The sequence below is a fragment of the Arachis hypogaea genome, chromosome 19, assembly GCF_003086295.3.
Source record: "Arachis hypogaea cultivar Tifrunner chromosome 19, arahy.Tifrunner.gnm2.J5K5, whole genome shotgun sequence".
Lineage (NCBI taxonomy): Eukaryota > Viridiplantae > Streptophyta > Magnoliopsida > Fabales > Fabaceae > Arachis > Arachis hypogaea.
In genome coordinates, this window is record NC_092054.1 from 104,499,317 (window position 1) to 104,571,405 (window position 72,089).

At 36.6% G+C, this 72,089-nt stretch overlaps 2 long non-coding RNA genes across 2 annotated transcripts; one reads left to right on the forward strand and one right to left on the reverse strand.

Annotated features, from left to right (window-relative positions):
• Positions 1-9,399: 9,399 nt before the first annotated feature.
• LOC140182069 (uncharacterized) lies at positions 9,400-11,296 on the reverse strand. The gene is made up of 2 exons (XR_011877928.1): positions 10,981-11,296; positions 9,400-10,343 (listed from the first exon to the last, which is right to left on the reverse strand). It is a non-coding gene; the product is annotated as an uncharacterized lncRNA (long non-coding RNA).
• A 238-nt stretch (positions 11,297-11,534) lies between these two features.
• On the forward strand, positions 11,535-41,041 carry LOC112775131 (uncharacterized). Its single transcript, XR_003189457.2, has 4 exons — positions 11,535-12,608; positions 13,046-13,118; positions 40,416-40,518; positions 40,737-41,041. It is a non-coding gene; the product is annotated as an uncharacterized lncRNA (long non-coding RNA).
• Positions 41,042-72,089: the final 31,048 nt, after the last annotated feature.

The following is a 72,089-nucleotide window of genomic DNA, read 5'->3' on the forward strand; positions in this document are numbered from 1 at the left end:
AGGATTCATGCTAGAGAAGCTTTCTCACAGTGAATTGGATTGGGGTTTGGATGGATATTGTGACATGTAATCCTACCAAATTGTGGTTCATGAAACTGTGTGGTATAATCAGTGATCGAGCATCATCTCTTCTTATGAACATTTAAACCAAGGGATTGGGAATTTGTTTGTTTTTAGAGAGAATTGGTGAGCCAAGGGATTGGGATCCAATCATATAAGATTGCCAAGCAAAATTCAATGAACGCATTGGTTGAGGAAGAGATAAACATGTTTTGATTCGGAGATCTCAATATCTCCTATAACCCAATGAATTCCCCATTTCTGATTTCCACTTTCTCTTTACATTCTGCAACTCAATTCATGCAATCACCCCCATTCCCTTTTAATTTCAGCAATTTAGCTTCTGCTCTTTAATTCATGCAATTTAAGATTCCGCCATTTAAATTTCTTGTCATTTACGTTTCCCGCCAATTTTACATTCCGCAATTCTCATCTAAATCTTGATTCCGCTCAACTAGAACACACTTCTAATCCGAATTGCTCACTCAACCAATCTTTGTGGGATTCGACCTCACTCTATTGTGAGTTTTTACTTGACGATAACCGGTGCACTTGCCGAAAGGAATTTTGCCGATCGTGCAATTTCCTAAATCGTAGCATAACAAATTTATGCGCATCAGAAGCCACAGGTTCAAACACCTCCACAACCTCCTTTTCCATTGAACTTTCACTTGATACAGAGGTTTCCTCATTTTGTTTTTCCACTTCCTCACCCACAATTTGGTCTTCATCCTCACTGTTTGATAGTTCTAAGTTTCTCCTTATTTGCTCTAAATGCCCATCCATCTTCTTGAAGAGGATTTCTTGCCTTTTTCAGGATTGTTCTTGTCTTTCCAATAGTTCACTGGATTTTTGAAGGAGGTCCTCAGCTACTAGCTCAAGAGATGAAGGTTGAGAGAAATTTTGTGGATATGGATGTGTTGTGGTGAGGTTGTTTTGAGTGGTATGGAATGAATCTTATAAATTGTGGAATAAGTTTTGTGGTTGGTGGAATGAATGGTGTGGATCTTGGAGGAGACTTTGTGTTGAGGCATAATCAAGTGAGGAAGAATTTTCAAGTGAAGAAATGGGAGGTGAGGTTGGATAATTTTGCATAAATAAATTGAAGGTTTGCTCAAGTGATGATGGCTCTTGATTAATGGAGTATGACACATTGAGTGCTCTCTGATTTTGATCCTCCCATCCACAATGTGAATCATTGTAGAATTCCTCAGAGTGAGAATCATTTTGTGGCCACGGAGAGCAATCTTCCATGTATGTATTGACAGCACAATCAAATGAATCATTAAAATTTCCTTCCCAGCCATAGTTTGTGTAATTGTCATAACAGTATGAGTCACTTTGTGGTTCTGGGAGAAAATTCATTTCACTTGATTGTTCACACTCTTGTTGATATGCCCAAGCACCATGAGGGTAATGACATAAATCTTTTTGTGGTTCTGGACAACATCTCATGTGATTAGCTTGATCAATTTGTGGCTCTGGAGCAAATCTCCATGGATTGGAGTGCTCAGAATTTGCAATTTCTTGGCGATACTCTCACCCACCATTAGAATAATGACTTGAATCATTTTGTGGTGGTGACAAATATCCCATATGATTCTCTTGCTCATCTTGTGGTTCTGAAGCATATCTCCATGAACTGGAGTGCTCAGTATTTGTAATTTCTTGGTGATATTCCCAACCACCATTAGAATAGTCAATTGGTGATGGTGGGTGATATCCCAGAAAATTTGTTTGATCACAAGATGAGTTGAATTCCATTTGAATTTTGTAAAACACAACACCAAATAAAATTGAAATTCATGTCACAGAGAATAATTTCTTAGTGAGGCAATAACTCAAACACCTTAGTGTCAAAAATAAAATAAAAAAAAATTAAAAGAACTGTACAAAGCAAAAACAAAGAAAATGCTTAATCTAAACTACCATTCACTTAATCATTGTTAATCTTTTCCAATCCCCGGCAACGGCGCCAAAAACTTGATACATAAAAAATTAATTTCAGGTAATTACCGGCAAGTATACCGGGTCGTATCAAGTAATAAAACTCACTAAGAGTGAGGTCGATTCCATGGAGATTGGTAGATTAAGCAACTTTAGTTAAATGGTAGATTTAGTCAAGCAAACATGGTTTTGATTTCATGAGATTTGTGATTTTTGAACATAATTGCAAAAAAAAAAAAAAGGGTAAGGAATTTAAAGAACTAGAAGAGAGAAAGAAGATGAAAGTAACTAACTGAAACTTAAAATGCAAGAAACCTAAATGACATTAAGGATAAATTGCAAGAAAGTAAAGATTGCAGAATTTTAAAGAGCAAAAAAGTAAATGACAAGAATAATAAATTGCAAGAATGTAGAAGGGAATTGGGTAATGGGTATTTAAACAACTAAAGAGCAAAAGAAATGAGAATCGATGATGGAGAGGATCATTAGGGATCAGAGATGCAAATTCTCATGAATTGATGTTGATCAATTCCTTCTCAATTATGGGTATAGATCCATGGAAATTTGTGGGTAATTGAGTCCCAATCTCTTGGTAACTCAATTTCTCTCAACACAACCAATTGCCACTCTCGTGATCTAATTGTTCATGAGAAGAGATGAAGTTAATTTCCTAATCCAAGCCACACAACTTCCAGAATCTCAACTAAGGGAGGTTACATCTCACATACCAACCAAAGTGTATTGATCAAGGAAATCATGAAAGGATGAACTCTAAACTGAATTATGTGCCTCCTTTCTCAAATTCACCACATAATTCATATAGATTAATCCCTCTCTCGATGGTGATTGAATCTTTGAAGAACAAAAGTTTCTTCTTGGATTAACCACTTGAATTAAGAAGGAGGAGAAGAGTTATCAATTCATTCAAACAAGCAGAGCTCTTCCCCCTAATGAAAGTGGGGTTTGGTGAATCATAGCTCCAATTTCAACAACAATTGCCATAGATGAAAATTAAACTAAGTGTAGAGAAGAATGAAGAAGAAGAAGAAGTTCTTAAAACTGAAAATTCAAAGTTACAAGAAAAACAAAATAGAAAACCGGTGAGAAAAAGTAAAAAGTAAATATGCTAGTGTAATAGAAAATTTTCTAAGTGTCAAAAAGTCTAAAAACAAGTTCTAGGTAAAAGTAAACTAAAAAGTCCCTCTAAGTATCAAACTTTTCTCTATTTATACTACTCCTAAAACTCCTTCAGAGATCTTTAATTTGGGCTAGCAATGTGGGTTTTCTCTTTGTTGAATTCCTGGCTCAATGGAAGAAGTGTTGCTAAACATGGAAGGAGGAGTTCATTCATAATGCTTCTGGCCCAATGACTTGGCGTTTTTGCCAATAACTCTAGCCTTAATGCACGTTGGCAACATGCATTGCATTTTCCTGGAAGTGGGCATTGGTGTTTGGGCGTTGTTGGCCCAAGTTATTGCTAAAAACTTGCTTTTCTTCTTCTTGACTCTTCTTTCATGCTTAATGTTGCCCAGAATTTGAGTATCAATCCTCTGCTTTAATATGAACTATCATACATCATTGGAAAGCTTAGAATGTCTTCTTTCTAATGCACTTGGAATCATCTCAATTGGATTTTTCTATCTCAAGTTATGCTTCCTCAAAGAAGGAAAGGTCAGGCTGCCAAGTTGTTGCTGAAAACGCCCTTCTCTTCTCAAGTTGGCAACGTGCCAAGCCTCCCAAGGCTGAAACATGGGGCTGGCGTTGTCCTCAAACATGCCCCCTTGTTGGCACGTTGGCAACGTGCTCGTGCTCCCCTCCAGGGCTCATTCATGCTTCCTTGAATTTCAACCTCATTTCCTTGTTTTTGGGGTCTAAAGATGACTCTGATTCGAGCTTCCATTTCATGCTCCACTATAGACTATTATATATGGTTGGAAAGCTCTGGATGTCAGCTTTCCAACGCAACTGAAAGCATATCAATTGAATCTCTGTAGCTCAAGTTATGCTCGTTTAAAGGAGACAGGGTCAGGCTGCCAAAATCGCACACGTTTTTGGTGAAAACGCCCTTGTTTCCAGCGTTGCCAACGTGCTCAGATTCTGAAACTCTAAATGAAGCCAGCTTTTGAAGCTTCAAATGAATGCCAACCCCATACTATGATATATGGTTGGAAAGCTCTGGATGTCTACTTTCCAATGCCGTTGAAATACCTCATTTGGAGTTTTGTAGCTTAAGATATACTCCATTGAAGAAGGTAAGGTCAGGCTGCCAAGTTCGCTAGAGTTGTTGCTGAACACGCCCCTATATCTCCAAGTTGGCAACGTTGGCTTCCTTTCCTGGACAGCCTCCATGCTTGTGCGTTGCCTTGGAACACGCCCATGCTCTCTTGAGTTGGCAACGTGCTCGTGGCTGCCTCCTATGGCACCAAGCTTTGCTTGCTACGTTGCCAAGGAACACGCCTTCAGAACTTGGCGTTGGCAACGTGCTTCACACCCTTCTTATCCATGCCTTCTTGCTGCTGGAGTTGTCACCAAACACGCCCTTGTTGGTGGCGTTGGCAACGTGCTAGAGTGAGGGGGATTGCTCTCTAAGCTTGTTTGCTACGTTGTCACAAAACACGCCTAGAGAACTTGGCGTTGGCAACGTGCATGCTTCTTCCCCTGGGCAAGCTTTCTTGCTTGGCGTTATCATGGGACACGCCAATGCATCTTCAAGTTGGCAACGTGCTCGAGTGAACTTCTCCAGGGCTGCTTCCTAGCTTGGCTTTGCTTGCTACGTCATTGCCAAGCACTCAAGTAGAAGTGCAAGTTGGCAACGCCCAAGTCTCTTCCTCCTTGCCAAGCTTGCTATGTCCCCAATCTTTCTTGCTCAAATTCTTGCTCCATTGCCTTCTTGCTTCATTACCTATCATTAACCCAAGAAATTGTCTCAAAGTATTGCCATTCCATGAAATGAATTTCAAGAGATTCATTCATACTCATTCATTTGTAAACTTCTTGAATTATTTGCATCAATATGGCCAAGTTCCACCTAATTCTTGGTTCATGAATGCATGGAGAGAAACTCACAAAATTGCTTGTTTATTTTAGTAATAATGAACGAAATTGAACTAAATTTAACTAAACTAACTAGTTAAAATAGCAAATATGCGAATGCATCAAAAGGTAATTAAAATAATTAATTTTTAAAGCTTAGAAAACATGTTTTTCATTATATGACATAATAAGGAAGAGAAAGTAAAACTATGCAATTAATGTGAATAAGTAGGTGAAGAGTTGAATAAATCACTCTAATTAAGCACAAAAGAACTCATGAAATATGGGTTTATCAGCTGCCATGGCTTCTTGTTTGAAAATTTCTGTTAGGTCCTCTACAGAGAGTTGTACTTTAGCTTCTCTTAACTTTCTCTTCAAGGTCCTTTCAGGTTCAGGATCAGCGTCAACAATAACGCCTTTGTCCTTGCTCCTGCTCATATAAAATAGAGGAGAAGAAAGTATGGAATCCTCTATGTCACAGTATAGAGATTCCTTGATGTGTCAGAGGAAAAGAAGAATAGAAGAAGGGGGTAGAGAGGAGACAATTCGAACTTATAGAGAGAGAGTTCGAATTGCTGATAGTGGAGGAGTGTTAGTCCTTAAATAGAAGGATGTGAGAAGAGGGGAAGAATTTTTGAAAACAAATTAAAAAGATTTTGAAATAATTAAAAAAAATGGTTGATGATTTTCGAAAATTGAAATTGAGGCAATAGTTAATTGATTTTGAAAAAGATTTTGAAATTAGAAATCAAAAAGATATGATTGAAAATTATTTTGAAAAAGATATGATTGAGAAGATATGATTGAAAATCAAATTAAAAAAGAAAGTTTTAAAATTAAAGTTGATTACTTGACTAACAAGAAATTAGAAGATATGATTCTAGAATTTAAAATTTGATCCTTTCTTAATAGGCAAGTAACAACTTGAAAATTTTGAATTAAATCATTAATTGTAGCAAGGATTTTCGAAAATGGAAAGAAATTGATTTTGAAAAGATATAATTTGAAAAAAAAAATTGATTTTGAAAAATTATGAAAATTTGAAAAAGATTTGATTTAAAAACAAAATCTTCCCTCTTGTGCCATCCTGGCGTTAAATGCGCAGAATGGTATCCATTCTGGCGTTTAACGCCCAAAATACTACCCTTTTGGGCATTTAACGCCCAGCCAGGTACCCTGGCTGGCGTTTAAACGCCAGTTTTCTTTCCTCACTGGGCGTTTTGAACACCCAACTTTTTCTGTGTAATTCCTCTGCTGTCTGTTCTGAATCTTCAATTCTCTATATTATTGACTTGAAAAGACATAATTTTGAAATTTTTTTGAATTTTTTTAATGATGAAAAATGATCAAAATGCAACTAATCATGGAAAACTAAGATTAAATCAACAATGCATGCAAGACACCAAACTTAGAAGTTTGTATACTAATGACTATAACAATTTGAAAATGCATATGAGAAACAACAAAAGACACAAAACACGAGAATTTAAAGATCAGAGCAAAAAAATCATCAAGAATAACTTGAAGATCAATGAAGAACATAATGCATGTAATTTTCGAAAATTAGAAGAATAAAGACATGCAATTGACACCAAACTTAAAATTAGACACTAGACTCAAACAAGAAACATAAGATATTTTTTATTTTAAGATTTTATAAATTTTTTTGTGATTTTTTGAAAATTATATGAAAAAGAAAATAAAGAGATTCAAAATTTTTAATGAGAATTCCAGGAATCAGGCAATGTTAGTCTAAAACTCCGGTGCAGGAATTAGACATGGCTTACTAGCTAGCCAAGCTTTCAGTGAAAGCTTTGGTCCAAAACACTAGACATGGCCAATGTCCAGCCAAGCTTTATCAGATCATTACGTTCAACAACAAGATTGATAGAAATCAACAAGCCCTGGTGATGATAAGTTGAAACCTCGGTCCAAAAGATTAGACATGGCTTCACAGCCAGCCAGACTTCAACAAATCATCATGAAACTTTAGAATTCATTCTTAAAAGTTCTGAAGAACAAAATAATAATTTTTTTTTGTATTTTTTTTTTAACTTTTTTCGAAAATAAAAAGTAAAAGCTTAAACATAAAATAAAATTACCTAATCTAAGCAACAAGATGAACCGTCAGTTGTCCAAACTCAAACAATCCCCGGCAACGGCGCCAAAAACTTGGTGCACGAAATTGTGATCATCAATGGCGCCAACAACTTTGTACGCACAATTGTAATCTCAACTCTTTGTCACAACTCTGCACAACTAACCAGCAAGTGCACTGGGTTGTCCAAGTAATAAACCTTACGTGAGTAAGGGTCGATCCCACGGAGATTGTCGGCTTGAAGCAAGCTATGGTCATCTTGTAAATCTAAGTCAGGCGGATTCAAATGGTTATGGAGTTTAAGATAATTGAAATATAAATAAAACATAAAATAAGATAGAGATACTTATGTAATTCATTGGTGAGAACTTCAGATAAGCGTATGAAGTTATACTAAAACTTGAGTTATACTAAGTTTGGCGCCAGACTCTTGGGCTAGGAGAACTCTCCCGTAATCTTAAAGATCTCGTTTTATTTAATTCGGTTTTGGATTTTATTTTTTTTATTAAGAAAAAATATTTAGTATTTAGAAAATATATTTTACATTAATTAGGATTAGATATAAAAGGAGAAGATATCTTGGCCTAAGGTTTCTTCTTCTTTTCTTCTGCACTTTTCAGAATTACACACTTTTCTCTTCTAGTGTTTACTTTCTCCATTAGAAACAAAACCTCCTCCGTTAAGGTTAGGAGCTCTGTTTATTCTATGGATTGATACTATTGTCATTCTACTTTTAGTCAATGCACTAATTTATATTCTAGAATTACCTTCGTTCTTCATCTTAGGAATTAGAGTATATTGGAAGATAACTTGAATTCTTGTTGAACCTTGAAAAAGTTAAATCACTTGAATAACAGCTTGAAAGTAATTTCTCATAATTCTCTAATTATCTGGAATTAACGTGATACGTGACATATAATCACCTTATCTTTGGATAATTAGGGGTTGTGTGACTAATAAACTAGAATTGGACTTAAATCTTTAATCCTAAATTAAGTGACCAAGGAATTGGTGGTTGATTAGGTTAGAGGAGATTAAATCACTAAGGAATTAGGGTTTAATCAATTAGGGTTTGCAATGAATTGAATTTTGCATGATTATAGTAGTTGGTAAGAATTGTTAAATCTGGAAAAATATCTCCAAAACCTTAACTGTCTGTCATATAATCTTCACAACCCCTTTACTGCTTGCTTTCTTAATTATCCTAATTTATTATTTAATGCTATTTGAACCCAAAACACTATTTTCTTCTTGTCTGACTAAGTGAATCACTCGATTATCGTTGCTTGGTCCATAAATCTCAAATTGAATCTTGTTATCAACTATGTTGATGGCATCCATATTAATCGAAAAGGTCATTTCTTCGATTTTCGCAAAGTTCGAGGGTACTTGGAACGGATCAGAGTCTACATTCATTTCTGGTTTCTCAGTGAATTTTAGTAGACCCTCCTCGATTGCATTTTGAATCAAATCCCTGAAACGTGCACAATTATTAGTATAATGTCTGGGAGTTTGATGAACTTCAAAAAAGTTTTTATTTTTAATTTCAGACATAGAAGGCATTCGCTTCCCCTCGGGGAGAACAAGTTGTTTGTCTTTTAATAGCATCTCAAATATCTGTTCTACCTTAGTCAAGTCAAAAGAATCACTTCTTTCTCTTGATAAAGGAGATTTATTTTTTGCTGGAGTGAGGGATTGACACATATAAGGAGGTTCATCTTTTAATTCAGTTGCAAACTCAGTTTCATTATTCGACTCCTCTACGGTCAAGCATTCTAGAAAGGCAACTTTTTTATTGAAAAAGGGTTTTTTCTTACTCAACTCAAATTCCACTTTTTCTTTATTTAGCTTCTGGATTTGCTTAACCTTTTCAGCTAACTGAGCCAAATTGAGAAACTGCTGATTAACCATTTACTTTTGAATAGAAAAGTCAAGACCATTAATAGCCATTTTGATGGCTTCTGGTTCAGGAATCAGAGTGAAACGTTTATTCCTCATATTCCTGAAATGTATTAAATAGTCATTAATCGAATTGGATTTTTCTCTCTTAACAGTGAATAAATCAGATAAAGTAACTTTCATTTCTTCCGTGACAAACTGAACATGAAAGCCTCTTTCTAGTTGTACATAACTGTGCATCGAGTTAGGTTGTAAATTTGAAAACCAAGTAAAAGCATTTTTAATCAAAGAGGAAGGGAAGTATCTTATTTTTAAATACTCATTCTCAGCTAACTCCCCTATTTTAACAGTAAAGTGAGAAATGTACTCGACAGTCAATTCTCCATTTTCTCATGAAAACTTTGTAAGAGATTTTGGGGCTTTTGTATCCCTTGGCAATTCAGCTTGTAAGATATAATCAGGGAAAAGAGATATAAAGTAGAGCTGATTAGTTACTCCTATGTTAAGGGGGGCTATATTTAATATTTGTTTGACAACGTAAGTAATATTTTGCCCACAAACATAAGCAGCATTGTTAGCTCTAGCTTCGTGCAATATCCTAATAGGATCTTCCCCTCGATTCAATATCACTAGAAGGTTGTTTACTTGGGGACCTATAGGCATATTATAAGGTCGATTAAGGTTTCCTAGCAGATCATCCACATGTCGAGCTACTTGCTTTATTCTCGTTGTGTTATTTTCCAAAATGGGGTTCAGAACTGTAGCTGTCTGCTGTGTGTGCATATTGAGTAAGTCACGATGACTATCCTCTATTTGTTGTCAAAATACAGCCATGAACTAAACTGTGTTTGAAGGATTAATCCTTACAGGAATTTTTCTTGACACCTCAGGGAAGAAGGATTCTCCCCTAGCCATGGTCGTCAACCCTCTAAATTGGGTCAACACTTGCCTGGGTGTCAGTATTACATTTGAAATGGTATTCGGTCCCGACACTACAGGCTGATATTGCATAAGTACTGATCCCAAGTCGGTTAATTTCAATCTTCTTATTTATAGAAAAACCCTCGGTGGTTATTCCTTTTTTCTTCTACGTTCTTCCTTCAACTTGTTCCCCAAAATTCGCACCATGTTCCCCACTTTTAGCCTGAGACTCAAGTGAAAATGTTGGTGCTCAAGTCAAAGTAACCACTAGTCAACTTTTTTCTGTATTGTCTATCTTTGATTTTAACTCTTCTTGACCTTCATGTCCCTTATAGTCGACCTAGTTCGCAGTTGAGACTTATTCCACTCGAAGAACCCATTTTTACTACCAACAGTTAGTAAAAAATATAGTGTTAAACTGTTAGAGTAAAAATGTTAACTAATATAAATTACTATTGCTGGTTCTCAAGCTTTTTTTACACTGTCTATGGCAGTCAGCTTCAACAGTTGTAACAAAAAATGGATTATTGAGATTAACATAAAGCAACAGATATTAATATATTTTTACAGTAATAGTAAATAGATAAAAAAAGTCAAAATTTATCTTATTTAACATTAATTAATTATTATTACAATTAGTAAATATTAAATAAAAAATTAGATTATTTTTGGCTAATTTATTTTAGTTAGCAAATATTTTCGATATTTTTGTAGGTTTTCTAATCAATGGGCATCTTTAATGTTGAATTATCAATATCACTTTCCATATTTAATTAATAATTAATTAGGGTACTGCCATACAAAACATTTATAAAAGATAAATGAGAAATGAATATTTGTAATCAAAGTTTATACCAGAATGATAAAATGTCTCAAACATAACACATGCATACTAGTAACCTTAGCTTATATATATCTCACATTACGAAGAAGATTCGATCAACCATCGGAACAAAAACATTCTTTGCAATATGAAGGGCAACAAGATCGATGAACATCATTACACTGGCACAACATCATACCATAGCGATTTGAGTCATTGCAATCACAGCGTTTGCAGGATCGACGGCAAGAAATATCAAGATCTCTACAGATGCAAAACCTAGATGATGTGGTGATCAAGTTTGGATCCCGCTGTTGCTGACGAGCTTCCATTGTAGTTATTGAAAATCCCATCATGATGAGGAAAAAGAAAATAATTAACCTTAACATCATCTTGTTAAGTTAGTTGTTCAATTCATCATCGTTCTTTAATTTGTCCCTTTATATAAATGTGCTTATTGTATGTTACTGATGTTGGATACTTGGATATACGTGAAGAGGCAACCGACTATGGAGTTCTCTATTCATTAGTTGAATCAAAGGGGCGAAAATATATAAATTCTCCTTTCCTTTTGTTGAAGAAATCATATTATTATTATTATTATTATTATTATTATTATTGTCCTTTCCTTTTGTTGAAGAAATCATATTATTATTATTTGGTCATGACTCTGACACGATGGTTTCATTGTTGAATTTTTCTTTTATTATTATATTTAGACCTTTTATCCCTTCGAAGTCATTATTCACTCTGAGGGGTGCATAACTTGCATCACAATTGTTTTTTTCATATAATCTTCGATTTAAAATAGGTATCCATTCTTTTTGTCATTCACCGGTGGTGTTGGTGATAAAGATGAGTTTTTCCGACTAAAATGAGCTTTGACGGTGAATTAGGTAGATCATGGAAAGAGTCAAAGCCAGAGACAGTATGCGAAAAAAGTGACTAGCGGTTATTTTGATTTGAACATCAAGATTTTTCGCTTGACTCTTAGACTCGAGATTATAGTGCGAATTTTAGAAAAAAAGTTGAAGGACGAACATAGGAAGAAAAAGGAGTAACTTCTAAGGGTTCACTGCAAAAAAATACGATTAAAATGGCACTAATATTAAGGCGGTTTAATATAACCGCCGTATTATTCTCCCATTTTAACATTTTACTCTTATGCCATAATATCTACGTTAAAAGTGCTATATTTTGGCATTTGTTATAACCACCACTCTCTCCATTTGTTTTATTATATTTTTTAATAAAACTAAAAGAGTATATGAGTATGAGGAAGTGATGTTTTTAAACATATCAGAGTGAGAGTATACAAAGCCCTAACAATCGCGCCACCACTCATCTCCACAGTGAAGCCATTGTTGCCTCCGATTGAGCTTTTGCGACTTGGTTCTTCGGTCTCGATCTGAAGTTTGCCACCACCAAAAGCGACGTCGTTGTTGCTGGCCTCCGACTGTGCTTCTGCGATTTGGTTTTTCTTTTTTGTGAATTATTAATTACTAATTTGATCTACTTCATCTTCTTATTTGAATTTTTCTAATTAGATCTTCATATTTTTTTATTTGGTTCATGTCTATAAAGCTGACGAATCTGTTGCTAATATATTCCCAATCGCAGATTTTTAGTTTCGTAACTGATTTTTCATTTCAGATCCATTTTCTGATTCTCAATCTTTGGTTCCGCCTTCTCTTCACTTTTGTGATTACGTCCTTGCTCTCACCGTCGAGACTTCCTCGAGCGCCACCTCTAGACTCTCCTTTTCACGGCCAGCATGGCCAAGTCAATCCACCATGCCAAGGTCCTGATCGGCCAGTGCCACATTAGGTCTTCCTTTCTTCTTTTCACTTTTTTCTAAAATTTAGGGTTTTTAACTTCCTAATTTAATACCAATTATTGTTTTCTTTTGCTTACTGTCAAATTAAGAATCTAATTTCTTTGATTTCTAGGCTTTTGATAAAATTTTCTAATGTCAGATTAACCTCTCTGTATAATTGCTCTTAGATATATAATATCAGTATTACTGAAGGTATAGGAACATCATAATCATATAGAGTGGTTTAGTTTAGTCTAAGTAGATAAAAAAATTCACTTAAAAATCTAACTGGAATGCCTTATTAGCTTAAAACATTTTGAAAATATTATTAAATTTTGTGATTATAGAAGATCTGTTCAATATAAAATTAGGCGGATAATTCCTTTTGAGTATTTTTGTTTGCCTGAAGTAGGAGATCTTATGTTATGTTTTCGTTCCTTTTTTTTAGGGATAAATGGTCTTGATATAGGCTGTGTTTTCCAATGCAGAAAAATATCCCTATGACATTGACAAACAAACAGGTATTTTTGTAGCTCCATTTTACTTTATAGCAATATCTTTGATCATAGTCATAGATGCTTATGATGATATCAAATTCCATATGCTGAGGGGTGATGCACGGAAACTTGTCTCTCAATAGATTTTCCTCGGCAAGTATACCGAATTGTCATCAAGTAAAAACTCACAATAGAATGAGGTCGAATCCCACAGGGATTGATTGGTCAAGCAACTCTAATTGGAGGAATGTTCTAGTTGAGCTAAGCAAAATTTGATATGAGAATTGCAAGAAATTAAATGGCGGGAAAGTAAATGGCAGAAAATATAAATGCTGGAAATAAAGAGCTGAATATAAATGACGGAAAGTAAATTGCAGAATCTTAAATGGGAATGGGGAATTTAGCATGAAAGTAAATGGCAGAAACTAAAGAGAATGGGTAAGATCAGAAATGGGAAATTCATTGGGCTTAGGAGATGTTGCATTCTCCGGATCAAGTTCATTTTCATCTCTTCCTCAATCAATGCATTCGTTGATCTCCTTGGCAATCTTAAGTGATTGAATTCCAATTCCTTGGTAACTCAGTCTCTCAAATCTTGATCAATAGCCAATTTCTTGGTCTAATTGCTCATGAGAAGAGATGAGGTGTGGTCACTGATTATACCATATGTATTTCCAAATCAAAGTATTGGGAGAATTATATGTCACCATATCCGCCCAAACCCCAATTTGGTCCAACATGAGAAAGCATTTCTAGCATGATCTCTTCATTCCTCTTCCAAGGTTCAGAAGAGATCCAAGTATGAATAGTTTCTTTTCCAAGACAACTATCCAATTGGATGAAGATTGAAAGCTTTCAAGTAAAATCAAGAGAAAAGAAAGAAGAAGAATAATGAAAACTATTATTGATCCATCAAATTACAACAGAGCTCCCTAACCCAATGAAAGAGGTTTAGTTGTTTATGGCTCTGAGAATGAAAATCAAAGATGGAGAGTGCATTATGAAGTAAAACTAGAAGTTGCAGAGAAAGTAAAATTATACATAGAGTAGTCCTCTCAAAATCCCCCCCCAAAAGCTCCAAGCTCTTCTCTAGTTCAAAACTACCCCTATATATATTACTCTTCTGATCTTCCAGTTGGCTCTTCAAGTCTTGGATATGGTCCTTTGGATCTTGAGTTGAAGCAGTTTGGAATCTTCAGTGGGCTCAGCTTTACTTGCAGAGAAAGTGTGAAGTAGGCATGGACTTGGCTAGGACGTTAGTGGCGTTAACGTTAAGTGAAATTGTAGGTTCGAGAACGTTAGTGACAATCACCTTTTGCACTAACGTTCCTAGCCCAAGATGAGTTACGTTAACTTCAACGTTAGTGGAACTAACGTGACCACTAACGTTGCCTCTTGATCCATCGCGAGCGTTATTGGCGTTTACCTTTGCTAATAACGTTGCCCTTGCCCCTTCTTCCTTATGTTAGAGTCTACGTTAGTGTAGCTAACGTGACTCTTAACGTGGGTATGCCTCAACTTCGAGAGCGTTAGTGACACTTACCTTTGTCACTAACGCTCCCAACACCCTTCTTCCCACGTTAGAGTTCACGTTACTTAGGTTAATGTTACTTCTAACGTGGTAGCGATAGCCATCTCCAACATTAGTGACAAAGGTGAGTGTCACTAACGTTGGCACATCATTCCTTTCCTCCACGTTAGCTTCCACGTTAATGCAATTAACGTGGCAACTAACGTGGCTAATAGAGGCTTAGTCCAACGTTAGTGACAAAGGTGAGTGTCACTAATGTTGGCTCTTCATTGCTTCTCCCACGTTAGAGTTCACGTTAATGTAGTTAACGTGACTCTTAACGTGACTAAATGTGCCCCTCTCCCCAACGTTAGTGGCATTCACTTTTACCACTAACGTTGGAGCTTTACTTCTCTTCCACGTTAGCTTCCACATTAACGTAGTTAACGTGGACACTAACGTGGGCTATGATGGCTCACGAAAGCGTTATTGGTGTTCACTTTTCTTGTTAACGTTGTAAGCTAGCCTCCTTTCCACGTTAATGGTCACGTTAGTTGGACTAACGTGGCTATTAACGTGGCATCTTCCTTGCTTCCTTTGTCCTGCAATCAAGCAATTAAAGTGCATCAAAGCTAGGTTCTAACCCATGAGATCATGCATCATTCAATTTATCATTCAATTCATGCATAATTCTCATGAAATCATATAAAATTCACTATGTTTGCTTGAATCAAGATGTAAATGATTATTTACCTAAAACTTGCTTATTTCCTAAGAAAGTGCATGAAACTACCTTAAAACCATAAAGAAAAGGTCAATGAAACTGGCCAAAATGCCCTGGCATCAAGGGGTTTCGCTCCTAAAAGCTTAAGTTGTTACGGCACATCATTGATTTTAAATCAAGTTTCCTGCATGCTCCTCAAAATTTACTTTGTTTGGCTTGAGGAATGGATAATTTTACTTTCATAAGGAAGTGGAGTAGGAATACTTAGCCTCTGAATTGCTGTCATATAGACACTTTAACTGTTAGGTGAAGGCATAAGATTATTTTTATACCTATAACACCATTTTATTAGTGGATAAGGGTTAGTTTGAAGGATTATTTGGTGACGAAGAGAATTGATGATGGTGAGCTCATCAAGAAATTCCATGTAATGACTGAGATATTGTATCTTATGCATTTGTTCTCCAACTTACTAAGGAATTTACCATTCTACTTGTTTATTTTCTTGACTCAGCTTCTGCTCTTGTGATCGAAACCATGGAGGCTTTGACTGTAGCATTGAAATTGTAACTTGGTGCACGAAATTGTGATCATCAATGGTGCCAATAGCTTGGTACGCACAATTGTAATCTCAACTCTTTGTCACAACTCCGCACAACTAACCAGCAAGTGCACTGGGTCGTCCAAGTAATAAACCTTATGTGAGTAAGGGTCGATCCCACGGAGATTGTCGGCTTGAAGCAAGCTATAGTCATCTTGTAAATCTCAGTCAGGCGGATTCAAATGGTTATGGAGTTTAAGATAATTAAAAGATAAATAAAACATAAAATAAGATAGAGATACTTATGTAATTCATTGGTGAGAATTTCAGATAAGCGTATGAAGATGCTTTGTTCCTTCTGAACCTCTGCTTTCCTATTGTCTTCATCCAATTATTCATACTCCTTTCCATGGCAAGCTTATGTTGGGTTTCACCGTTGTCAATGGCTACCTCCCGTCCTCTCAGTGAAAATGGTCCAAATGCACTGTCACCGCACGGCTAATCATCTGTCGATTCTCGATCATGTTGGAATAGAATCCATTGATCCTTTTGCATCTGTCACTACGCCCAACACTCGCGAGTTTGAAGCTCGTCACAGTCATCCCTTCCCAGATCCTACCCAGAATACCAGAGACAAGGTTTAGACTTTTCGGATCTCAAGAATGCTACCAATTGATTCTCGCCTATACCACGAAGACTCTGATCTCATAGAATGGAAGGCTCAGTTGTCAGGCGAGGCAACCATGAGTCATGAATCAGGAGGCTAAGCGATACGCACTCAAGCTATTGCTAGTAGAACGGAAGTGGTTGTCAGGCACGCGTTCATAGGTGAGAATGATGATGAGTGTCATGGATCATCACATTCATCAAGTTGAAGAACGAGTGTATATCTTAGAAAAGAAATAGGCTTGAGTTGAATAGAAAAACAATAGTACTTTGCATTAATTCATGAGGAACAGCAGAGCTCCACACCTTAATCTATGGTGTGTAGAAACTCCACCATTGAAAATACATAAGAATAAAAGGGTCTAGGCATGGCCGAATGACCCGCCTCCCAAAGATGAAAAGTATTCCAAGATCAAAAGTGTGTCAAAAGTATTAGCAAGAGGTCCTATTTATAATACTAGTAGCCTAGGGTTTACAGAAATCAGTAATTAATGCAGAAATCTTCTTCCGGACCCACTTGGTGTGTGCTTGGGCTGAGCATTGAAGCTTTCGCATGTAGAGACTTTTCTTGGAGTTAAACACCAGCTTTTGTGCCAGTTTGGGCGTTTAACTCCAGCTTTTATGCCAGTTCTGGCGTTTTGACGCCAGAATTTTTATGCTGACTTGGAAACGCCGGTTTGGGCCATCAAATCTTGGGCAAAGTATAGACTATAATATATTGCTGAAAAGCCCAGGATGTTTACTTTCCAACGCAATTTGGAGCGCGCAATTGGGCTTTTATAGCTCCAGAAAATCCACTTCGAGTGCAGGGAGGTCAGAATCCAACAGCATCTGCAGTCCTTTTTCAGCCTCTGAATCAGATTTTTGCTCAGGTCTCTCAATTTCAGCCAGAAAATACCTGAAATCACAGAAAAACACACAAACTCATAGTAAAGTCCAGAAATGTGATTTTTATTTAAAAACTAATAAAAATATAATAAAAACTAACTAAAGCATACTAAAAACATACTAAAAATAATGCCAAAAAGCGTATAAATTATCCGCTCATCACAACACCAAACTTAAATTGTTGCTTGTCCCCAAGCAACCAAAAACAAAGTAGGATAAAAAGAAGAGAATATACAATGAATTCCAAAAACATCTATGAAGATCAGTCTTAATTAGATGAGCGGGGCTTTTAGCTTTTTGCTTCTGAACAGTTTTGGCATCTCTCTTTATCCCTTGAAGTTCAGAATGATTGGCATCTATAGGAACTCAGAATACAGATAGTGTTATTGATTCTCCTAGTTCAGTATGTTGATTCTTGAACACAGCTACTTTATGAGTCTTGGCCGTGACCCAAAGCATTTTGTTTTCCAGTATTACCACTGGATACACAAATGCCACAGACACAAAACTGGATGAACCTTTTCGATTTGTGACTCATCTTTGATAGAGTCCCCAATTAGAGGTGTCCAGAGCTCTTAAGCACACTCTTTTTGCTTTTGGATCACGACTTTAACGGCTCAGTCTCAAGTTTTCACTTGACACCTTCAAGCCACAAGCACATGGTTAGGGACAGCTTGGTTTAGCCGCTTAGGCCAGGATTTTATTCCTGTGGGCCCTCCTATCCACTGATGCTCAAAGCCTTGGATCCTTTTTATTTTACCCTTGCCTTTTGGTTTAAAGGGCTATTGGCTTTTTCTGCTTGCTTTTTCTTTCTCTTTTTTTCTTTTTTCTCTTTTTTTTTCGACTATTTTTTTTGCATATATTTTTCTTTTGCAAGCTTTTCACTGCTTTTTCTTGCTTCAAGAATCAATTTTATGATTTTTCAGATTATCAAAGAACATTTCTCCTTTTCCATCATTCTTTCAAGAGCCAACAATTTTAACATTCATGAACAACAAATTCAAAAATATGCACTGTTCAAGCATTCATTCAGAAAAACAAAAAGTATTACCACCACATCAAAATAATTAATCTGTTTTAAAATTTGAAATTCATGTACTTCTTTTTCTTTTTCAATTAAAAACATTTTTCATTTAAGAAAGGTGATGGATTCATAGGACATTCATAGCTTTAAGGCATAGACACTTAGACACTAGTGATCAGATAATAAGACACAAACATAAATAAACATAAAGCATAAAAATTTGAAAAATAGAAAATAAAGAACAAGAAAATTAAAGAACGGGTCCACCTTAGTGATGGCGGCTTGTTCTTCCTCTTGAAGATCTTATGGAGTGCTTGAGCTCCTCAATGTCTCTTCTTTGCCTTTGTTGCTCCTCCCTCATGACTCTTTGGTCTTATCTAATTTCATAGAGGAGGATAGAATTCTCTTGGTACTCCACCCTTAGTTGTCCCATATTGGAAATCAATTCTCCTAGGGAGGTGTTAATTTTCTCCCAATAGTTTTGTGGAGAAAAATGCATCCCTTGAGGTATCTCAGGGATTTCATAATGAGGAATTTCCTCATGCTCTTGCCCATGAGTAGGATCTCTTGTTTTTTCCATCCTGTTTTTAGTGATGGGCTTGTCCTCATCAATGAGGATGTCTTCCTCTATGTCAATTCCAGCTGAATTATAGAGGTGACAAATGAGATGAGGGAAGGCTAACCTTGCCAAAGTAGAGGACTTGTCTGCCACCTTGTAGAGTTCTAGGGATATAACCTCATGAACTTCTACTTCCTCTCCAATCATGATGCTATGGATCATGATAGCCCGGTCTATAGTAACTTCAGACCGGTTGCTAGTAAGAATGATTGAGCGTTGGATGAACTCCAACCATCTCCTAGCCACGAGCTTGAGGTCATGTTTTCTTAGTTGAGCACCCTCTTCATAAATGTCTATGAGGACTTGGTCCAACATTTGATCAAAGTTGACCCTTCTAGTGTAGGGGTGTGCATCTCCTTGCATCATGGGCAATTTGAATGCCAACCTTACATTTTCCGGACTGAAATCTAAGTATTTTCCTCGAACCATTGTAAGCCAATTCTTAGGGTCCGGGTTCACACTTTGATCATGGTTCTTGGTGATCCATGCATTGGCATAGAACTCTTGAACCATTAAGATCCCGACTTGTTGAATGGGGTTAGAGAGAATTTCCCAACCTCTTCTTCGAATCTCATGTCGGATCTCCAGATATTCACCCTTTTTGAGCTTGAAAGGGACCTCGGAGATCACCTTCTTCTTGGCCACAATTTCATAGAAGTGGTCTTGATGCACCCTTGAGATGAATCTCTCCATCTCCCATGACTCAGAGGTGGAAGCTTTTGCCTTCCCTTTCCTCTTTCTAGAGGTTTCTCCGGCCTTTGGTGCCATAAATGGTTATGGATAAACAAAAAGCAACGCTTTTACCACACCAAACTTAGAAGATTTGCTCGTCCTCAAGAAAAAGAAGAAATAAAAGAGTAGAAGATGGGTTTATATAGGAGTGGAGAAAGGGGTAGGGTTCGGCCACATATGGGTGGGTTTGGGAGGGAAAGTGGTTTGAATTTGAATGGTGAGGTAGGTGGGGTTTTATGATGGATGGATGTGGATTGGTGAAGAGATTATGGAGAAGAGGGTAGGATTTGATAGGTGAGGGGTATTTGGGGAAGAGGTATTGAAGTGATTGGTGAAGGGTATTTGGGGAAGGGTATTATGGAAAGGTGTGAAGAAGAGAGAGAGAGAGATGAGGTAGGTGGGGATCCTGTGGGGTCCACAGATCCTGAGGTGTCAAGGATTTTGCATCCCTGCACCATGTTGGCATGCAAACGCCCCTTGCTTGCCAATCCTGGCGTTAAACGCCAGGTTGCTGCCCATTTTTGGCGTTTAACTCCAGCTTTTCTCCCCTTTCTGGCGTTTAACACCAGCTCTGTGCCCCTTTTCTGGCGTTTAAACGCCAGTAAGCTTCTCCTCCAGGGTGTACTGTTTTCAATACTATTTTTCATTCTGTTTTTGCTTTTTCAGTTGTTTCTGTGACTTCACATGATCATCAACCTACAGAAAACATAAAATAACAATAGAAAATAGAAATTTAGCATAGATAAAAATTGGGTTGCCTCCCAACAAGCGCTTCTTTAATGTCAATAGCTTGACAGTGGGCTCTCATGGAGCCTCACAGATACTCAAAGCATGATGATGGCCTCCCAACACCAAACTTAGAGTTTGAATGTGGGGGCTCTATTTGACTCTGCATTGAGAGAAGCTTTTCATGCTTCCTCTCCATGATTACAGAGGGATATCCTTGAACCTTAAACACAAGGGAGTCCTCATTCACTTGAAGGACCAATTCTCCTCTGTCAACATCAATCACAGCTTTTACTATGGCTAGGAAGGGTCTTCCAAGGATGATGGATTCATCCATACACTTCCCAGTGTCTAGGATTATGAAATCAACAGGGATGTAGTGGTCTTCAACCTTTACCAAGACATCCTCTACAAGTCCATAAGCCTGTTTCCTTGAATTATCTGTCATCTCTAGGGAGATTCTTGCAGCTTATACCTCAAGGATCCCTAACTTCTCTATTACAGAAAGAGGCATGAGGTTTATGCTTGACCCTAGGTCACACAGAGCCTTCTCAAAGGTCATGGTGCCTATGGTACAATGTATTGAGAACTTTCCAGGATCCTGTCTCTTCTGAGGTAATCTCTGCCTAGTCAAGTCATCCAGTTCTTTGGTAAGCAAGGGGTTCATCCTCCCAAGTCTCATTACCAAATAACTTGGCATTTAGCTTCATGATTGCTCTAAGGTACTTAGCAACTTGCTCTTCAGTAGCATCTTCATCCTCTTCAGAGGAAGAATACTCATCAGAGCTCATGAATGGTAGAAGTAAATTCAATGAAATCTCTATGGTCTCTGTATGAGCCTCAGATTCCCATGGTTCCTCATTAGGGAACTCCTTGGAGGCCAGTGAACATCCATTGAGGTCTTCTTCAGTGGAAATCACTGCCTCTTCCTCCTCTCCAAGTTCGGCCGAGTGGGTAATGTTGATGGCCTTGCACTCTCTTTTTGGATTCTCTTCTGTATTGCTTGGGAGAGTACTAGGAGGGAGTTCAGTAATTTTCTTACTCAGCTGACCCACTTGTGCCTTCAAATTTCTAATGGAGGACCTTGTTTCAGTCATGAAACTTTAGTGGTTTTAATTAGATCAGAGACTACAGTTGTTAAGTCAGAGTGGCTCTGCTTAGAATTCTCTGTCTATTGCTGAGAAGATGATGGAAAAGGCTTGCTATTGCTAAACCTATTTCTTCCACCATTACTGTTGTTGAAGCCTTGTTAGTGCCTCTGTTGGTCCTTCCATGAGAGATTTGGATGATTTCTCCATGAAGGATTATAGGTATTTCCATAGGGTTCTCCCATGTAATTTACCTCTTCCATTGCTGGGTTCTCAGGATCATAAGCTTCTTCTTCAAATGAAGCTTCTTTGGTACTGCCTGTTGCTGCTTGCATGCCAGATAGACTTTGAGAAATCATATTGAGTTGCTGAGTCAATATTTTTTTCTGAGCCAATATGGCATTCAGAGTATCAATCTCAAGAACCTCTTTCTTCTTATTTGTCCCATTATTCACAGGATTCCTTTCAGAAGTGTACATGAATTGGTTATTTGTAACCATTTCAATGAGTTCCTGAGCTTCTACAGGCATCTTCTTCAGATGAAGAGATCCTCCAACAGAGTTGTCCAATGACATCTTGGACAGTTCAGATAGACCATCATAGAAGATACCTATGATGCTCCATTCTGAGAGCATGTCAAAAGGACACCTTCTGATTAATTGCTTGTATTTTTCCCAAACTTCATAGAGGGATTCACTTTCCTTTTGTCTGAAGGTTTGGACTTCCACTCTAAGCTTACTCAATTTTTGAGGTGGAAAGAACTTTGCCAAGAAGGCATTGACTAGCTTTTTCAAAGAGTTCAGGCTTTCTTTAGGTTGTGAATCCAACCATATCCTAGCTCTGTCTCTTACAGCAAAAGAGAAGAGCATAAGTCTGTAGACCTCAGGGTCAACCCCATTGGTCTTGACAGTGTCACAGATTTGTAAGAATTCAGCTAAGAACTGATGAGGATCTTCCAATGGAAGTCTATGAAACTTGCAATTTTGTTGCATTAGAGAAACTAATTGAGGCTTAAGCTCAAAGTTGTTTGCTCCAATGGCAGGAATTAAGATGCTTCTCCCATAGAAGTCGGGAGTAGTAAAGTCACCAAGGACCTTCCTTGCATTGTTGGCATTGTTGTTGTTTTCAGCTGCCATGGCTTCTTCTTGTTTGAAAAGCTCTGTGAGGTCCTCTACAGAGAGTTATACTTTAGCTTCTCTTAGCTTTCTCTTCAAGGTCCTTTCAGGTTCAGGATCAGCCTCAACAAGAATGTCTTTGTCCTTGCTCCTGCTCATATGAAAGAGAGGAGAAGAAAGTATGGAATCCTCTATGTCACAGTATAGAGATTCCGTGAGGTGTCAGAGGAAAAGAAGAATAGAAGGAGGAGGTCGAGAGGAAAGTCTGAACTTATAGAGAGAGAGTCCGAATTGCTGATAGTGGAGGAGTGTTAGTCCTTAAATAAAAGGATGTGAGAAGAGGGGAAGAATTTTCGAAATTAAAAATAAAAAGGTTTTGAAATAATTAAAATAAATTTTGAAAAAAAATTGATTGATGATTTTCGAAAATTAAAATTGAAAAAGTAGTTAAGTGATTTTGAAAAAGATTTTGAAATCAGAAAAAAAAAAGATATGATTGAAAAAGATGTGATTGAGAAGATATGATTGAGAAAATATGGTTTTAAAAAGATATGATTGACAAACAATTAAAAATATTTGATTTTTAAAATTAATGTCTTGGCTAACAAGAAATTTAAAAGATATGATTCTAAAATTCAATTATTGAACCTTTCTTAACAAGGAAAAATTTTTTGAATCAAATCACTAATTGTTAGCAAGGATTTTCGAAAATAGTAAAAAAAAATGGAAAGGATTTGATTTTGAAAATATATGATTGAAAAGATATGATTTGAAAAATATTTGATTTTGAAAAATTATGAAAATTTGAAAAAGATTTGAAAAAGGTATAATTGTTACCTCTTGTGCCATCCTGGCGTTAAACGCCCAGAATGGTATCCATTCTGGCGTTTAACGCCCAAAATACTACCCTTTTGGGCGTTTAACGCCCAGCGAGGTACCCTGGCTGGCGTTTAAACGCCAGTTTTCCTTCTTCACTGGGCATTTTGAACGCCCAGCTTTTTCTGTGTAATTCCTCTGCTGCCTGTTCTGAATCTTCAATTCTCTGTATTATTGACTTGAAAAGACATAATTTTGAAAATTTTTTTTTGAATTTTTAATGACGAGAAACAACAAAATGAAACTAATCATGTAAAACTAAGATCAAATAGACAATGCATGCAAGACAGCAAACTTAGAAATTTTCATTTTAGAGACACTAACAAACTTAGAACACATGAAAAACAACAAAACACACAAAACAAGAGAATTTAAAAATCAGACCTAATAAAATCATCAAGAACATCTTGAAGATCAATGAAGAACATAATGCATGTAATTTTCGAAAATTAGGAGAATGCAATTGACACCAAACTTAAAATTAGACACTAGACTCAAACAAGAAACATAAAATATTTTTGATTTTATAAATTTTATAATTTTTTTGTGATTTTTCGAAAATTATATGGAAAAGAAAATAAAGAGATTCAAAATTTTTAATGAGAATTCCAGGAATCATGCAATGTTAGTCTAAAACTCCGATCCAGGAATTAGACATGGCTTACTAGCCAGCCAAGCCTTCAATGAAAGCTTCGGTCCAAAACACTAGACATGGCCAATGGCCAGCCAAGCTTTAGCAGATCATTACTCTCAATAGAAAAATTGATAGAAATAAACAATATCTTGTGATGATAAGTTGAAACCTCGTTCCAAAAGATTAGACATGGCTTCACAGCCAGCCAGACTTCAACAGATCATCATGAAACTCTAGAATTCATTCTTAAAAACTTTGAGGAACAGAATAGAAATTTTTTTTGTATTTTTGAAATTTTTTTTGGAGTTTTTCGAAAAATAAAAAGTAAATAGCTTAAACATAAAATAAAATTTCCTAATATGAGCAACAGCATGAACCGTCAGTTGTCCAAACTCAAACAATCCCCGGTAACGGCGCCAAAAACTTGGTGCACAAAATTGTGATCATCAATGGCACCAACAGCTTGGAACGCACAAATGTAATCTCAACTCTTTGTCACAACTCCGCACAACTAACCAGCAAGTGCACTGGGTCGTCCAAGTAATAAACCTTACGTGAGTAAGGGTCGATCCCACGGAGATTGTCGACTTGAAGCAAGCTATCGTCATCTTGTAAATCTCAGTCAGACGGATTCAAATGGTTATGGAGTTTAAGATATTTAAAAGATAAATAAAACATAAAATAAGATAGAGATACTTATGTAATTCATTGGTGAGAATTTCAGATAAGCGTATGAAGATGCTTTGTTCCTTCTGAACCTCTGCTTTCCTATTGTCTTCATCCAATCATTCATACTCCTTTCCATGGCAAGCTTATGTTGGGTTTCACCGTTGTCAATGGCTACCTCCCGTCCTCTCAGTGAAAATGGTCCAAATGCGCTATCACCGCACGGCTAATCATCTGTCGATTCTCGATCATGTTGGAATAGGATCCATTAATCCTTTTGCGTCTGTCACTACACCCAACACTCGTGAGTTTAAAGCTCGTCACAGTCATCCCTTCCCAGATCCTACTCGGAATACCATAGACAAGGTTTAGACTTTTCGGATCTCAAGAATGCTACCAATTGATTCTCGCCCATACCATGAAGACTCTGATCTCATGGAATGGAAGGCTCGGTTGTCAGGCGAGGCAACCATGCGTCATGAACCAAGAGGCTAAGAGATATGCACTCAAGCTATTGCTAGTAGAACGGAAGTGGTTGTCAGGCACGCGTTCATAGGTGAGAATGATGATGAGTGTCACGGATCATCACATTCATCAAGTTAAAGAACGAGAGTATATCTTAGAGAAGAAATAGGCTTGAGTTGAATAGAAAAACAATAGTACTTTGCATTAATTCATAAGGAACAGCTGAGCTCCACACCTTAATCTATGGTGTGTAAAAACTCCACCGTTGAAAATAGATAAGAACAAGATGGTCTACGCATGGCCGAATGACCCGCCTCCCAAAGATGAAAAGTATTCCAAGATCAAAAGTGTGTCAAAAGTATTAGCAAGAGGTCCTATTTATAATACTAGTAGCATAGGGTTTACAGAAATCAGTAGTTAATGCAGAAATCTTCTTCCGGGCCCACTTGGTGTGTGCTTGGGCTCTTTCGCATGTAGAGACTTTTCTTGGAATTAAACACCAGCTTTTGTACCAGTTTGGGCGTTTAACTCCAGCTTTTATGCCAGTTCTAGCATTTTGATGCCAGAATTTTTATGCTGACGTGGAACGCCGGTTTGGGCCATCAAATCTTGGGCAAAGTATGGACTATATTATATATTGCTGGAAAGCCCAGGATGTCTACTTTCCAAAGCAATTTAGAGCGTGCCAATTGGGCTTCTGTAGCTCCAGAAAATCCAGTTTGAGTGCAGGGAGGTCAGAATCCAACAGCATCTGCAGTCCTTTTTCAGCCTCTGAATCAGATTTTTGCTCTGGTCCTTTAATTTCAGCCAGAAAATACTTGAAATCACAGAAAAACACACAAACTCATAGTAAAGTCCAGAAATATGATTTTTATTTAAAAACTAATAAAAATATAATAAAAACTAACTAAAACATTCTAAAAACATACTAAAAACAATGCCAAAAAGCGTATAAATTATCCGCTCATCATAACTCATCAAGGTACTTGCTTACCAATTCTACTTGTTTATATTTGCACTCTGTTTATCTGTCTAGAAGAAGATTATGAATCCTTTGGGAAGCTCTTAGGCCTGAAATCGAGTATTCCATTAGAGGAAAAGTGATACAACATTGTAGAAGCTCGCGTGCTTGCAAATTCATTGATTGCAGGTATGGCATTGGTAAAGAAAAATGTGAGGACCCTGTTCATGTTATAATGGAGTTTGGGGATTCAGTGTTCTGTTTACAGCCTCCGGGTGATTCTTACACAAGAAAGTCGATTTTCGATTCAATGGTGGCTGGTTATGTTCCGGTTTTTTTCCACCCTGGCATGGCTTATTCGCAGTATCGATGGAATTTACTGCAGAATCGAACCAAGTATTCAGTTTATATACCTGTGAGGGATGTGAGGGAATGGAATGAGAAAAATACCAGTGTGGAGAAGGTGTTAATGGCAATTCCAGAAGATGAGGTAGTTGCATTGAGAGAGGTTATTAAACTGATTCCAAGTATAATTTATGCGGATCCAAGGTCTAACATTGAAGATGCATTTGATTTTGCAGTTAAAGGGATTCTTGAAAGGATAGAGAGAGTGAGGGAAGCAATTAGGAATGGTAGATATCCTAGCATTGCTTTTGCTTATGAAGATCATTACAAGTACCATTTTTTGATCATAATTATTAATTACTGATAGAAATTCTACTTGAACATGAATCACATTTGAAGACTTAGCTAACTACACACTTTTACTTTAACCGATTATCAATATATTGGATGTCAAATTTATTTGGAAATTGTGTGGTCTTCTAAATATTTTCATTTCTACAACAAATACAATGCATATTCTATCTTCAATGAAGACTTTAGAGAGCTTCTAGGGACGCTGAATGCAGATCGGCTTGATAGAGATATAAGAGCCGGACAGTTTTGAGGCCCCTCTTTGAAACTTCTTCCAAATTTGGACCGGTGTTCTTGATAGCAAGTACTCGACCATAGCCAACATTGCAGTGGAAGATTTTGATCACACTTTCAGGTACTCTAACTGGTTATTGTTTCTGGCTTTCTATTCCTAAAGTGAAACTAGACAGTCAGGATCAATTGATAAGCCTTTTATAAATTGTTGGCAATTGATTGACAGAATTTTAGTTTAGTTAGTCAAGTAGCTGCATAGTATGAGTTGGGATTCAGAAAGTAGAAATAATTTTCCAATATAGGTGTTCTTGCAATTAGTCTTGATGCAATTAGTCCCTGATGTTTTCTCTAAAATATCACAAATGAGACATCACATATCAGTCCTTGAAGTTTGAACTAACCTTATGGCGAGGACAAAATTGGTTGACTAAACTTAATTCGAGGGATAAATTGAGGTGGTTACAAGATAGATAAACCATATTTTATTTTATTCTAATTTTTGTGTTATGATAGATGGCATTTTGAGAATGATAGCTAGCAACTGACATGGGAAACATCAATGTTACTATATGATAATATGATTATTATTGGAGAAGTTTGATGGTAGCTTCACGTTATATATTTATTATTACATGATTTGTCAAACAGCTAGCTAGCTAGGTCTCCTTTTAATTACAAGGCCTCATTTTATTTATATATACTTTATCATATTTGCTAGAAAGCTAAGCCTATCTACATATATGCATGTTATATTGTTTTATCATCAACTTTGATTTGGTGAAAGATTATTGATTCTTGTTGTTACACGTATAATGATTAATTTTGTGCACCTTGCAATATTTATCGATAAAAACTTTAAGAACTTGACTTATTTTAGACATGATATATATAACAAGACATAATAATATCGTTATTTGATTTTGATAGCTAACTCTTATTTAACGGAAAAAAAATTTGTTGATTAATATGAATGAAACCAAGGAAGATTCTAGATGAGAGTATAGGGAGGTTAATAAAAAGAAGAAAAGAAAGTGGAAAGCTTAGTGGAGGGTTATTGGGAGAATTGCTAGAAGCGAAAGCAAAATACAAACTCCCTGATTCTCAGGTTTCCTATAATCTCATTGGTGTTATCTTCTGATGGATTGGAACCAAAATTCCAACACCTAAAACTCACCGACAAATGTACCGGGTCGTATCAAGTAGTAATTACTCACATGAGTGAGGTCGATCCCACAGGGATTGAAGGATTGAGCAATTTTAGTTAGGTTGTTGATTTAGTTAAGCAAACAGTTGATGATTTGAGTGATTTGTAACCGACAGAATGTAAATGACAAGGAATTTAAAGTGCAGAAAGTAAAATTGCAGAAACTTAAAGTGCAAGAAAGTAAATGACTGAAACTTAAATTGCAAGAAATGTAAATTGCTGAAGCTTAGATTGCAAGAAATATAAATTGCTTGAATAATAAAGGGGTGTGGGATGCTGGAATTTAGAATTTAATGACAGAAAGTAAAGAAGATGAATTAAGTGCAAGAGATCTAAACAGAAAGTAAATTGCAATGAAGAACAACACAGAAAGTAAATTCAACTAAATTGCAAGGACTAGGAAGGAAATCCAAGAGCTCAGAGGCTCAATGAGACTAGAAAATAAGTCTAGATCTCAATTTTTTTCCTTGATCTAGCAGAGAACAATTTACAGAAGAAAAGAAAATGTAAAACAGTAAAGGAAATTTAGATCCAATCCTTAGATCAATTGAAAGGAAGAGTGAGAGATGATTCTCAGAATTTGAATCAATGGAAATCTTCAAAAACTCAATTCAAGATCCGAAGGATGATAGCGAAAGTAGCAGAAGAAATGGAAATCAAAATAGAAAGCTAAATCCAATTCACAATTCCTTAGAATCTTGCAGAAGAGAACAAAGATGAATTGTAGATCAAGGATTGAAACAGAATTTCTTCAATCTCTATCCACAATTCAAATACAGAAAGCCAGAAAATTTGGATGAGCCCAGCTTCGATCCTTGGTGGAAGCAAATCACAAATTTTCTAGGCATGAAGGGGTAGAGCTCAGTTGGAAATTTTAACTTAGAGCCCTCTTTGTGGAGCACTAGCGTAGCGCCTTATGCTTTGACTTGAGAGCTCCAGGTTCGACTCCTTGTGAGGTATTGTGTGCCATTTTTATTTCAAGGAGTAGCGCTCAGTGAAGAGTAAGTAACTGAAAGCCCCTTTTGCTTTTGGTGGAGGTTCCCAATTCGAACCTTGTTTGAGCCATTCAACACCAATTTCCTTGGCCATTTACAATGTAAAGAGTGCTCATGCAAGAAAGCTCCAGGTTCGAACCTCATCGAACCCATTTTGGTTTGTTTTCTTGCAAGTAGTAACGCCTCCTTGGTTTCCTCATGTCCTTGGTTCGAAACTTTGCTCTCACTTTTTCTTCAATACTCTTTGAATTTCTTTTGGGAGGGCCCCAAAAAAGTTAACAAAAGTTAACTGAGCGCTAGTGCTTTCTTCACTCCTTGTGGGTGCTCAGTTAAGTAACTTAACTTAACTCCATGTTGTTGGTGCTTCCTTGGTGCGCCATTAGTCTTGCTTGGTTTGGTGTTAGGCTAGCGCTCAGTTAAGTAAGTTCAATGAGCGCTATGCCCTCTTGCCTCCTTGGTTGATGCACCACGCTTTTGGTTCCTTAGGTCACGCTTTCCAAAGCGTGGTCTAAGGTTCAAAGCATTTTTTTACTTCAAAAGCGTGCCAAAAATTTCTTTTTCAAACATTTCTTTACCTACAAGTAATTCAAACAACCAATCAAAGCATCACCAAATTCACAAAGTTCATAAATCATTCAAAAACCAATTAAATTTAACTTAAACCTCATGATTTAGTGTCAAATAAAGGATGGTTGATTGATTCAACAAAACCATGCAAATCCACTCCAAATTACTTACTTATAATGCAAGAAAGTGTATAAAACCAAATGAAACAAGTAAAAATTGCTTGAAAAGCTAGCATAAGATGACTTGTCATCACAACACCAAACTTAAACCTTGCTTGTCCCCAAGCAAGCACTAAACATAAGAGAAAATGAAATGAAATAGAGAAGTATGCATGTCCTTATTTAGCAGATAGTTGAACTTGGTTCATGGGGTTTTATGCAGATCAATGGTAGCTCATTTATTACTTGCTGCTATATAAGAAATATTTCTTTAAAGGGTCACTAAGGTTGCTGCTATAATGCTTTACTTCTTGCTTACTTCCCTTGCTAGCTTTTCCTTCTTTATTTTGCTTAGAGAGCTTATCACTTATTGAAGGCTTGGTGGCAAATATTGCAGCAGCCTCTTGGCTTAATTTTGCTCAACATTTCTTCACCACAGACACATGGCTTACATTTTCATCCTAGGATCATTGATGCCCAGCATCTCTTTGGATCACTAAATGTTTTGTAGCTAGGTTGCTCTTGATTGTGGACTTTTGGTTGGCAATCCCAAATCAGTTGATTTAAGTGGCCAAGTTTCAAAATACTCCTTAGAACCTACTTGTCCAAGCATATCCTAGTGCAAAAACACCACAGGCATGTGTCCTAGGGTCCAAGCTATTGGTGTCTAGCCTTATTGTTTGTTTCTTTGCCAATTATTGGATTTTCTCTTTCTTTTTCTTTTTGTTTTGATTCATTTTTAAGGGATTTTCAATGATACAAGGCTTCATAACAGCAAACCAGTTCACACTTCTAGGAAAATGTCATTATGCAGCTTTTTATTTTATGAGCTATGAATTGGATCAAACAGATACCACCACTAACTTTCATCCTAACTTTTGTAACATTGAACATTCACTTTTCTAATTCAAACATTTCTCTTTTATTTGTTGCATAAAGAAACAAAACAAAATTCAAGCTAATGATGGATGACAAACACAATATACAGGCTAGCATTCTTCCACTTGCACTTAATAGAACACTTCAGTAAGACATATAGGAACTTCCAAATTAAAGAACTTCAAAGCAACCGGGTTTAAGTGTCAATACAACCTGTTGGGAGTGCCCCTCAATTTTTCCTTCTGTTATCATTATCCCTATCTGTTGCTCCTCCTTTGGATGATGATGCAGATCCCTCTCACAGAGTGAATGTTTTCCTACATAATCTTTGCAAGTTGCTTGTTTCTCAAGCCCTTAGGCAACTGGTCAGTATGCAAGAATTATTTGTGGACTTTTGAACTTATTTTGGTGTGTGAACACCAAACTTACTCCCTTGCCAAAGTCTCTTATGCATTAAGTCAGCCATATATATATGAATCATTTTGTCCTTGCTGAAGGTTATAAAACTAAAAACTAGAAGATAGACAATGGTTCAATGGTTTATCTGATTGCTTGGAGCTAGCAACCCTTTATGCAGAAGGTGAGAATGTGTTTTTAAATGAGATTTTTGGTGGAACACCAAACTTAGCATCCTTCATTCTCCCTTAAATTATTTTGGTGTGCAACACCAAACTTAGCTCCTTGCAGTACAAATAAATCTACTCAACCTTTTTATTGAAATAGCTATGAAAAGAAAACTACCTCAGGTTGGGTTGCCTCCCAACAAGCACTCTTTTATTGTCACTAGCTTGACATTTTCCATTCTTGCTTAGTTCAGGTTCTGAACCTCTTTTTCTTTGTCCCATTAACCTCCCAAATAAGGCTTTGCCCTGTGTCCATTTGCTGTGAACTGGCTTTTTGTTATTTCATCTAGCAATTCAAGGCTTCCATAAGGGAGAACCTTTGTTACCAAGTAAGGGCCAGTCCATTTGGATTTGAGCTTGCCAGGAAAAATTTTGAGCCTGGAGTTATATAGGAGTACTTGCTATCCTGGTTTGAACTCCTTCTTTGATATTTTCTTGTCATGCCACCTCTTGGCCTTTTCCTTGTATATCTTAGCACTGTCATAAGCTTCTAGCCTAAACTCATCCAACTCATTTAATTGCAGTAGTCTCTTCTCCCCTGCTGCCTGAGAATCAAGGTTGAGGAGTTTAGTTGGCCAGAAAGCTTTATGCTCAAGCTCTACAGGGAGGTGACAAGATTTGCCATATAGTAGCTAAAAAGTGGATTTTCCAATAGGCATTTTGAATGCTGTCCTGTATGCCCAGAGTGCATCTTCTAGCTTCCTGGCCCAATCTTTTCTAGTAGCTCCCACAGTCTTCTCTAAAATCCTTTTCAATTCCTTATTTGCAAGCTCAGTCTGGCCATTGGTTTGAGGGTGGTATGGTGTGGCTACTTTATGAATCACTCCATATTTGTGAAGGAGTTTCTCCATCTGCTTGTTACAAAAATGACCACCACCATCACTTACAAGTCCCTTAGGCACTCCATATCTAGTGAAAATGTGCTTCTTTAGGAATTGAAGAACAATTTATGCATCACATGTGGTTGTGGCTATTGCTTCCACCCATTTTGAGACATACTCCACTGCTACCAAAATGTATCTGAAGGAGTAAGAAGGAGGGAAGGGCCCCATGAAATCTATGCCCCAGAGATCAAATAGTTCCACTTCAAGAATAAAATTTTGAGGCATCTCATTCCTTCTTGTTAATCCTCCAGCTCTTTGGCATTCATTACACTGGTGAACAAACTCTCTGGCATCCTTGAATATGGTTGGCCAATAAAATCTACTCTACAGTATTTTAGCAGCTGTTCTCTTTGGTCCAAAGTGTCCACCATATGCTGAACCATGACAATGCCATAATATATCTTTCATTTCATTTTCAGGGACACACCTCCTAATCATCCCATCAGAGCATCTCTTGAATAGAAAAGGTTTGTCCTACAAGAACTTCCTTACTTCATTGAGTAGCTTCTTCACTTGTTGCTTGGAAAATTCTTGAGGTATCTTCCTTCCTACTTTGTAGTTTGCTATGTCAGCAAACCAAGGTGCTTGCTGAACTTGAAAAAGGTGCTCATCAGGGAAATTCTCATTTACTTGCTGTGGTCTATCTTGATTTGCTTCTTGTGGCACTCTTGATGAATGATCTGCTACTTGATTCTCACTCCCCTTTCTATCTCTCGCTTCAATGTCAAATTCTTGTAGTAGCAACACCGACCTAATAAGCCTTGGCTTTGAATCCTGTTTAGACATTAAATACTTGAGAACAGCATGGTCAGTATACACTATAACCTTTGAACCAATCAAGTATTGTCTAAACTTATCAAATGCATATATAATTGCCAAAAGCTCTTTCTCAGTGGTGGTATAATTTTTCTATGTTTCATTCAACACTTTGCTAGCATAATATATGACATGGTGTAGCTTGTCTTTCTTTTGTCCCAACACAGCACCAATAGCAAGGTCACTTGCATCACACATAAGTTCAAAAAGTAGTTTCCAGTTAGGGGGTGTGATAATTGGTACTGTAATGAGTTTTCTCTTTAAAGTTTCAAAGGCATGTTTGCAGTTGTCATAAAAAATGAAAGGGCTATCAATCATTAGCAAATTGCTCAATGGTTTTGCTATTTTTGAAAAATCTTTGATGAACCTCCTGTAGAAGCCAGCATGCCGAAGAAAACTCCTTACTGCTTTCACATTAACAGGTATAGGAAGTTTTTCAATAACTTCTATTTTAGCTTTATCAACTTCTATACCTTTGCATGACACTTTATGCCCAAGAACTATCCCTTCAGGAACCATAAAATGGCATTTCTCCCAATTCAATACCAGGTTAGTTTCTTGGCATCTTTTCAAAACAAGAGTTAAATGATGCAAGCATGTGTTAAATGAACTGCCAAAGACAGAAAAATCATCCATGAATACTTCTAAAAATTTTCCACCATATCAGAAAAAATGGAAAGCATACACCTTTGAAAGGTGGCCAGGGCATTGCATAGCCCAAAGGGCATCATCCTGTAGGTGAAAACTCCAAATGGACATGTGAAGGAAGTCTTTTCTTGATCCTTGGGATCCACCACTATTTGATTGTACCCAGAATACCCATCCAAGAAGTAATAATAGGCATGGCCGGGCAATCTTTCTAGCATCTGGTCAATGAATGGGAGAGGAAAGTGATCTTTTCTTGTAACATCATTCAATCTTCTATAATCTATGCACATCCTCCATCCAGTCACTGTCCTGGTGGGGATCAACTCATTCTTCTCATTGGTGATGACTGTTGTTCCTCCCTTTTTTGGCACAACTTGAACTGGGCTCACCCATGAGCTGTCAGAGATTGGAAAGATTAACCCAGCATTCCACAGCTTCATGACTTCTTTTTGAACCACCTCCTTCATGGCTGGGTTGATCCTTCTTTGGGGTTGAACCACAGGCTTTGATTCTTCCTCCAACAAAATTTTATGCATACAAATGGCAGGACTGATGCCTTTGATATCCTCAATTGTCCAACCCAAGGCTATTTTGTGAGCTTTCAATACTTCAATCAACCTTGTTTCTTCTTCCATGTTTAAGGAGGAGTTTATGATTACAGGCAAGGCTTTTGCTTCCCCAAGAAACACGTACTTGAGGTGAGGAGGAAGAGGCTTCAACTCCTGTTTTGACTTATTCTCTTTCTTGTCTTCGATGGATATTTCTACCAACTCCTCTTCTTGTTCCTCCTGGTGCTCTTGATAATTGGCTTCAAACATTTCTTCTACCAAGGTTTCTATCATATCCACCTTCATGTAGTTTTCTTGCTCAAAGGGATGTTGCATTGATTTGAAAATGTTGATGACCATTTGCTCATTATGCACCCTGGAGGTCATTTCTCCCTTTTCTACATCAATAATAGCTCTTGCTATAGCTAGAAATGGTCTTCCCAAGATGATTGAGTTGTTTCCTTCCCCTTCTGTGTCCAAGATCACAAAGTCTGCAGGGAAGATAAATTCTCCAACCTTTACTAGTAGATTTTCCACAATTTCATTGGGTGTCTTGATTGATCTATCGGCCATCACTAATGACATCCTGGTAGGTTTGATTTCTTCTATAGCAAGCTTTCTAATCATTGAGAGGGGCATCAAATTGATACTGGCACCTAGATCACAAAGACCGTTCTCTAATGTCATCTTGCCTATGGTGCATGAAACCACAAAGCTCCCTGGATCTTTGAGCTTTGGTGGAATACACCTTTGGATCACAGCACTACATTCTTCAGTGAGTATAATGGTCTCTTTTTCATGCCAGTTTCTCTTTTTATTAATGAGCTCCTTAAAAAATTTTGCATGTAGAGGCATCTGCTCTAATGGTTCAGCCAAGGGTATATTGATCTCCAACTTCTTGAAGACTTCAAGGAATTTGGGGAAGTGTTGATCCTTGGTTTCCTTGTTGAACCTCTGAGGATATGGTAAGGGAGATGTGAAAGCCTTCACCACCTGCTTCTGTCATTGAGATGCTTCCTTCATTACTTGCTTCCCTTTCCTTGATTCTTGTGGCTGGTCATCCTTCTCTTCAAGCTTCTCTTGAGGTTGTTTACTTGCTATCACCTCTTCCTTGCTGCTAGCTTCACCATTCTCCATAGGCCTCCTGTTAACTTCTTTGTTACTCACCAAGGTTTTCCCACTCCTCAGTTGAATGGCTTTGCATTCTTCTTTAGGATTTGGAATGGTATCATTTGGGAGTGAGCTTGTTGGCCTTTCAATTGCAACTTGCTTGGACAATTGTCCCATCAACCTCTCCAGGTTTCTTATTGAGGCTTCCTGATTCTTGTTTGTTATCTCTTAGTTCTTCAGCATCTTTTCTAGCAACATCTCCAAGTTAGAGATTCTTTGAGTGTCTTGTGATGCTTGTGGCTAGTTGTGAGATGGTGAAGGTTGATGGTAGGTGTTTTGGTTAGTGGTTTGGTTATTGGGTGAATAATAGCTGGAATTTGGGTGGTTGTTTTGGGGTTTCCTATATGGATTATGGTTTGTGTTTTGCTGGTTGTGGTTTTGGTTATTTCTTGAGTTGTTTTGGTTTGAATTTCTTTGCCATGGCTGCTGGTTTTGATTATGGTTATCTCCCCACTTGAGATTTGAATGGTTCTTCTAGGATGGATTGTAGGTATCACCATAAACCTCATTTTGGCCAGACCCTTGGTTGTTCACATATTAAATTTGTTCTTGCTGCTGATCTTCTTGACTCTCTTCATTTTGTCCCTATGTGGTTGATGGTTGGCTTGTGTTTACTGCTGCGACTTGGAGGCTATCAATCCTTTTAGCCATTTGCTCAAATTGTTGTTGGATTTGCTGCTGCATGATCTTGTGTTGAGCTAGGATTGTGTCTACTCCTTCCAACTCTAGAACTCCTTTCCTTTGTGATGGTTGGCGTTGTCTCTGATGGCCAAAGAAATATTGATTGTTTTCCTCCATATCAATGAGGTTTTGAGCTTCCTCTGCTGTCTTCATCAATTGTAAGGAGCCTCCTGCTGAATGATCTAATGCTTCCTAAGCCTTCATAGTCAAACTTTCATAAAGTTTTGAAGGATGTCCCATTCATTAAACATCTCAGGGGGGTATTTTCTAATTAGGACCTTGTACCTTTTCCATGCCTCATAGAGAGATTCAGCATCTATTTGTGAGAAGGTTTGCACCTCAGTCTTGAGTCTGATGATTCTTTGAGGGGGGTAGAATTTGGCCAAAAATTTATTCACTAGATCCTCCTAGCTAGTGATGCTTCCTTGTGTAAAGGTTTTAAGCCATTGAGCAACCTTGTATCTCAATAAAAATGGGAACAGCAGCAATTTGTATGTTTCTGGATGCACACCATTGGATTTCACTGTGTCACAAATCCTCAGAAAGGTAGATAAGTGTTGGTTTGGATCCTCCAAAGTGCTTCCTCCATATGAACAATTGTTTTGTACCAATGTCATGAGCTGGGGCTTCAATTCAAAGTTATTTGCATTGATATTTGGAGTAAGGATGCTACTCCCACAATGTCTTGGATTAGCAAATGTGTATAAATTCAATACTCTCCTTTGTAGTTGACCATTGTTGTTTGCCATTCCTACTGGTGGATTTGTTGGATTTGTTGAGTGTTCCTCCATCTCATAAAATTCTTCTTCAAAAAGTTCTTCCTTTCCAACAATTCCTTTCCCTCTTGCTTCTTTTCTTATCCTTCAGAGAGTTCTTTCATCAGCTTCACAAAAAGTAGGGGTCTCCCTTCTTACCTCTGTCATAAAACCAAAACAACAAGAAACACAAGAGCACCCTGTAGCTTGAGTGCAGTGAGAGTTAGTAGAGACAAAGTCTCAAATAGTTAGTGTGCTAGTTAAAAACAAAGGAAATAAACAAAAATAAAGAAAAAGTGCTTAATCTAGACCACCACCTTACTTAATCATTTTCAATCTAATCAATTCCCGGTAACGGCACCAAAAACTTGATGGATTAGAACTGAAATTCCAACACATAAAACTCACCGGCAAGTGTACCGGGTCGTATCAAGTAGTAATTACTCACATGAGTAATTTGTAACCGACAAAATGTAAATGACAAGGAATTTAAAGTGCAGAAAGTAAAATTACAGAAACTTAAAGTGCAAGAAAGTAAATGACTGAAACTTAAATTGCAAGAAATGTAAATTGCTGAAGCTTAGATTGCAAGAAATGTAAATTGCTTGAATAATAAAGGGGTGTGGGATGCTGGAATTTAGAATTTAATGACAGAAAGTAAAGAAGATGAATTAAGTGCAAAAGATCTAAACAGAAAGTAAATTGCAATGAAAAATAACACAGAAAATAAATTCAACTAAATTGCAAGGACTAGGAAGGAAATCCAAGAGCTCAGAGGCTCAATGAGACTAGAAAACAAGTCTATATCTCAAATTTTTCCTTGATCCAGCAGAGAATAATTTGCAGAAGAAAAGAAAATGTAAAACAATAAAGGAAATTTAGATCCAGTCCTTAGATCAATTGAGAGGAAGAGTAAGAGCTGATTCTCATAATTTGAATAAATGGAACTCTTCAAAAACTCAATTCAAGATCCAAAGGAAGATAGCAAAAGTAGCAGAAGAAATGGAAATCAAAACAGAAAGCTAAATCCAATTCACAATTCCTTAGAATCTTGCAGAAGAGAACAAAGATGAATTGTAGATCAAGGATTGAAACAGAATTTCTTCAATCTCTATCCACAATTCAAATACAGAATTCCAGAAAATCAAAAGTGAGAACAAGGAGGAGAGAACTCAGCTCTCAATCCCAATTCTCAGTTCAAAACTCAAAATCAATGAAAATTCAAAAGTGAAAGTAAGTGTCAACAAAAAGGTTCTCTCTAAATCAAACTAAGTTCTATTTATACACTTTCTATTTTGGATTTTTAGAATTTGGAATGGGCTTCTCAATTGGTGAAGAATTGAATCCAAAATAGCAATTGAAGTGGAGCGTTCAGTTAACTAAGTTTACTGAGCACTCCAAGTCTTGGTCCATGGCTTCATTTTGGTGCGTGCCTTGCTCCAGGGTAGCGTTCAGTTACTTTAAAGTAACTGAGCGCTACATGTGCTCCCTTGGCTTTCCCATGTTGCGTCACAAGCCTCACTCAAGTGAGTTTCTATAGCGCTCAGTGAAAAGCAATTAACTGAGCTTCGAGCCTTGGTGGAAGCAAATCACAAATTTTCTTGGCATGAAAGGGTAGAGCTCAGTTGGAAACTTTTAACTTAGCGCCCTCTTTATGGAGCACTAGTGTAGCGCCTTATGCTTTGACTTGAGAGCTCCAGGTTCGACTCCTTGTGAGGTATTGTGTGCCATTTTTATTTCAAGGAGTAGCGCTCAGTGAAGAGTAAGTAACTGAGCGCCCCTTTTGCTTTTGGTGGAGGTTGCCAATTCGAACCTTGGTTGAGCCATTCAATACCAATTTCCTAGGCCATTTGCAATGTAAAGAGTGCTCATGCAAGGAAGCTCCAGGTTCAAACCTCATTAAACCCATTTTGGTTTGTTTTCTTGCAAGTAGTAACGCCTCCTTGGTTTCCCCATGTCCTTGGTTCGAAACTTGGCTCTCCCTTTTTCTTCAATGCTCTTTGAATTTCTTTTGGGAGGGCCACAAAAAAGTTAACTAAAGTTAACTGAGCGCTAGTGCTTTCTTCACTCGTTGTGGGCGCTCAGTTAAGTAACTTAACTTAACTCCATGCTGTTGGTGCTTCCTTGGTGCGCCATTAGTCTTGCTTGGTTTGGTGTTGGGCTAGCGCTCAGTTAAGTAAGTTCACTGAGTGCTATGCCCTCTTGCCTCCTTGGTTGATGCACCACGCTTTTGGTTCCTCACGCTTTCCAAAGCGTGGCCTAAGGTTCAAAGCATACTTTTACTTCAAAAGCGTGCCAAAAATTCCTTTTTCAACCATTTCTTCACCTACAAGTAATTCAAACAACCAATCAAAGCATCACCAAATTCACAAGGTTCATAAATCATTCAAAAACCAATTAAATTTAGCTTAAACCTCATGATTTAGTGTCAAATAAAGGATGGTTGATTGATTCAACAAAACCATGCAAATTCACTCCAAATTACTTACTTATAATGCAAGAAAGTGCATAAAACCAAATGAAACAAGTAAAAATTCCTTGAAAAGCTAGCATAAGATGACTTGTCATGATCTTCGCTGCATATGACACCAATGCAACTCCTCTTACTTGGCTTCTCAAATTCTTGCACGACAATCCCAATCTCTTGGAAGTTGTCACAGTAATATATATGCCATCTCTTTCTTTTCCTTCAAATTTTCTCATCACATACTCAATCCTAATTTTTAATAACTTTCACAAAAAGAACATGAAGGAATCAAGAGCAAAACAGCTCAACAAAATTGTGGACTTTCTTGGGATGATACCAGGAAGATGCCACTCACTACTTGGGATGATAAAAGTTGGGGGGCATACAAGTTCTATAAACTTGTAAAGAAGTGTCATTTTTTAAACTAATAATTTTATTATTTGTATTGGACCAACTTTTTTGTGTCATGTGTTATAAGGGGGGGGCTGTTGCAAACTTGCAATAAGTGAATTTACACCTTGAAAATTGAAAATGATGCCGGTGGAATTCAGCAACTATAGACTGTAGAGTATAGACTATATAGTTAATAGTTGTATTTATTTGTATGCTACTTTTGGAGTCCCATGAGCATCCAACTTTTCAATTTTTCAATATTATCATTATTAATTTATTATTAACAACCCTCTCCCCACCCTCTTCTTTGTTTATTCTAATCTATAACAAACAACAAACCTCATATCATTCCTTTTCTTCTTGATCAGCTATTAAGAGGAAGCAAACATGGACGCAGAGGCAACAGTTGTTTTAGAAGTTCTAGTGACAAAAGCTGTTGAGGACACAGATCATAAAGATGATAAAATTAAGGTATTTTTTTTATGTTGTTTTACATTTGTTACTTTAGAAGTTTTGCATTGCCTTGAGTTTTATCTAATATTCATTCATCAGTGATATTTTAGTGTAATCCATATAAGATTGATACACCTAATACTATAGTAGCATTGCTTAAGAAAATTGAATCAGGATGAATAATATGTTCTTAGTTCCTAATTATGTTTTTCTTTACTTTGAATGATTTATAATAGGAAACAAACGGGGACTTACCTCAAGTAGAGATTGAAGGTAAGAAAGAAGAGGAAGAGAATTCTTTTAATGGAGAATTCATTAAAGTCGAAAAGTAAGAGAACACGGTGGCAGAAAGAAGCTCAGACTCAGATCCTCCAAGCAGAGAATTTCTAGAAGCACAATAGAAGATTATTATAGAATTCTAAATTTGTCAATTATTCAACTACTAGAGTGAAGTTATTAATTTTGATTTTCAGTACTAAAAAATTTTATATTATATTTAATACTTTATTTATGAATTATATAATATTTTGTTTATAGGTTATGATTTTTTGTTATTGTAAAAATTTAAACAGAAAATTATTTGTTTAATATGGTAAAAACAATGGTTAAAACTACCTTTTTAAACGATAAAAAATGTCACTTTATCCGGTAAAAACGGCACATTGTAATTGCCATTTTAAGCAACATGAAATGTCATTTTAGCATGGTAAAAAAGGCGGTTTCAAACGCTATTTTAACCAATAAAAATGCCATTATCAGGGTAAAAATGGCGGTTCAAAATGCCATTTTAACCAACTAAAAATGTCGTTTTAATCCGGTAAAAATGGTGGTTTCAAATGCCATTTTAACCAATAGAAAATGCCACTCTGCCAAGGTAAAAATGGCGGTTCATAAACGCCGTTTTAACCAACCAAAAACGCCATTTTACCCTGAAAATAACGGCGGTTTGAACTACCATTTTAACCAACAAAAAAATGCCATTTTAACCGCCGTTTTAACCCAACTCAAAAACCGCCATTTTAACCAGGTAATTGTGGCGGTTTTTCAAAAACCGCCGCCGTAATAACCAAATGGCGCTTCAAATTAGGGCGGTTTTTTTAGTGCCATTCAAGGTAATAATGGCGGTTCAAACCACCATAATAATCTCAAAAAACTGCCGTAATTTGCCAAGTTTTTTTTGTAGTGGTTGTCTCTATAAATAAAAAGATTGAAATCAATAAAAGCATGCATTGCAACCTACTCTAAACCACACTAAAATTCTACAAAATTTTCAATCACACTGATGCACGGAAAAAAGGAGTGCTTGTACATTTGAGTGTTGAATATCATTACTTTTTTCTTATTTGTATTGAAACTTTGCAAGCTATTGATCCAACAAACAAACTGATTAAGTAAATCCTAGGTCGAGCTCATCCTTTTGAGAGAGGAGTTGTATCTACTCCCAAATGAGATTTTAATACAAGCTTGTTTCGTCGCCATCTGTTGAATTTGACGAAAAACAAGTGAAACAAATTGGCATGCCCGGTAGGATCCTAGGTTAAATTAGTATCTTGTGCCTTGAAACTTTGCATGCAAATGCAAAGTGGTAAGATTGTAAGTATGTCTGTTCATGCTTCTATTTCGACAGAAGGGTTGAATTCTAAAGGGGCTGGCGAGTCCAGTATGAGAACTATGGGAGTAGAAGCTACTCCTATGATAGCAAGTGGTGGTCGACATAGTATCCCAGTCATGATTACAGGAGAGTAACCTTCTATTGCAACCACCATTATGTGGCCCCTTATGGACTGCCAGTTAATCATTTGCCACCATTTGAGGAGGTGACAGTGATTCCTGGAGTGGTAGTACGAGAACAAATCCATTATATAATCCATGCCTCCTCCTGGGTATCCCACATGGGAAGGATATATTCCGAATTGATAAATATTGTAACATGAGTTATTTTGGTTGTTATTTTTATCTAGAAAGTTAATAAATTAAGCTCAAGTTTGAAGTATTTTGTGCTTTAATTGAATATTACTTTGATTGCTTTGAGTTTGGGAATTCTTGTAAAAATTGATGGAAAAAGGAACAACAAAGGCATCAATAAAGAATAAAACATTCAATACTTCTGAAGCAACAATATAGAAGATCAAGAAAGGAAAATTGATGAGCAACTTTTTGAAGACAAACAAGGCAAATGGTGCAAGCTTTGAAGGCTTTACTTCAAGCATTATGAGTGAATTCTCCAAATCCATTCAATTGGAGTCTTTAACGCCACTCCAAGGCCTCGTTTTGGTGCAAGAAATGACACCTCCAACTCCATTCCTTGTGCAGCCTTGGAACCTCAAATTTGGAGGCACAATTGGCGTCTTCCATGCCTCATGAAACCAGGTCTCCAATGTCATTCTTCAAGCAACCTTTAGGACTTGATTTTGATCCTAAATTGGCATTGTCCATGCTTTAAGAAATGGCGTGCAAGATACCATTCTCATGCTTTCTAGGGAGCTGATGAGCGGATATTTTATACACTTTTGGGGTTAATTTCATGTAATTTTTAGTATGTTTTAGTTAGTTTTTAGTTTATTTTCATTAGTTTCTAGGAAAAATTCATATTTCTGGACTTTACTATGAGTTTGTGTGTTTTTCTGTAATTTCAAGTATTTTCTGGCTGAAATTGAGGGAGCTCAGCAAAAATCTGATTCAGGCTGAAAAAAGGACTGCTGATGTTGTTGGATTCTGACCTCTCTGCACTCGAAATGGATTTTCTAGAGCTACAAGAGTCCAATTGGAGCGCTTTCAATTGCGTTGAAAAGTAGACATCCAGGGCTTTCCATCAATATATAATAGTCCATACTTTGCGCAAGGATAAATGATGTAAACTGGCATTCAACGCCAGTTCCATGTTGCAGTCTGGCGTTCAGCGCCAGAAACAAGTTACAAATAGGAGTTGAACGCCAGAAACAGGTTACAACCTGGCATTTAACTCCAGAAACAGCCTAGGCACGAGAGAAGCTTAAGTCCCAGCCCCAGCACACACCAAGTGGGCTCCAGAAGTGGATTTCTGCACCAATTATCTTAGTTTATTCATTTTCTGTAAACCTAGGTCACTAGTTTAGTATTTAGACAACTTTTAGAGATTTATTTTGTACCTTATGACATTTTTAGATCTGAACTATATAACTTTTGATGGCATGAGTCTCTAAACTCCATTGTTGGGGGTGAGGAGCTCTGCTGTGTCTCGATGAATTAATGCAATTACTTCTTCTGTTTTCCATTCAAACACGCTTGTTTCTATCTAAGATGTTCATTCGCACTTCAATATGATGGATGTGATGATTCGTGACACTCATCACCATCCTCAACCTATGAATGCGTGCCTGACAACCACCTCCGTTCTACATTCGATTGAATGAGTATCTCTTGGATTCCTTAATCAGAATCTTCGTGGTATAAGCTAGAATCCATTGGCAGCATTCTTGAGAATCCGGAAGTCTAAACCTTGTCTGTGGTATTCCGAGTAGGATTCAGGGATTGAATGACTGTGACGGGCTTCAAACTCACAAGGGTTGGGCGTAGTGACAGACGCAAAAGGACCAATGGATCCTATTCCAGCATGAGTGAGAACCAACAGATGATTAGCCGTGCGATGACAGCGCACCTGGACCATTTTCACTGAGAGGACGGATGGTAGCCATTGACAACGGTGATCCACCAACATACAGCTTACCATAGGAGGAACCTTGCGTGCGTGAAGAGGAGTACAAGAGAAAAGCTGAAATTCAGATGACAAAGCATCTCCAAAACTCCAACATATTCTCCATTATTGCATAACAAGTATTTATTTTATGCCCTTTGACTTTTTACAATTAAAACTAAAAATTATTATTGATATTATATCCTGACTAAGAGATACATGATAACCATAGCTTGCTTCAAGCCAACAATCTCCGTGGGATTCGACCCTTACTCACGTAAGGTATTACTTGGACGACCCAGTGCACCTGCTGGTTAGTTGTGTGAATTTGTAAGAAATAGTAATATTGACATTGACATATACAAATTCGTGCACCAAGTTTTTGGCGCCGTTGCCGGGGATTGTTCGAGTTTGGACAACTGACGGTTCATTTTGTTGCTTAGATTAGGAAATTTTGTCTATTGGGTCAGAGTCTTTTACTTTCTTTTAGAATCCTTATTTTCTTTTTCAAAAGGTTTTTGAAATTTTATTTTTTTTTTACTAATAATTGAGTGTTTCTGTTTGAGTTTAGTTTTATATTTTAAGTTTGGTGTCAATTGCATGTTTTATATTTTCCTTTAAAATTTTTGAATTTGTGTTCTTTGATTTTCTTGGATCTTCAAGTTGTTCTTGTTTATTTTTCTTGTTTGATCTTTAGTTTTTCTTGTTTTTCTTGTGCTTTTTCAAAACAATAGTTTTCAAAAAAAATTCTATTCTTAGTTATTAAAAATACTTCTTCAAAACAAGTGTTACATTTACAGCTCAATTGGCTAGAGCGTTGGTTTATGTTCTTGGTAATTGGGTATCTTATTTTTAAAATCCTTTTTCAAAAATAATTTTTCTTTGATTAAATCTTGTGCCAAACTTTAAGTTTGGTGTTTTCCTGTTAATTTTTCTTTAGTTTTCAAAAATTTTAATTAAGTTTTCTAAAAATTTTAAGTTTGGTGTTCTATTTTCATGTTCTTGTTGTTCTTGTGAGTCTTCAAAGTGTTCTTGAGTTTTCCTTGTATCTTGATCTTGAAATTTTTAAGTTTGGTGTTCCTTGGTGTTTTCCCTCTAAAATTTTCGAAAACAAGGAGCATTAAATCTAAAATTTTAAATCTTGTGCTATTTTGTTGTTTTTCTCTTTCCTCATTAATTTCAAAAGTATATTTTCTCTCTATTTTAAAGCAAATTTTCGAAAATCAATTTTTAAAATTCAGAATTTTATTTCAAAATTTAAAATCTTTTTCAAAAATCATATCCAAAGTTTTTCAAATCTTCTTAATTAAGTAATTACTGTAGTCTTAAATTTTTTGTTCTTAATTTTCAAATTCTATATTTAATTTCAAACTATTTTATTCTCTTTTCTTTTATTATTTATTCGTTCCCCTTTTACAAAAAAAAATAAAAAAAATAAAAATAAAAATATATTCTATTAGCTAGTCATATCAATTCCCTTTTCTCCATCATGAATCAAAGTGGAATTGAACAGTCCAGAAGGACTCTGGGGTCATATGCCAACCCCACTACTGCTTCATATGGGAGTAGTATCTGTATACCCTCCATTAGAGTCAGTAGCTTTGAGTTGAATCCTCAGCTCATTATCATGGTGCAGCAAAGTTGCCAGTATTTCGGTCTTCCTCAGGAAGAACCTACAGAGTTTCTGGCACAGTTTTTACAGATTGCTGACACATTACATGATAAGGAAGTAGATCAGGATGTCTACAGATTATTACTGTTTCCATTTGCTGTAAAAGACCAAGCTAAGAGGTGGTTAAATAACCAACCTAAGGCTAGCATAAGGACATAGAAACAACTGTCAGAAAAATTCCTGAATCAATACTTCCCTCCAAAACGGATGACACAGCTAAGGCTGGACATCCAAGGCTTTAAACAAGGAGATAATGAATCTCTTTATGATGCCTGGGAGAGATACAGAGAGATGCTAAGAAAATGCCCCTCTGAAATATTTTCAGAATGGGTGCAGTTAGACATCTTCTATTATGGGCTTACAGAGAAAGCTCAAATTTCTCTAGATCACTCAGCTGGTGGATCTATACACATGAGAAAGACAATTGAAGAGGCTCAAGAGCTTATTGATACAGTCGCTAGAAATCAGCATCTGTACCTAAATAGTGAATCTTCCATGAAAGAAGAGGCTAAAACAGTAACTGCTGAACTCAGTCCTGTAGAACAAATTACTGAATTCAATGAGCAATTAGACTTTCTAACAAAACAGCTGGCCGAATTCAAGGAGATACTACAAGACACAAGAATGGCTAATATAAATATGGAGGTATAGTTAAAGCAAACAGAAAAACAGTTATCAAAACAAATAACAGAAGAGTGCCAAGCAGTTCAATTAAGAAGTGAAAAAACATTAAATACCTCACTTCAAGGCAGCAGGAAGCCAAGAAAAGAACAAACTGCTATCCAAAATCCCTCTGAGGACAGTAAGAGCCCAGAGAGGAATAACTCTGGCGTTCAAACGCCAGAAACAAGCAAAGAAGTGGCGTTGAACGCCCAAAAGAAGCACAGTTCTGGCGTTCAGACGCCAGGAACAGGTGAGGAGTTGGCGTCCAACGTCACTCCAGCTTCTAACTCTGGTATTCAAATGCCAGTGAGGGATCAGACATACACAAGTGCTGATAACAACCCCTCTAAAAAGGCTTCTCCAACCACCTCTGTAGGAAATAAACCTGCAACAACTAAGGTTGAGGAATATAAAGCCAAGATACCTTATCCTCAAAAACTCCGCCAAGAGGAGCAAGATAAGCAATTTGCTCGCTTTGCAGATTATCTCAGGACTCTTGAAATAAAGATTCCGTTTGCAGAGGCACTTGAGCAAATACCTTCTTATGCCAAGTTCATGAAAGAGATCTTGAGTCATAAGAAGGATTGGAGAGAAACTGAAAGAGTTCTCCTCACTGAAGAATGTAATGCAGTCATTCTGAAAAGCTTTCCAGAAAAGCTTAAAGATCCCAGAAGCTTTCTGATACCATGCACATTAGACGGTAATTGCACCAGGACAGCTTTATGCGATCTTGGGGCAAGCATCAACCTAATACCTGCATCCACCATCAGAAAGCTTGGTTTAACTGAAGAAGGTAAACCGACCCGGATATGTGTCCAACTTGCTGATGGCTCCATTAAATACCCATCAGGCGTGATTGAGAACATGATTGTTTGGGTTGGGCCATTCGCCTTTCCCACTGACTTTGTGGTGCTGGAAATAGAGGAGCACAAGAGTGCTACTCTCATTCTAGGAAGACCTTTCCTAGCAACTGGATGAACTCTCATTGATGTCCAAAAGGGGGAAGTAACCCTGAGAGTCAATGAGGATGAGTTTAAGTTGAATGCTATTAAGGCCATGCAGCATCCAGACACACCAAAAGACTGCATGAAAGTTGATCTTATTGACTCTTTAGTGGAGGAGATCAACATGGCTGAGAGTCTCGAATCAGAGCTGGAAGACATCTTTAAAGATGTTCCGCCTGATCTAGAGGATTCAGAGGAATTGAAAAAGCCTCTGAAACTTCCTCAGGAAGAGGAAAAACCTCCTAAACCCGAGCTCAAACCATTACCACCATGCCTGAAATATGCATTTCTAGGAGAAGGTGACACTTTTCCAGTGATCATAAGCTCTGCTTTAAATCCACAGGAAGAGGAATCACTAATTCAAGTGCTAAGGACACACAAGACAGCTCTTGGGTGGTCTATAGGTGACCTTAAGGGCATAAGCCCAGCTAGATGCATGCACAAGATCTTATTGGAGGACAATGCTAAGCCAGTGGTTCAACCACATAGGCGGTTAAATCCAGCCATGAAGGAAGTGGTGCAGAAAGAGGTCACCAAATTACTGGAGGCTGGGATTATTTATCCTATTTCTGATAGCCCCTGGGTGAGCCCTATCCAAGTTGTCCCCAAAAAGGGAGGCATGACAGTGGTTCATAATGAAAAAAATGAACTGGTTCCTACAAGAACAGTTACAGGGTGGCGCATGTGTATTGACTACAGAAGGCTCAATACAGCCACCAGAAAGGATCATTTTCCTTTACCATTCATAGACCAGATGCTAGAAAGATTAGCAGGTCATGATTATTAGTGCTTTTTGGATGGCTATTCAGGCTACAACCAAATTGCAGTAGATCTCCAAGATCAAGAGAAAATAGCATTCACATGTCCATCTAGAGTGTTTGCTTACAGAAGGATGCCATTTGGGCTGTGTAATGCGCCTGCAACCTTTAAGAGATGCATGCTCTCTATTTTCTCTGATATGGTGGAAAAATTTCTGGAAGTCTTCATGGATGACTTCTCAGTATATGGAGACTCATTTAACTCCTGTCATGATCACCTAACACTTGTTCTGAAAAGATGCCAAGAGACCAACCTAGTTTTAAACTGGGAAAAATGTCACTTTATGGTGACTGAAGGGATTGTCCTTGGGCATAAAATTTCAAACAAGGGAATAGAGGTGGATCAAGCTAAAGTGGAAGTAATTGAAAAATTACCACCACCTGCTAATGTTAAGGCAATCAGAAGCTTTCTGGGGCATGCAGGATTCTACAGGAGGTTTATAAAGGATTTTTCAATTATTGCAAAACCTCTGAGCAATCTGCTAGCTGCTAACACACCATTTATGTTTGACACAGAGTGCCTGCAAGCGTTTGAAACTCTGAAAGCTAAGCTGGTCACAGCACCAGTTATCTTTGCACCAGACTGGACATTACCATTTGAACTAATGTGTGATGCCAGTGACCATGCCATTGGTGCAGTACTGGGGCAGAGGCATGACAAGCTTCTGCATGTCATTCATTATACTAGCCGCGTTTTAAATGATGCCCAAAAAAACTACACAACCACAGAAAAAGAATTGCTTGCAGTGGTTTATGCCATTGACAAGTTTAGATCATACTTAGTAGGATCCAAAGTGATTGTGTACACTGACCATGCTGCTCTTAAATATCTACTAACAAAGCAGGATTCAAAACCCAGGCTCATAAGATGGGTGTTACTTCTGCAGGAGTTTGATATAGAAATAAGAGACAGAAAAGGGACAGACAACCAAGTGGCTGACCATCTGTCCCGGATAGAGCCAGTAGAAGGGGCGTCCTTTCCCTCTATTGAGATCTCTGAAACCTTTCCGGATGAGCATTTGTTTGCATTCAGGAAACACCATGGTTTGCAGACATTGCAAACTATAAAGCTGCAAGGTTCATACCCAAGGAGTACAGCAGGCAACAAAAGAAAAAATTAATTATTGATGCAAAGTACTACTTGTGGCATGAACCCTATCTCTTTAAGAGATGTGCAGACGGAATAATCCGTAGGTGTGTGCTTAGAGAAGAAGCACAGAGGATCTTATGGCATTGCCATGGATCACAATATGGAGGCCATTTCGGAGGTGAGCGAACAGTCACCAAGGTCCTCCAATGTGGCTTCTACTGGCCTACACTCTATAGAGATTCCCGAGAGTTTGTACGTAACTGTGACAGTTGCCAAAGAGCTGGTAATCTGCCTCATGGTTACGCCATACCTCAACAAGGAATCTTGGAGATTGAGTTGTTTGACGTGTGGGGAATTGACTTCATGGGACCTTTCCCACCATCATACTCAAACACTTATATTCTGGTGGCAGTCGACTATGTATCAAAATGGGTAGAGGCCGTTGCCACACCCACCAATGATACTAAAACAGTGCTGAAGTTCCTCCAAAAACATATCTTCAGCAGGTTTGGTGTCCCTAGGGTACTAATCAGTGATGGGGGCACTCACTTCTGCAACAAACAGCTTTACTCTGCCATGGTCCGGTATGGGATTCGCCACAAGGTGGCGACTCCATATCACCCACAGACAAATGGGCAGGCTGAAGTCTCTAATAGAGAAATAAAAAGAATCCTGGAACGGACTGTAATTACCTCGCCATACTAGCTTGTGTATGGTAAGGCCTGTCCCGTGAAACTGGAACATAAGGCCTACTGGGCAACCAGATTCCTAAACTTTGATGCCAAATTAGCTGGAGAAAAAAGATTGCTCCAGCTGAATGAGCTAGAGGAATTCAGATTCACTGCTTTCGAAAATGCCAAGCTTTATAAAGAGAAATCAAAGAGGTGGCATGACAGAAAGCTGTCATCTAGAATCTTTGAACCAGGACAAAAGGTTCTGTTGTTTAACTCTAGGCTCAGGCTATTTTCCGGGAAACTGAAATCCCGGTGGAGGGGACCATATGTGATTACAAGTGTATCACCATACGGTTATGTGGAGCTTCAAGACATTGATTCTGATAAGAAGTTCATTGTTAATGGACAGAGAATCAAGCACTATCTTGAAGGCAATGTTGAGCAAGAGTGCTCAAGGCTGAGGCTAGATTAAAAGCTCAGCAAGGTCCAGCTAAAGACAATAAAGAAGCGCTTGCTGGGAGGCAACCCAGCCGTTAGCTAACTTTTTCTGTTATTTTATTTTATTTTATTTTATTTTATTTTATTTTATTTTTCATTTTAATTACATGAGCTTAATATTAACAAGGTAAAGAATCAATTGTATAAGTTCACAGGGCTACAGAAGGATTCAGAGCACAAAACAGAAAAAAAGGAGCTCACTGGCAAGAAAACGCCAGTAAGGATAGCCATCTGGGCGTTAAACGCCAGAAAGAAGCATCTTCTGGGCATTGAACGCCAGAAAGAAGCACCTTCTGGGCATTTAACGCCAGATTTACAGCATCCTGGGCGTTCAGAAAAACGCCCAGTGACAAAGGAGTTCTTGGCGTTCAACGCCAGAAAGAAGCAACAGCTGGGTGTTGAACGCCCAGGAGAAGCATCATTTGGGCGTTAAACACCCAAAACATGCAGCATTTGGGCGTTTAAACACCAGGATGGTGGGGAGGAGGTAAATTCGTTTTTACTTCACAATTTTTATTTTAATTTTAATTTTCATGTTTCAATTCATGATTTCTTGCATAAACATGTTACAAATTCTCAATTCCAAAAATCTTTTAACCCTAATTTCTAAAAGCCCTATTTCAAAAATATCAAATGTATCTTAATCCATAAACACAAATCTTTTTTTTCAATCCAATCCAACTCTTTTTCAAATTTTCCAAAACAAATCTATCTCTTTTCCTTTTAAAATCTTTTCAACTCATCAATATCTTTTTCAAATCTCCACATTATCTTTTTCAAAATCCAGATTTATTTTTTTCAAATATCTTTCATATCTTTTCAATTTTAAATAAAGATATTCCAAAAGAGAGTATTCCAAAACCACTTTGGAATCAAGAGAAGTTCTTAACCAAAGAACATTTAGACCATTACTACAAAATAATGGGTCTAAGATCAGTGATCCCGGAAGTCAAGTTCGATCTGAAAGAAGATGAATATCCGGAGATCCAAGAGCAGATTCGAAATAGGAACTGGGAAATCCTAGCTAATCCTGAAACAAATGTGGGAAGGAATATGGTTCAGGAGTTCTACGCTAATCTGTGGCAAACAGACAGGCAGAGAATATCTGGAACCGCCCTCTATGACTATCGGACTTTGGTCAGAGGAAAGATTGTTCACATCCACCCTGACAAGATTAGGGATATCTTTAAGCTACCTCAGCTGAAAGATGACCCAGACTCCTTTAATAAGAGAATGATGAGAACAAACTAGGGCCTGGATAAGATTCTAGAGGATATATGCATCCCTGGAGCCAGGTGGACCACCAGGCATCCGCTTCCCAACTTCAAGGTTGTTGAGTTCTAATAGCCCTTAAAACCAAAAGGCAAGGGTAATAAAAAGAATCCAAGGCTTTGAGCATCAGTGGATAGGAGGGCCTAAAGGAATCAAATCCTGGCCTAAGCGGCTAAACTAAGCTGTCCCTAACCATGTGCTTGTGGTGTGAAGGTGTCAAGTGAAAACTTGAGACTGAGCGGTTAAAGTCAAGGTCCAAAGCAAATAGAAGAGTGTGCTTAAGAACCCTGGACACCTCTAATTAGGGACTTTAGCAAAGCTAAGTCACAATCTGAAAGGGTTCACCCAATTATGTATCTATGGCATTTATGTATCCGGTGGTAATACTGGAAAACAAAGTGCTTAGGGCCACGGCCAAGACTCATAAAGTAGCTGTGTTCAAGAATCAACATACTGAACTAGAAGAATCAATAATACTATCTGAATTCTAAGTTCCTATAGATGCCAATCATTCTGAGCTTCAATGGATAAAGTGAGATGCCAAAACTGTTTGGAAGCAAAAAGCTACTTGTCCCGCTCATCTAATTAGAATCTGAGCTTCACTCAAAAACTCTGACATATTATTACTTCGTGACTTATATGTATTCTATTTTATTTCTCTAGTTGCTTAGGGACAAGCAACAGTTTAAGTTTGGTGTTGTGATGAGCGGATATTTTATACACTTTTTGGGGTTAATTTCATGTAGTTTTTAGTATGTTTTAGTTAGTTTTTAGTTTATTTTCATTAGTTTCTAGGCAAAATTCATATTTCTAGACTTTACTATGAGTTTGTGTGTTTTTCTATAATTTCAGGTATTTTCTGGATGAAATTGAGGGAGCTGAGCAAAAATCTGATTCAGGCTGAAAAAAGGACTGCTGATGCTGTTGGATTCTGACCTCTCTGCACTCGAAATAGATTTTCTAGAGCTATAGGAGTCCAATTGGTGCGCTTCGAATTGCGTTAGAAAGTAGACATCTAGGGCTTTCCATCAATATATAGTAGTCCATACTTTGCTCAAGGATAGATGACGTAAACTGGCGTTCAACGCCAGTTCCATGTTGCAGTCTGTCATTCAGCGCCAGAAACAGGTTACAAATGGGAGTTGAACGCCAGAAACAGGTTACAACCTGGCATTAAACTCCAGAAACAGCCTAGGCACGTGAGAAGCTTAAGTCCCAGCCCCAGCACACACCAAGTGGTCCCCAAAAGTGGATTTCTGCACCAATTATCTTAGTTTATTCATTTTCTATAAACCTAGGTCACTAGTTTAGTATTTAAACAACTTTTAGAGATTTATTTTGTACCTTATGACATTTTTAGATCTGAACTATATACCTTTTGATGGCATGAGTCTCTAAACCCCATTGTTGGGGGTGAGGAGCTCTGCTGTGTCTCGATGAATTAATGCAATTACTTCTGTTTTCCATTCAAACACGCTTGTTTCTATCTATGATGTTCATTCGCACTTCAATATGATGGATGTGATGATCCGTGACACTCATAACCATCGTCAACCTATGAACGCGTGCCTGACAACCACCTCCATTCTACATTCGATTGAATGAGTATCTCTTGGATTTCTTAGTCAGAATCTTCATGGTATAAGCTAGAATCCATTGGCAGCATTCTTGAGAATCCGAAAAGTCTAAACCCTGTCTGTGGTATTCCGAGTAGGATTCAAGGATTCAATGACTATGACGGGCTTCAAACTCACAAGGGTTGGGCGTAGTGACAGACGCAAAAAGACCAATGGATCCTATTCCAGCATGAGTGAGAACCAACAGATGATTAGCCGTGCGATGACAGCGTACTTGGACCATTTTCACTGAGAGGACGGATGGTAGCCATTGACAACGGTGATCCACCAACATACAGCTTGCTATAGGAGGAACCATGTGTGCGTGAAGAGGAGTACAAGAGAAAAGCTGAAATTCAGATGACAAAGCATCTCCAAAACTCCAACATATTCTCCATTATTGCATAACAAGTATTTATTTTATGCCCTTTGACTTTTTACAATTAAAACTAAAAATTATTATTGATATTATATCCTGACTAAGAGATACAAGATAACCATAGCTTGCTTCAAGCCAACAATCTCCGTGGGATTCGACCCTTACTCACGTAAGGTATTACTTGGACGACCCAGTGCACTTGCTGGTTAGTTGTGTGAATTTGTAAGAAATAGTAATATTGACATTGACGTATACAAATTCATGCACAGGAGCCCTATAGTGGCATCCTAGATGCCAACTCATCATCACCAAATGGGCATCCCAAACGCCACTTGTAATACCCTTACTATCAGAATGCCACGCTTCCGGATGCGCCATTCTGATAGCAAAAAGTGTTATAATGACTTCATATATTTAATAATAAAATAGGAGCCTTTGACTCGAAACCGTATCGCTATTTTCTTTTAAAAGCAACCGAAAGCTCTTTTTCGCTAATACAAACATGCATATACATATATACAAAACATTTTGAACATGTACCTTATAAATATAAAAAACATACAAAATATACAACTCCTATCCCTTGATGAAGATGGTCAGTGTCGATTCGAAATTTCACAAAATAATTCCATTGCATGTATAGTCCAAACCGATCATCAACCTGATGGGTTGGAAATCGATTCCAACACCTAAACTCACCGGCAAGTGTCCCGGGTCGTATCAGGTAGTAATAACTCACAAGAGTGAGGTCAATCCCACAGGGATTGATGGATAAAGCAACTTTTGTGAGTGATTAGTTTAGTCAAGCTAACACTGGTGAATTGAGGTGAAATTTGAAGTAACAGAATGTAAATAGCAGTGAATTTAAAGTTGCAGAAAGTAAATGAGCAGAATCTTAAAGAGCAAGAAAGTAAAATAGCTGAAACTTAAATTGCAAGAAAAGTAAATGACTGAAACTTAAAGTGCAAGAAACTTAAATTGCTGAATCTAAATTTATAGGAATCTTAAATTGCTTGAAGAATAAAAGGGATTTGGGTGCTGGGAATTAAAGAGACAGTAAATCAGAACTCAGAACAAGAAATTCGAATTGCAGGAAAATTAAATTCAGATCACAGCAAGCTCAAATGTAAATTAGCAAGGAGGTAGTGAATTTAAATTGCATAGAAAGCAGACTCAGCTTATGAAAAATGTAAAAGTGCAAAAAAGGAATTGCAGAAGAGAGAATTGTAGAGATTGAAAGTGTATAAGCGAAATTGCATTGGAAAGAAAATGAAGCAGAGAAGAAAAGAGAACCCAGATCTGATTTCCAATTCTCAAATTCAAACAAAAAAATTAAAGGAGAGTTCTCTACTCTACTCATACTCCTACTGCTCTCTAATGGAGCCAGCCTCCTCAATGAAATGAAATTGATGCCTTTATATAGGCTTTACAAAATGAAAATGAAATTGAAATTGAAATAAATTACAAATAAAATTCCTAATCTAGCTTCTCTGTGTGCCTTTGAGTGATGATATGGGTTTTGCTTGGTTTGGCCTTGAATGGATGGACCAAGAGTGGCTTGGTTCAAGTGAGGTGGGGTGCATGGGTTTGCTTCCAGGGTAGTGCTCCGCTTGGTTGTGTGAGCATAGCGCTCACTTTCCCTTGGCCTAGCATGCTTTTAGTGTAGCACTCACTAAGTGAGCATTGTGCTCAATATTTGAGCGCTATGTCTTGTGTTGAGTGCGTTTCCCCTTCGAGCCTTGGTGATCCATTTGCTTGGCTATTGAGTGTGGTTTTTGGGCCTTAAAGATGCCTATCACTTGTGCTGCAATTTTGTGCCAAATATAGAATGTTATATATCGTTGGAAAGCTCTGAATGTCAGCTTTCCAACGCAACTGAAAGCGCATCAATTGGACATCTGTATGTTATGGCCCTTTCAAGAAAACATGGTCATGCTATCACAAGGCTTAAAGAAAAGCCCGAAAATGCTCACTCTAGTGAGCATAGCGCTCACTTCTTTGAGCATTAGCCTTTGTTTTTGCTTTCCTTTCTTCCAGGACACGAGAATGCTCACATTTGTGAGCATGGTGCTCACTTCTTTGAGCATTCCTTGGTTTGGCCTTGCTTTCCTTGGTTTAATGCGCCACACTTTATTTTCATGGGCCACGCTTTTAAAAGTGTGGCCTAAGGTCCAAAGCGTGCCCAAACTTCAAAAGTGTGCCAAAATTCTTTTTCTCCTTTTTAGCTTATTTTGTGCTTTTTTGCTTCTTTTTCTTCTTATTTCCTACAAATTTTTTCAAATCAAAAGATTAAAGAAATATACCATTTAAGCACAAAAGAATGCAATATTTATGCATTAATTATCAATTTTTTGTATGAAAAAGCATAGAAAAATATGACATGATGACATGTCATCACAACACCAAACTTAAACCTTGCTTGTCCCCAAGCAAGAAAGGAATCATGCAATAAAGATTGACAATCCAAGGTAAGAAGAATAGCAACTCAATGTTCATGGTTAGCTAGTTTTCTATGCATGCTACAATCACAAAAGAAATGTAAATGATTGATGCTTCTATCTAGCTCATTTTATGAAATCTTTTCCTTATATTTCTTCCTTGAAACATGCTTTTCATTTTCTTATTAGGTTCTCCTTTTGGGTGCTTTGCCCCATGAGTTAATAACAAAGCTACGACTTCTAAATGCTTTGTTTTCAAGTATTACCACTTGATACATAAGCACCACAAGCATTTAATTAGAGGACTTCATTAAGCTTATTTGTTTCTTTTCTTAACTCTCTAATCATTGATGCTCAGAGCCTTGAGCTTTGAGGGAGTGAATTTGCACTTGAGCCTAGGCTTGACTTCTAAGTGTTTTGTTTTCAAGCTTTTTGCTTGATACATAAACACCACAAGTACTTAACAAATGAATTGTCATTGGTACTCAGAGCCTTCAGCTTTCTCATTCTTTCCCTTTTTCTTTTCTTGCCTTAATTTGCAATTGCTTCTTCAAGGTTTTCATGATTTCAAAAGATTTCACAAAATGTCCTAGATGAAAACTTCAATTAAATAAAATCCAATGCAATCGAGCAACAGTTAACCATACTAGCCTTCCAATACTTGTATGCACATGCTAAATTCTTCTTTAATGTCCTTGTTTGTTTATGATCATGATACTTTACTGCTTTTGAATTCACAAAACTCAAGTTGGTAGTCATAATGTCACAGCAACATGTTACAAATCAAGATGCAGGCTATGCTTATTCATACCACACATGCATACAGAGAAGATAAAGACAATCATGCAATTTAAAGTGCTGGAAACAAATGAGAGGAAAAAGGAACTTTACAACCTTGTAATTCTCCTTCTTTACTGTTATCTTTTTCCTTCTATTCTCCACTTTTCTTTGCCAAACTCAGAATGCTTGCTCATCCTCAAGCAACAATTAGAACAATGGCTATGGGGCTAAGATGGATCTTGAATGTCTTACACAATGAAATGTTAGCAGTACATGTGTTGCAAGCAAGCAAAATTAAAGATAACAATCAAGGCACAAGAGACAGAGACATTGTGATTGCAAATATAAGAAGGTGTGCATGATACATTGCATAAAAATATAAGTGGCATACCAAACTTAGTGTGACACTTTCACTTGGAATTGATGCAAGTATCTAGTAAATATTGGAACTAAATATTGTTGCATAGCAATACCAAACTTAGAATGCAACCATATGTCAATTTATTTGAATTAAAACTAAGCAAATGAAACTGTTATATGTTAAGTACAATCACCAAGCGAAGCATCTGTCATGAATAAGGATTTCTTAGTGAGGTATTAACAAAAATAGTTAAGCAGCAAACTAAATGAAAGCATTTAAAAACAGAGAAATGACTAAAGCAAGTAGAATGAAAAAGTGTCAAACCAAAAGAAAAATGATACTGCAAAGGCATTATGATTATGCAGACAAGTGGTGTTGCTGGATTTTTTTGTTTTTTTGCATAGAAAATTAAGTGGCACACCAAACATAGAATCTTAGTGTGACACTTGATAAACCACTATTTTATGGTTTATATTGTGTTTAATTGTGTGGTTTTATCATGATCCTTACCCACTTATTCATTAATTTAGCATGCATTTATATTTCCTTCCTGAAATTATTACATGATTGAAAACTGCTTCCTAGGGACTTTTAATTATGCATTTTAATTCTCCTTTATTCCATTCGATGTCGTGATCTGTGTGTTAAGCATTTCAGGCTTTATAGGGCATGAATGAGTTGGAGATTGGAAAGGAAGCTAGCAAAAATGGAAGGAACACAAGAAATTGAGGAGATAACCAGCGAGAAGTGACGCGGCCGCATGGCTCACGCGACCGTGCGGAATGGAAAAGCACAAGCGACGCGGAGGCGTGGACGACGCGATCGCGTGGCAGGGAAAAACGCAAATGACGCGTCCGCATGGAGGACGCGATCGCTTGACATGCGCGATCTGCATAATCTGCAGAATTCGCTGGGGGCAATTTTGGACCATATTTTGACCCAGTTTTGGGCCCAGAACAGCAGACTAGAGCCAGAGAACATGCAGAAACCAACAACAACATTCATTCTACAGAGTTTTAGTTTTAGATCTAGTTTCTACTCCTCCCCTAGGTTTTCTCTCTACACATTCATAATTCTTAGGATTTTAATTTTCTCTTGCTTTTGCATTGGGATATTGAGAAGAGCTATTACCTCATCAAGACTTCGTCATTCTAGTTCGTTTTCTTTACTTGGCTTTACTCTTCCTTGTCCTTTGCTTTGTTTAATTTTACCATTGGAATATTTTTAGGATTATTTAATACAAGGATCACTTTTATTTTTAATTGACTATTTTTATTTTTATTTACAATGTCTTTCTTTAATTCCTTTTTATATGCTATGAAATTTACATTCACAATGAGCGAGTAGTTCCCTAACTTGATGGGGAGTTGATTGAAAGGAACCCTTGAGTTGGAAAGCTTAAAAGACAGATTGTAATTGGGTTTATGGTTGGATTGCCTTCTAGTCACTAACACCAATCCCTTTTAATTAAGTGGATTGCAACTTGTGAACAGACGTAGCATTCCAACTTGTTTGACTTTCCCTTACCTAGTAAAGGATAACTAAACAGGACAACCTTTAATTGTCAATTAATCCTGAGAGCATTCCAACAATAATAGGGATTCCAACTAATCAACTCCCAGTCAAGGCTTTTATTTACATTATTTAAATTCTCCAATTTAATTCCCTGTTTACTCAACTCAAACCTTTTTGAAAACATCTAATTAATAAAATAGCACACTTTTCTGCAACTCGTTGGGAGACGACCTGGGATTCATACTCCTAGTATTTTAATTTTAAATTTCTGTGACACCTTTCTAAATTGATAAGTGGATTTCTGGCAATTTAAGAACTATACTTGCAACGTATATATATATATATATATATATATATATATATATATATATATATATATATATATATATATTTTAACAATTTTTAATTCGCCAATTTCTGCTCGCATCAATTTTTGGCGCCGTTGCCGGGGAGTTGCAATAGAGTGCTAAAGTTTTTAATTAGAATTTATTTATTTGCATTTTATTTTATTTTTTTACTATGAGCTGCATGTTTCTTTCGTCAAATGACGCGTTCACTTCCTGATCCAAGCTTGCCAATATTCGATCCTGAAATTGAAAGGACTATTTCACAAATAAGGCGAGCTCGGCGTCGGTTAGTCCTCTCTGAGGGCGGATCTGAAACATCAGTTGAAGAAGAAACCAGCCCCCGTTCTACTGATTCAGTTGATTCACGTGCAGACGACATGGCAGAACTTAGGAGAATTACTATCGAGGAGGAAAGAGCCCTTGATTTTACAATGCAACCGTTTCAAGCGCATCACCCAGCGGTGGCTACAGATTTTGAAATAAAGACCGCACTGCTCAATTTGATGCCCAAGTTTCATGGCTTACCTGCTCAAGAGCCTATCAAGCACCTGAGAGATTTCCAAGCAGCCTGTTCTACTGTTAGGCGTGATGGTGCAGATGAAACTTCAATTTTGCTGAAAGCTTTCCCGTTTTCTCTTGAGGAAAAAGCAAGAGAGTGGTACTACACTCAACGCCTAGCAAATGTATCCAACTGGGATACACTCAGAAAAGAATTTTTGGAAAAATTCTTTCCATCTGAAGTTACTGATAAACTGAGGAAAGACATTTCCACGATTGTTCAAGATGACAACGAGACTCTCTTTGAATACTGGGAGCACTTCAATAATCTTCTGGAAGCATGCCCCCACCACATGATTGACAAGATAGTGTTACTCAGCTATATCACACAGGGCATGAGGCCCCAAGATAAGACCACATTAGAAAGTGCTAGCAATGGGTCTATGAAGAAGTACAAGACCACTGATGAGGCATGGCAATTGATCAGCGACTTAGCTGAATCTACTAGGAACCACAGGCAGAAACAAGGCCGTTCAAAAGCTGTTGCAGAAGTATCCTCTAGCAGAGAGACTGCTGCTCTAGCTCAGAGTATCTGTGAAATGACCAACTTGCTGAAGCAGATGCAATTGAATTAACAAGTTCAGCAAGCTCAACCTCCTCCACCACAGCAAAGCAAACAGTTAGTCCCACAGAGAGTTTGCGGAATTTGTGCTGATTATAGCCATTATACTGATGAATGCCTGCAGCTCCAACAGGAAGACAACATGGTGGCATCCACTCATAACTTCTATGATCGCCCCAACCAGGGGTACAATCAAGGTGGAAATCATAACCATGGATGGCAGGACAATTCTAACCAGAATTGGAAGGACAACAATAACAGAGGAGGCAGAGACAATAAGGGAAATAAGAGGTGGAATAATAACAACAACAGGCAGCAGAACCAACCTTATAGAGCACCTCACCTGAGGCAATCCCAAGGACCATAGAATACCCAACAGCATACCTCTCAAATCACTTATCCTTCTTTATCTTCTAATGATGAGTTACTACAATCTATTGATAGGAGACAACAGGCCATGGAAAACAACCTTAGTGCCACTCTAAATGGTCTGACCTCTGCTGTACAAGCTCTCGCCTCAGATTGGATCAATGAATAACCCCAGTAACCAACCTTTGAGCTCCACTGGAATTCCCTCTCAACCATTACCCAATCCAAAGGGAGGCATTAATGCCATCACCCTAAGGTCTGGAACCACACTGCAGGAGAGGAATCAGGAGGAGCCAAGCCCACCAGAACACGCCTCAGCTGAAGAGGTATTAGAAATAGAAGATGTTGAAGAGGAAGATGACATACAGGACATAGCTGAAACAGAAGAAGCCCAACCACAGGAGGAAGCACCAAAAGGCGCAGACACTGCAGAAAACACCTTTCCCATTCCATTTCCTCAACTTGCAAGGAAGCCCAGGAAGCAGCTGGAACCCGATCCTAAAATGGTAGAGATATTCAAAAAGGTTGAGGTAACTGTTCCTCTTTTTGATATTATTCAACAGGTGCCTAAATATGCAAAGTTTCTAAAAGATTTATGTATACATAAAGATAAAATTAATGAATTAAAAACTATTCCTTTAGGTAGTTCTATATCTGCTTTAATGGGAGGACTACCTGAAAAGTGTAGTGACCCAGGTCCTTGTATAGTTAGTTGTACTATTGGTGGTGTAGTAATTTATGACTGCATGTGTGATTTAGGAGCATGTGTTAGTATAATGCCTTTGTCTATATATGATATTTTGAGGCTCCCTCCCTTAAAAAGGTCGGCAGCTCGTTTTGTGTTAGCAGATAAAAGCATTATTACAGTGGCTGGAGTTGCTGAAGATGTTTTGGTGAACATTAAAGGGCTTACATTTCCCACTGATTTTTATATCTTGGAGATGCCCCATAATGACTAAAGATAAGCCATCATCAATCCTACCTGGGAGACCATTCCTGAAGACATCAAAATTCAAATTGGATGCTTTTTCAGGAACATACTCTTTTGAAATAGATGGCCGAATAGTAATCTTCAATCTGAATGGAGTCATAGACAACCTACCATGGTATGATCGTTCTTTTCTTTATTTTTAGTTTTTCTATTCAATAACTCTTCTCTCTATCAGTACATTTCGTGCATCTACATTTGCATATTCTTATTTAAAAAAAAAAGGTGCTGCGCGACGCGACTGCATCAGCGACGCGTCCGCGTCGCCAGGAGAGGGGAGAAAATAAAAAACAAACAGAGAGTCACGCTGGAGCGTGGCTGGAGGCGTGCCAGTGGCACAAATCGTCCCACACGACCGCGTCGCCAACGCATCCGGGTCACATGAGAATAATGGCCTCCCATGTGACCGCGTGACCCACGCGGCCGCGTGCCCTGATTTTCGACGTAAAAAGGGTGCACAACGAATTATTGTGCTGGATCGGTGCTGAACGCACAATTCTATCCACGCAGACGCATGGCTCACGCGTCCGCGTCGTTCCCTTCTGAAGCCCACTCACACGATCGCATGCCCCACGCGATTGCGTCACCCCAAATTTGGCAAATATATCAATTCGAACAGAGAGTTGTGCAGGCGCGAAGCTGCACTCGTGCTAGAAGCACAACATGAGTCACGCGACCGCGTGACCGACGCAACCGCGTCACCTTACTTGAAGCGCAATCGCGCGAACGCGTGCCCCACGCGGCCGCGTCGCCTGCGCCGCTCAGCTCAAACTTAATTGCCAAAATATCTTATCTTCCTCTTCTCCAAATCCTAATTTCTCTTTTTCCTCCTTATTTCTTCCTTCTCCCTTCTTCCTTCTATCTCCCATTTCTCTCTCTCTCTTTCACCTCCATTAACAAGGTTTTATTTTCTTCTTCCCTCTTTCCTTTTCTATCATTCTTCTTATTTTATATGTTATTTTCTTTTCTTTCCTTTTTCTTTTCATTATCCATATTTTCTTTCTTCCTCTTTCCTTTTTACATGGTGTTAGAATTTTATTTGAGTCATTATTCCTCATTATATGCTTGTGGATTATTGCACTTGTTTGACAATTATATATTAATTTTTAAAGGATTGCTTGCATGTTCACTTTAATACTTTCTATACCTTATATACCATGCATGCTATGGGTTTGTGAAAAAGCCATATGGCATTATGCACTTCTCTATGTTATTCTACTATTCAATGCTGCTTTTCATAAACTTCCTTTACTATTGTATTAATTGAAAATAATTATCAATACAAACGTGATGGTTTGTTACGAGTGATGCTTGATCTATGCTACTCATGCCCTTTTCCGGCATGCCAATAAACACCTTGCATTCACTTGTCGTTATACGCACTAGCTATTTTCCATTGATGACTTTTCACATGTACTCATGAGAATGTGTTAATGTCAGTTACCTCCTAATGTGCATCCATCACCACCTTTTCCGTTCTCTTCCTTGCTATATATCTCTTTGAATTTAATTTACTTTCTCTTCCCTTTTCACGATGGCCACCAAGAAAGGAAAAGAGAAAGCTACTCCTAAACCACCAGCAAGAAGAGGAACTAAAAGAGCACTAGTGGCAGAGCCTTCTTCAACTGCTATCAAGCCCTCAACAAAAAGAGTTAAGAGGATCATAAAGGTTGATGAAAAGGAGAAAGCCTTTCAAGCAAAGGACACTGCGTGATTTCCCAATCACTACTGTGAGCTGATGTTCCCCATCCTGGTTGAAAGGAGCTACAACAACGAACACCTTCTTATCCTCCCGCCCAATATTGCTACTTTTGTTGAGCCGCAAATTGAACAAAGACAATGGGGTTTCCTACAGAGACAACCAAGGCAGGTCAATCTTTCTTGGGTAGTCGAGTTCTACTCTAACTTCTACCTGCCTACCCTGCAGTCTATCTTTGTCTGTCAGAAGCAAGTCCCCATTACAGAAGAGGCCATTCAAAAAGCTTTAGGTCTTCCCCATATTCCAGAAGGATTGGACGCCTTTCAAGAAGCCGCACTCAAGCGCCAGATGTACCAATTTGACTGGGAAGCTGTTTTCAGAGTTATCGCACTACCTGGCAGCCGTTGGATCTACGGATACCATCGTACCTGCCCTAAGGGAATATCTCCTTCAGCACTTACCTTGGAGGCTCGCGTATGGGCGCAGATCGTGTCCCATTATGTCTTTCCGAGCACTCACGAGTCCTCCTTCACTGCGGACATGGCCGTTCTACTATGGTGCATCCTTACAGACCAACCTCTGAATCTACCAAGACATATCCGGAATGCCATGGGACACGTCCAAATCGCGGGCAATTTACCTTTTCCCGCCTTGGTCTCAAATCTTGTCTCAGCGGCCGGAGTCTCCTATAGAGCTGGAGACACCAAAGCCATGCTTCCACGGGATGATCAGTATGTCCCTAACGGGAAATACCTCAGACTTCCAACAGCCACTACAAGCCTTCCTACTGCACCGGTTGAAGACATTCCTTCTTCAACACCACAAGCACCTACAACAGACGAACTGCTCCAGCAGATAATCGAAAGGTTGAATCGGCAAGAACAGAAAGTGAAGTTAAGAGAGCGCCGTAACAAGCGCCGATTCAAACACCTCAAGGAGCTACTCCAGGGGCACTTCAAGGACTCAGACACCCCGGACTCCACTTTCTTTACCAACACAGGGAGCCATGATGGTCCCGACTGTGGAGATACTGCTACCAGCCCACCCCTGTTCTTGACAGATGGCACCGAGGATGGTGCAAAGCCTTAAGTGTGGGGAGGTCGGTCAGTACCTGACTTTCGGAGGTAATTTCTCTTCCCTAGCACTAATAAATTAGGATATTTTAGTTAGATTTTCTTTCTTTTATAGAATAGGATAAATTGCATAGTAATAGGTTAGTTGCATGCATGCTCTACTTGATTATAAAGACAATAAGTTTCTTCTAAGACTCTATCTTTGGATCAAAATTTCACTAATTTTTTAAATTTTTTTATGATAAATTTGCTTGAAGTTGTATTTGGAACATGATTTTTGAGCTAAAGAACACACAACCTGTGAAGATTTGAGCCTTATGCAAGGTTACATTGTTTAACCATAAATATTTTATTCTTGTGTGTTTACTTCTCTATGATTGTAATCTATATTTTGTTTCATCCTATATGTTCAATATTTATTATATTTGTATGCTTGCATATGATTGAGGCCATTATTTGTTTAAACTCACTTATCCAAATTAAGCCTACCCTTTTCAATTACCTTTGTTAACCACTTTGAGCCTTTAAATCCCGTTTGTTCTATATTTCACCACATTACTAGCCTTAAGCGGAAAAACAATTGTATATCCCAAATTGAATCTTTGGTTAGCTTAAGATAGAATTGTGTGTGCTAGTTAAATATGGGAAATTGTGGGAACAAAAGTTATTAAGGGAATGTATCATGATAATGCAATGGGAATTTGGATACCTACTCATGTGAAAATATAAGAATTAAAAATCTATATGCATTGATAAGCTATGTTTATTTTTATGTCTATAAAAAAAATCAATAAATAAATAAGGGGACAAAATTACCGCAATGCTGAATTAAGAATTCAAAGATCAATGCACATATGATAAAATTAAAATAAAAAGTTGATACATAAGTATGGAATGTAAGAGGGAATTCTGGGTAGCTAGGTATGAATTCTAAAGTTACACTAAATATATATAGGTTGGGTTAAATCTTGGGTTAATTAAAGATTCAATTTATAAGCTCACTTAACTATATATGTATCCCTACCTCTACCTTGGCCCCATTACAACCTTGAAAAGACCTCATGATGTTTGCATTGGTATATTAACTGTTGTTGATTGGTTAGGAGAAGAACAAAAGTTAGAGAGCATGATTAGAGAAGGATAGAGTGATTACCCTATACACTAGAGAGATTATAGCGTACATACATCATCAGTGAGGGTTCAATGCTTGAATTTCCATGTTCCCTGCTTTCATGAGCTATCTTCTTGCACTTTTATCTGTCTTACTGTATAATGATAAAATTAGTGGAATTTGATTTGCAATTGTTTTGAAGAGCTTATTTACTTTTGATCAAGTGGGCAAGAATCATATAGTTGCATTCATGTATATAGCATTGCATTGCATGAGTTTCTACATGTTCATACTTATTTATTTTATCTCCTTCAATTAAGCATGAGGACATGCTAGTGTTTAAGTGTGGGGAGGTTGATAAACCACTATTTTATGGTTTATATTGTGTTTAATTGTGTGGTTTTATCATGATCCTTACCCACTTATTCATTAATTTAGCATGCATTTATATTTCCTTCCTAAAATTATTACATGATTGAAAACTGCTTCATAGGGACTTTTAATTATGCATTTTAATTCTCCTTTATTCCATTCGATGCCGTGATCTGTGTGCTAAGCGTTTCAGGCTTTATAGGGCATGAATGAGTTGGAGATTGGAAAGGAAGCTAGCAAAAATGGAAGGAACACAAAAATTGAGGAGATAACCAGTGAGAAGTGACGCGGCCGCATGGCTCACGCGATCGCGCGGAAGAGGAGAAATCGCAGTGACGCGGCCGCATGGCTCACGCGACCGCGCGGAATGGAAAAGCACAAGCGACGCGGAGGCGTGGACGACGCGATCGCGTGGCAGGGAAAAACGCGAATGACGCGTCCGCATGGAGGACGCGATCGCGTGACATGCGCGATCTGCATAATCTGCAGAATTTGCTGGGGGCAATTTTGGACCCTATTTTGACCCAGTTTTCGGCCCAGAACAGCAGACTAGAGCCAGAGAACATGCAGAAACCAACAACAACATTCATTCTACAGAGTTTTAGTTTTAGATCTAGTTTCTACTCCTCCCCTAGGTTTTCTCTCTACACATTCATAGTTCTTAGGATTTTAATTTTCTCTTGCTTTTGCATTGGGATATTGAGAAGAGCTATTACCTCATCAAGACTTCGTCATTCTAGTTCGTTTTCTTTACTTGGCTTTATTCTTCCATGTCCTTTGCTTTGTTTAATTTTACCATTGGAATATTTTTAGCATTATTTAATACAAGGATCACTTTTATTTTTAATTGACTATTTTTATTTTTATTTACAATGTCTTTCTTTAATTCCTTTTTATATGCTATGAAATTTACATTCACAATGAGCGAGTAGTTCCCTAACTTGATGGGGAGTTGATTGAAAGGAACCCTTGAGTTGGAAAGCTTAAAAGACAGATTGTAATTGGGTTTATGGTTGGATTGCCTTCTAGTCACTAACACCAATCCCTTTTAATTAAGTAGATTGCAACTTGTGAACAGACGTAGCATTCCAACTTGTTTGACTTTCCCTTACCTAGTAAAGGATAACTAAACAGGACAACCTTTAATTGTCAATTAATCTTGAGAACATTCCAACAATAATAGGGATTCCAACTAATCAACTCCCAGTCAAGGCTTTTATTTACATTATTCAAATTCTCCAATTTAATTCCCTATTTACTCAACTTAAACCTTTTTGAAAATATCTTATTAATAAAATAGCACACTTTTCTGCAACTCGTTGGGAGACGACCTGGGATTCATACTCCCAGTATTTTAATTTTAAATTTCTGTGACACCTTTCTAAATTAATAAGTGGATTTCTGGCGAGTTAAGAACTATACTTGCAACGTATATATATATACTAGCGGCTTAACAGGCACTAACGTGCCTGTTCAGCCGCTTTTCTATTGTTTTTAAGAAATTAATTTTATTTTTCTGTTAATATATTATTTACTTCTCAAATTTATTAGATAAATATTTTTTTATTTTAATATTGACGTGATCTTATTTATATCATATTTTGTTGAAATTAAAATTACTATAAAACACTTTAAAATGTTAAATTATAAAACCACACAATAAAGAGGTAATATAAAATCGTCATAGTTTAAAGTTTTAGGTAATATATGAGGTGAAATATTCGATAGAGTAAATTTTTATTCTCAACTATTCTAAAATATACAAAAAGTATTTTCAGAATGATAATGCTTCTATTGTATTTCTTTAAAAATTTTGAATGTCGTCTATTAATTTATAATATTTTTAATTTAATTTTTTAAATTTATTATGACAAAATAACGATATGATGAAGTTTTTGTCCGCTAAAATTGCGAAAATATTTTTAAAAATTAGTTTATTCATTGTACTTTATTTTGTTTTTTTTTTGTGTTTATGTTATATTCCATACATTATTAAATTTTAATTTGATAATTTTTTTATCATCAAGGACTTATTATTTAGTTACTGTAATTTAATTAATATTTATTTTTCATCACTAAATGATGTTATGTGTATTACGGTTATTGCCATTAAATAATATTAAATAATATTTGTAGTAGCATTTTTTTAGTTTGTACTTAAATTAGTTATTCAATAAAAATTTGTCCGGTAACTCATAAAAATATATACAATGTTATCTATATTTTTAATTTGAGGATTTTTAGTTTAGTTACCTATTGACTTATAATATTTAATATAGTATTTTGATATTTTTTAAAAAATTAGAACACATTTTTCCATGACCAAATTTTACTATCTATTAAATTTTTAATTGGGTAAAGATTCTATAATAAAAAGGATCCATATAATTTATACAATACATTAATAAATACATGAGATAAAATAAGACATATTTTTGTACTATTTTATAATAGTTGTTATTTTGTGTTTAAGGTAGATCTTTTCTAATTTTACTATTTAATTTTAAAAGATATATGTTGTTACCAAAATTTTATTACAAAGTTATTGTTATTATTAGTCTTATGAATGTATTGCCTATTTAAAATTTATAGTATTTGTTAATTATTTGTTTTATTTTTTTTATTATAGAATTCATAATTTTGTTTAACATTAGGCATTTTATATAGTAGTACACAATATCAAACCTCTTAATTTATTCAATACAAAAAATATTTTAAATGAATATTATGCGATGAAGATAAAATATTAAAAATATAAGTAGAGTAAGTGAGTACTAACTTCATATTTGCATGGCTTTTAGTATTGTTTGTAACTGGTTCATTATAAGAGATTGATTGAGGCATTGAATTAGTAGCAGTGGTGTATGTCTCGACCTACACTAATACAAAAAAAAAAAAATACAAACTTAATATGTTTTAGATTATCTTAAAAGAATTAAAAATTAGTTCTCAGAAACCAAATCAAATCGCGTAAATTAAGTTAATTAATTTTGTTAATCTTCTATATTAACATTTAATGTATAGGCAAAATGACTTAAAACGACGTTATTACATGTTTTGAATATATAGGGTACTAACCAGTTAGGACATCACCACATCTTTTACTTGAACAACTTCATTATAATGTGATTTCAGACCTATATTTTTAAAGAGCAATACAGATAATAAGCATAATTTGAATTCATAAGATTAAAATTAGTTATCATGATTAAAGTTAACTTTTATGTCGCGTATAAAGGTGATTTTAATTATTTTAAATTTGTTTAATTTTATTCTGAAACAGAGAATATTTTAAAAATAATATTCTTCTATTATATTTTTTTCATTGATTTTTTTCAAAGTTTGAATATCGTCCATTAATTTGTGACATTTTTAAATTTATTTTTTTAATTTATTCTGATAAATTAACAATATGATGAGTATTTTGTCTGTTAAGATTGTAGAAATATTTTTTAAAAAATAGTTTATTTGTTATACTCTAATTTATCTTTATTTTTTGTGTTTATATTTTAACATTTCACATTAGGAATTTATTACATATTTAATATTATTAAATTAATATATTTTTTAATAATAAATAATGTTACGTGTCTCATGATTATTATTACTATTGGCTGATATAGTAGCATTTTTTGATAATTGATATTTAAGATAGTTATTCAATAAAAATTGATTCAGTAACTCATATAAATATGTAAAGCGTTATCTATGTTTTTAATTTTAGAATTTGAAAATTATTTATTCAATCACTGTTTGTAATATTTAATATAGTATTTAGATTTTTTATAAAGTTATGACCCATTTTACTGTGATCAAGTTTTGGCATTTGTTAAATTTTTAAATAGAAAATAATTTTATAATAAGAAGGATTAATTTTTATTTATGCCATGTATTTAAATACATGAGATGAAATATCAATATTCTTGTATTCTTCTTCTATCATTATGTTTGTATTTAAGTCAGAATTCTCCTTGTTTTATTTTAAAATTATAAAATATATATATTATTACCAAAATTTTAAAATATGAAAATATATAAATTAAAATAAAAACTAAAAAAATTAAATTAAAGTATATTAAAAATCATTATGTTACATTAATTTAACACAATATATAAATATTATTTTGATAATAAAATTATTATGTTTGACAACCTTTTATAATTATCTTATAACGTAGTATTTTTGTGTTTAAAATGACTTCATTTATTTTTTTAATATGAGAATGCAAATGCATATTTTTTTATTTTTAATATTTTATCCCAAGCATCTATATTAATTTGAAACATAAATATATTTTTTTTGTAATAAATTTATAATAAAAGTTTTAGTTAAGGAGTACTCAATACTTCTTTTAATAATTTAGAGCAATAAATTTATTTTCATTTTATAGTTATTACTTTGTAAAATATATTTAATCACTCAAATTAAAAAATACACATGACAAAAAATAAGCGATATGTTAATATTTTTTCTCTTTATTCTATTTGTTATTATTAGTTTTATGAATACATTGTTTATTTTAATTTTTTAATTATTTATATACTATATGATAAAGATGAAATATTAAAAAATTATTATTTTGTCCACTAAATTTATTTTATGAAATAAATTATGTAAGGATATACGAAGTCTAAAAAAAATTGGACACCAAATTTTAGTAACTTTTTGTATTTTTTATTAAGGAGTTCTCTATTATATATGTAATTTTTTTTAAGTTAAATAATAAGCATCAGAAATATATAAATAGTGTATATTAATTTAATCAATTTTGTTATAGAATACCAACCAATTATGTTACTACGACGTCTGTTATTTGGACCAACTCCATTATCATGCGCTTTCAATTCTAGATTTTTCAAAGAGTGAATACAGATATTAAGCAAAAATTGAATTTATAGCCGAAAAAATTAAATTATCATAATACATGTTAAGTTTTATGTTACCTGAAACAAAATGATGATGATGATGATGGGTGGCTCTTACCATTTGTCTAATTGTAGTTAATTCTGTACTTGACAATGGATTTGGAATAGGAATTATATTAGTTGATATAATATGATTGCTGATTCGTTGAATTTTTCAATTATATTTGTCAGAACATAAGGTAGCAAGACACAAAGAAAAAAAACGATTGCAAGAGCATGATTGAAAGTGAAACAGATATTTAACTCTCTTGAGTAAAGTACGATTGAAGGCGCAGAAGTTTTTGTTATTGAAAGTGAATCAGTATTTAAATTGAGTACGTATTAATAGTTTTTTTTATTGAAAGTGAATCAACTTTAAATTCTATCGTGGGTTGAAAGTGAATCAGTTTAAATCTTTGAAAGGAAAACAAATAATTTTCAAAAGTTGTTCAAGTCCGAATTATATGTCACTTATTCAAAATTAGAGTGATTGAAAATTATGTATGTGTCCCAGATTAATTGAACCATTATTTCTAACCGAATTTAAAGATTCATGTGAAAGAGCTTTCAAGCTATAATTCAAATATCAAAATTTTCAATAATAATAAAAGAATTCCAATGGGATTAGCATACTTTCCGATACCACTAATCTGAATGAAGAACAAATAACTCAATTATGAAATAGATCAATGCAAGACTTCAAAATAAAACAAATGTAGATTAATAACCCATGGAAACAAAAACAGAGCTCCTAACCCTTTGACAAAAGATTAGTTACCCATGAAAAAATAAAGAAAATAGAAAGAAAAACTATGCTAAAGAATCAAATGTCTCGATTTAGATCCGAAGATCCTCCTCCTACATGCCTCCTCTTGTGAACAAGGTTTACTTATTTATATCCTAAGTTCTAGAATTCAAATTCAAAACTAATCCTAATTTTATCTTTCGGAAAGAAGATAAGATAACTAAATACATACTTCAAATTCAAATGAAAACAATAATTCAAATCAAATATAGAAGCAAATCCTAACAACTAAATCTTTTATGTTTATAGAAAGAATTAATAACTAATCTTCTAGAGTTTTCAATATTTTGGATGTGATTAAGGTTTCTAATGATGTGGATAATTAAGCTGGGCCTTAATTATTGCTT